This window comes from Budorcas taxicolor, chromosome 3 (assembly GCF_023091745.1).
Source record: "Budorcas taxicolor isolate Tak-1 chromosome 3, Takin1.1, whole genome shotgun sequence".
NCBI lineage: Eukaryota > Metazoa > Chordata > Mammalia > Artiodactyla > Bovidae > Budorcas > Budorcas taxicolor.
In genome coordinates, this window is record NC_068912.1 from 54,403,103 (window position 1) to 54,475,191 (window position 72,089).

General features: G+C 39.1%; 2 protein-coding genes across 2 annotated transcripts in view; both read left to right on the top strand.

Annotated features, from left to right (window-relative positions):
- Positions 1 to 488: 488 nt before the first annotated feature.
- On the top strand, positions 489 to 20,092 carry LOC128044624 (guanylate-binding protein 6-like). The gene is made up of 10 exons (XM_052636957.1): positions 489 to 678; positions 2,491 to 2,618; positions 3,268 to 3,377; positions 3,562 to 3,758; positions 12,298 to 12,543; positions 13,281 to 13,561; positions 14,418 to 14,630; positions 18,260 to 18,362; positions 18,670 to 18,863; positions 19,871 to 20,092. Exons 1-10 carry the CDS (start codon positions 489 to 491, stop codon positions 20,090 to 20,092), a joined length of 1,884 nt encoding a protein of 627 aa, XP_052492917.1.
- Positions 20,093 to 66,390: 46,298 nt separating this feature from the next.
- The window catches only part of LOC128044654 (guanylate-binding protein 5-like), a 9,275-nt gene continuing 3,576 nt past the window's right edge, over positions 66,391 to 72,089 (top strand). The window contains exons 1-6 of the mRNA XM_052637009.1: positions 66,391 to 66,586; positions 67,101 to 67,228; positions 68,354 to 68,463; positions 68,717 to 68,913; positions 69,655 to 69,897; positions 71,149 to 71,429. Of these exons, the coding sequence (XP_052492969.1) occupies positions 66,391 to 66,586; positions 67,101 to 67,228; positions 68,354 to 68,463; positions 68,717 to 68,913; positions 69,655 to 69,897; positions 71,149 to 71,429 (1,155 nt within the window). The remainder of the gene's footprint in view (positions 66,587 to 67,100; positions 67,229 to 68,353; positions 68,464 to 68,716; positions 68,914 to 69,654; positions 69,898 to 71,148; positions 71,430 to 72,089) is intronic.

Sequence of the window (72,089 nt, forward strand, 5' to 3'; positions counted from 1 at the left end):
AACAAGAGCCTAGAGTTTGTTAATCTTCATTTTGTTCAGTTGTCTTAAGTTTTCACTCCAGGCTCTATGACTTACTGCATTAAACTTTGTGAGACACATGTATCTCATTTTCAAAGTGGAGATAATACTTTGTAACTTGTAGGTTCTCATAAGTATCAATATAGCTGGGTATATAAGGTATGTGTCAGAGGGCTTGGGATACTGTGGGCCCTCAATGCATGGTAACAATTATGTGTATCTTATTACCATTATAATAGTGAAAATATGGAGAGTGATAATACTTTGTTTCATTACCAACATCATCAGAGATTTGGGGAAATGATGGAAGAACCCTCTGTAATATGCTAATTTAGGTTACATTTTGTCTCACAGAAAGTACAGTAGTTTCACCCACTCCTAAATAATGGGTACTTTGGATACCTCAGAGTCACAGAATAACTTTGTAATCTTATTTCTACTAGGAAGCTCTCCCAGGTTGTCAAGTTACCATGGCATCTGGACCCAACATGATGGATCCCATCTGCCTGGTAGAAAACAAAAATGCACAGTTTTCAGTGAATCAGAAAGCTCTACAGATTCTTGAGAACATTTCTCAGCCAGTGGTGGTGGTGGCCATTGTAGGACTGTATCGTACCGGCAAATCCTACTTGATGAACCGTCTTGCAGGACAGAACCGTGGTGAGTGTTGTACTACATCAAGAGCCAGTTACTTGAATCCAGGTATATCCCGCTTCTTAATTTTCTTACCTGATCATGTGCAGGGAGAACCAAATTCCTCTCAATAAACCAAACTTCCAGCTATAATTCTCACCACTGAATCAGTACCTTACTATAATCTGTTGTCATATTCTTTGCTTTATTCCTGTTAAGGAAAATCTCTCCTATGAAAGAGATGGGCATACCAGACCACCTGACCTGCCTCTTGAGAAATCTCTATGCAGGTCAGGAAGCAACAGTTAGAAATGGACATGGAACAACAGACTGGTTCCAAATAGGAAAAGGAGTATGTCAAGGCTGTATATTGTCACCCTGCTTATTTATCTTCTATGCAGAGTACATCATGAGAAACGCTGAGCTGGATGAAGCACAAGCTGGAATCAGGATTGCTGGGAGAAATATCAATAACCTCAGATATGCAGATGACATCACCCTTATGGCAGAAAGTGAAGAAGAACTAAAGAGCTTCTTGATGAAAGTGAAAGAGGAGAGTTCAAAAGTTGGCTTTAAGCTCAATATTCAGAAAACTAAGGTCATGGCATCTGGTCCCATCACTTCATGGCAGATATATGGGGAAACTGTGGAAACAGCATCAGACTTTATTTTTCTGGGCTCCAAAATCACTTCAGATGGTGATTGCAGCCATGAAATTAAAAGATGCTTACTCTTTGGAATGAAAGTTATGACCAGTTTAGACAGCATGTTAAAAACCAGAGACATTATTTTGCCAACAAAGGTCCATCTAGTCAAGGCTATGGTTTTTCCAGTATTCATGTACAGATGTAAGAGTTGGACTATAAAGAAAGCTGAGCACTGAAGAATTAATGCTTTTGAACTGTGGTGTTGGAGAAGTCTCTTAAGAGTCCCTTGGACTGCAAGGAGATCCACCCAGTCCATCCTAAAGAAGATCAGTCCTGTGTGTTCATTGGAAGGACTGATGTTGAGGCTGAAACTCCAATGCTTTAGCCACCTGATGCGAAGAGCTGACTCGTTGGAAAATACCCTGATGTTGGGAAAGTTTGAGGGCAGGAGGAGAAGGGGAAGACAGAGGATGAGATGGCTGGATGGCATCATTGACTCGATGGACGTGGGTTTGAGTGGACTCCGGGAGTTGGTGATGGACAGGGAGGCCTGGCATGCTGCAGTTCAGGGGGTCGCAAAGAGTCAGACACGACTGAGCAATTGAACTGAACTGAATGTCAAAAATCCTACCTTCTCAGACCTCCTCATGCACTATTTCCTGCAATTGTGTCTCCTCTGTCTCAAAAACACATTTTATTTTTCTATGGACTATTACCATTAACATGAGAAAATGTTTGAATATCTGTCTTAAAAAAACCCTTACTGGATTTCACATGATATTATGGCTAGCATCCCTGTCCCTCATTAAAAAAATTTTTTTTTCGGGCAAAAAATATTCTTAGTTTTTTTCCACGTTTCCCCTTCCTATGTCTTTCATCAATTCAATTCTCTTGGGCTTTGAGTCTCATCATTGTTTCAAAGTATTCTTGTTGCAGTTATCAGGGACCTATGTTTTGTCTGGTTCATGGCTATCTGTTTGTCTCCATCTTGAGCCATTGCTTGGCATCATTCTCACTATTAATATTCCTTCTTTCTAGGAACAGAATACATAAAAATTAGAACATTATTGAAACAGAAAATACCATCTTGTGTGCTGGGATACCCATATTCTAACAATTTGGACTTTGTAGCTGCTTGGTTGTTTGGACAACCTGCTGTCACTGAATGTTGCTTTCTTCCCTCCCCTTGCAGGTTTCCCTCTGGGCTCCACAGTGCAGTCTAAAACCAAGGGCATCTGGATGTGGTGTGTGCCTCACCCTTCCAAATCAGACCATATCCTGGTCCTTCTGGACACTGAGGGCCTGGGGGATGTGGAAAAGGTAAGACGGATTTATTCCCTGTGACAGATCCGTTATTTTTACTATAATGGCTATTGGTTTCACTGTTTAGATTCACTACTAATATGTAAGATATTTGAATATATTATTATCTTTGTTGTATTTGTTTTTAAATATTTGTAAATACCATGAGACAATAATCTTGGGTATATCCATTATCGTTTATATTTGCTCCCTATCTCTAAGAAAAATGTGTAACATTTAGTAACAGTTTTCATAAATATTTAACTGCATCTATTCTGAGCATTCAGCTGTGACCACAAAGTATACATTTTGTGGTTTACTTTTTTGTTAAATGAGCATGTGGTGTCATGTATTATTGAAAAATGAATTGATTAAGAGGCATTCTACTTTTCTTTTTTTAATCCTTATTATCTATTTCATCCCACTTAGAAAAAAAGGGACACCTGGAGGAATATATTATCTGAATTTTTATTGATGAGGGAACAGAGATCACAAAAAATGTCAATATAATTGCCCAAGTTTTTCCTTTAATTCTGTTTTCAAGGTTTTTTTCTATCTACAACACTATATTAATTATCTGAAATAACAAATAAAAGATATTAAACAAATAACTGAATCAGTTTTTGAAGAGAAGACTGCTAAGTGCTTGCTTTCATATGTTTTCCAGGGTGACTCTAAGAACGACTCATGGATCTTTGCCCTGGCTGTGCTTTTGAGCAGCACTCTAGTCTACAACAGCATGAACACCATCAACAATGATGCCTTGGAGAAATTGCAGTATCCTGGTTTTACTGAGAAATTGATGAGAATGGAGACCAAACCAGATTCCCCTTCCCTGTGGTTGAATTGCCTTTGTTTCCAAGGAGAGGGGACCCAGGTCAAAAGAGAGAGCTTACAATTTTTTATGAGAAAAATGTGAGAATTCTGCATATGCATTTTATTTTCCTTAACCAAGTGCTAGTTATGTGGCAGAGCTCACAGAACTCATCAGGGCCAAGTCCTCTCCAAATATGGGTGGAGTAAGAGATTCCGTAGAGTTTGTGAGTTTTTTTCCAGACTTTATCTGGACTGTACAGGATTTCACCCTGGAGCTTAAATTAAATGGTGACCCTATCACAGAAGATAAGTACCTGGAGAATGCCTTGAAGCTGATTAAAGGTATCAGAAAATGGCTTGGGTGGTAGATGGTCCTAAAGAGGGTAAAGCTATGAAACACTGCCCATTATCTCTGTGATAGCATCTGTATTTGAGACTAGGTCAAGACTCATAGAAATGGTGCCTGGGAACTAGGTTGTTACTCCTTGATAAGTTCTAGCAACTAGAGTTTTGTTAACTGAAGTAAAAGTGAAAGTGAAGTCGCTCAGTCGTGTCCGACTCTTTGCGACCCCAAGGACTGTAGCCTATCAGGCTTCTCCATCCATGGCATTTTCCAGGCAAGAGTGTTGGAGTGGATTGCCATTTCCTTCTCCAGTCACGGAAGAATAGGGTTTAAGTCAAATGAAATTATTCAGAACTATGTATATTTGCTTGTTTTAGTTTTTAGATTTTACATATAAGTGATATCTTATAGCATTTGTCTTTTTTTGTCTGACTTATTTCACTAGCATAATATTCTCTAGGTCTATCCATGTTCCTGCAAAGATTTTTGTTCTCTATAATGGCCAAGTATTATTCCATAGATTGCTTCAGTATCTTCGCTATTGTTAAATAGTGCTGCTGTGAACATTAGAGGGAATGTACCTTTTCAAATTAGTGGGTTTTCCCCCCATGCTTTATATCCAGGCATGGAATTACTGAAAAATATGGAATTTCTATTTTTAGTTTTTGAAAACTTCCACATTGTTTTCCATTGTGGCTGTACCAATTTATACTCCTACAAGAGTGTTTGCCCCTTCATGGATCACAGCCATGTCATGGTGAAGGGGCTTGCATAACTCAATGAAGCTATGAGTCATGCCATGCAAGGCCACCCAAATGGATGAGTCATACTAGAAAGTTCTGATAAAACCTGGTTCACCGGAGGAGGGAATGCAAACCGCTCCAGTGTTCTTGCCTCAAGAATGCCATGAACAATATGAAAAGGCAAAAAGATGTGACCCCAGAAGATGATCCCTCCAGGTGAGAAGGTTTCCAACATACTATTGGAGATGAGCATAGAAATAGTTCCAGAAAGAATGAAGAGGCTGGGCCAAAGCAGAAAAGATGGTCAGTTGTAGATGTGTCTGTTGGTAAAAGTAAAGTCTGATGCTATAAAGAACAAAGTCAAATAGGAACTGGAATGTTAGGTCCAAGAGTCAAGGTAAATTGCACATGGTCAAGCAGAAGATGGCAAGAATGAACATTGACATTTTAGGAATCAGTAAACTAAAGTTGATGGGAATGGATGAATTTAATTCAGATGACCTTTATATCTACTACAGTTGGCAAGGATCCCTTAGAAGAAATGGAATAGCCCTCACAGACCATAAAAAGTCCATAATGCAGTAGCTGAGTGAATCTCAAAAATGGCAGAATGATCTTGGTTTGTTTCCAAGACAAATGATTCAACATCATAGTAATTCAAATCTATGCCCTAACCACAAATGCTGAAGAAGCTGAAGTTGAACAGTTCTATGAAGACCTACAAGACCTTCTAGAACTAACAATTAAAAAAGATGTCTTTTTCATCATAGGGGACTGGAATGCAAAAGTAGGAAGTCAAGAGATACCTGGAGTAACAAGCAAGTTTGGCCTTGGAGTACAAAATGAAGTAGAGCAAAGGCTAACAGAGTTTTGTCAACAGAACACACTTGTCATAGCAAACACCCTCTTCCAACAACATAAGAGACAATTCTACATGTGGACATCACTGGATGGTTAATTTCAAAATCAAATTGATTTTATTCTTTGCAGCCAAAAATGGAGAAGCTCTATACAGTCAGCAAAAACAAAACTTGGAGCTGACTGTGGCTCAGATCATGAACTCTTTATTGCAAAATTCAGGCTTAAATTGAAGAAAGTAGAAAAAATTCAGACTTCCCTGGTAGCTCAGCTGTTAAAGAATCTGCCTGTAATGCAGGAGACCTGGGTTTGATCTCTGGGTTAGGAAGACCCCTGGAGGAGGGAATTGGCAACCCACTCTAGTATTCTAGGCTGGAGAATCCCCATGGACAAAGGAGCCTGGCAGGCTAGAATCCATGGGGTCACAAAGAGTCAGACACAACTGAGTGACTAAGCACAGCACAGGCCGTTCAGGTATGACCTAAATCAAATCCCTTATGATTATACAGTGGAGGTGGTGAGTAGATTCAAGGGATCTGATCTTGTAGACAAAGTGCATGAAGAACTATGGAACAGAGGTTGCTGCTGCTGCTGCTGCTGCTGCTGCTACTAAGTCGCTTCAGTCGTGTCCGACTCTGTGCAACCCCATAGACGGCAATCCATGAGGCTCCCCCGTCCCTGGGATTCTCCAGGCAAGAACACTGGAGTGGGTTGCCATTTCCTTCTCCGATGCATGAAAGTGGATAGTGAAAGTGAAGTAGCTCAGTCGTGTCCGACTCTTAGCGAGCCCATGGACCGCAGCCCACCAGGCTCCTCCATCCACGGGATTTTCCAGGCAAGAGTGCTGGAGTAGGGTGCCATTGTTAGTAACAGTAGGTAGAAGACAGTGGCCATAACCATTCCAAAGAAAATGAAATCAAGAAGGCAAAGTGGTTGTCTGAGGAGGCTTTATAAATAGCTGAGAAAAGAGAAGTGGAAGGCAAAGGAGAAAGGGAAAGATATACCCAATTGAATGTAGAGTTCCAAAGAAAAGCAAAGAGAGAGAAAAAAAATCTTCTTCAGTGAACAATGAAAAAAAAAAAATAGAGAAAAACAATAGAATGGGAAAGACTAGCGATCTCATCAAGAAAACTGGAGATATCAGAGGAAACTTTCATGCAAGGATGGGCATGCTAAAGGATCGAAATGGTAAGGAACAAACAGAAGCAGAAGATATTAAGAAGATGTGGCAAGAGTACACAGAAAAACCAGACCAAAAAAGGGTTTTAATGACCCGGATAACCACGATGGTATGAAAATTCATCTAGAGCCAGACATCCTGGAATGTGAAGTCAAGTGGGCTTTGAAAGTGAAAGTGTTAGTCACTCAGTTCAGTTCAGTTCAGTCGCTCAGTCGTGTCCGACTCTTTGAGACCCCATGGATCGCAGCATGCCAGGCCTCCCTGTCCATTACGATCTCCTGGAGTTCACTCAGACTCACGTCCATCGAGTCCGTGATGCCATCCAGCCATCTCATCCTCTGTCGTCCCCTTCTCATCCTGCCCCCAATCCCTCCCAGCATCAGAGTCTTTTCCAGTGAGTCAACTATTTGCATGAGGTGGCCAAAGTACTGGAGTTTCAGCTTTAGCATCATTCTTTCCAAAGAAATCCCAGGGTTGATCTCCTCCAGAATGGACTGGTTGGATCTCCTTGCAGTCCAAGGGACTCTCAAGAGTCCTCTCCAACACCACAGTTCAAAAGCATCAATTCTTCAGCTCTCAGCCTTCTTCACAGTCCAACTCTCACATCCATATGTGACCACAGGAAAAACCATAGCCTTGACGAGACAGACCTTAGTTAGCAAAGTAATGTCTCTGCTTTTGAATATGCTATCTAAGTTAGTCATGTCCAACTCTTTGCAACCCCATGAACTATATTCCCGGCTTTTCTGTCCATGGTATTCTCCAGGCAGGAATGCTGTAGTGAGTTGCCATTTTCTTCTCCAGCAGATCTTCCCGACCCAGGGATTGAACCCAGGTCTCCTGCACTTCAGGTGGTTTCTTTACTAGTTGAGCAACCAGGGGAGATAGTGGGCTTTAGGAAGCATTGATAGAAACAAAGCTAATGGAGATGATGGAATTCAGCTGAGCAACTTAAAATCCTAGAAGATGATGCTGTTAAAGTGCTGCACTCAATATGTCAAGTTTGGAAAACTCAGCAAGGAACACAGGACTGGAGAAAGTGTTTTCATCCAATCCCAAAGAAGGACAATACCAAAGAATGTCTGAACTACCATAAAATTGTGTTCACTTCACATGCTAGCAAGGTAATTTGCAAAATCCTTCAAGTTAGGCTTCAGCAGTATGTAAACAGAGAAATTTCAGATGTACAAGCTGGATTTAGAAAAGGCAGAGTAACCAGAGATTAAATTGCCAACATTTGCTGGAAATTCCAGAAAAGCAAGGGAATTCCAGAAAAACATCTACTTCTGCTTCACTGACTATGCTAAAGCCTTTGATTGTGTGGATCACAGAAAACTGTGGAAAATCCTTAGATTTGGGAATACCTTACCTCCCTCCTGAGAAACCTGTATACAGGTGAAGAAGCAACAGTTCAAACCAGACATGGAACAACAGGCTGGTTCCAAATTGGGAAAGGAGTACATCATGGCTGTGTATTACTACCTTGCATATTTAACTTCTACACAGGGTACATCAGGTGAAATGCCAGGCTGGACGAATCACAAGCTGGCATCAAGATTGCTGGGAGAAATGTCAACAACTTCAGATATGCAAATAATACCACTCTAATGGCAGAAAGTGAAGAGCCTCTTAATGAGCATGAGAAAAGAGAGTGGAAAAAGCTGGCTTAAAACTCAGCATTCAATGAATTAAGATCATGGAATCTAGACCCATCACTTTATGGCAAATAGAAGGGGAAAAGTGGAAGCAGTGACAGATTTTATTTTCTTGGGCTCCAAAATTACTATGGATGGTGACTGCAGCCATGAAATTAAAAGATGCTTGCTCCTCAGAAGGAAAGCTATGTCAAGTCTAGACAGTGTACTAAAAAGCAGAGATATCACTTTGCCAGCAAAGGTACATATTGTCAAAGCTACGTTTTTTCCAGTAGTCATGTATGGATGTGAAAGCTGAACCATAAACAAGGCTGTGCACCAAAGAATTGATGGCTTTTGAATTGTGGTGTTGGAGAAGACTCTTGAGAGTACCCTGGACTGCAAGGTAACCAAATGAGGCAATCTTAAAGGAAACTAAGCCTAAATATTCATTCGAAAGACTGAAAGCTGAAGTTCCAATACTTTGGCCACTGATGTGAAAAGCTGACTCACTGGAAAAGACCCTGATGCTGGGAAAGATTAAGGGCAGGAGGAGAAGGGTGTGACAGAGGATAAGATGGTTGGATGGCATCACTGATTCAATGGTGATGAGTTTGAGCAAACTCTGGGAGATAGTGAAGGACAGGGAAGCCTGGCATGCTGCAGTCCATAGGATCACAAAGAGTCAGACATGACTTCGGGACAGAACAAGAACAAGAGTGTTTGAGTACTCCTTTTCTTCACATCCTCATCAGTATTTATTATTAATATATGTAGACTGTTTTTGGTTTGTAGCTCTCTAATAGCTATCATTGTTGAGCATCTTTCCCTGTATATCTAGTTTGGAAAAATGTCTATATAGGTCCTCTGCCCATGTTTGATAGGATAGAAGAGTGATTCAAAAATAATATAGCTACTATTTACATCAAAGAGTGTTTTGCTTATGTTTTTTTCTAAGAGTTTTATGCTTTTAGTTATTATTTTTAGGTCTTTAATTCATTTTGAGTTTCTTTTTATATATGGTGTGAGGAAATGGACTGATGTCATTGTTTTATATGTAGCTGTCCAGTTTCCCACAACTGCTTATTGAAAAGACTCTTTTTTCCAGTGCGTAATCTCACCTCCTTTCTACATTAGTTAACTGTAGGTGCATGAGTTTATTTCTGGACTCCTTCTCTTCCCCTGATCTGTGTGTCTATTTTTGTGCTATGCTGTTTTGATGACTATATCTTTGTATACAGTCTGAAATCTGGGAGGGTCCTACCTCAGACTTGTTCTTTCTCAAAGTTGCTTTAGCAATTCAAGATCATTTGTGATTCCATTTGAATTTTCGGGTTATTTGTTTCAGTTCTGTGAAAAAATGTTCTGGGTATTTTAATAGGAATTGCAGTAAATCTGTAGATTGTTTTGGCTAGTATGGCTATTTTCACAATATTATGTTTTTCAATCCAAGAGCACAATATAGCTTTTCATTGATTTCTGTCACCTTAAAATTCCTTCATGTATATAGGAAAACAGAATAAGACTCACAGATATAGAAAAAAATTAGTGGAGTAGGTAAAGAGGAAGGGGAAAGATGGAAGGATGATTTTCAGATACACAAGCTACTACACATAAAATAGGTAAGCAATAAGTTTATATTGTATAGCACAGGTTATACCGAGTATCTTGTGATAACTTTTAAAAGAGTATAATCTTCAAAAATACTGAAATGCTTTACACTTGTATTTAATATTGTAAATCAGCTATACTTGGATTTTAAAAAAGAAAAATTTGATGCAAGTATAAAGTGTTTTGAACTATATGTTTTCAAATATTCTAGATGGTTGTGAAATTTAGATATAAATGTACTTATCTTAAAGTGTAGATAAGCTAGAGCTTCACATAAAATTATTAGAAAAATAATGAGGCTTAAGTGAATTATCTAACTATACTTATCTTGGAATTAGAGTAAAAATTACTCAAAACTAAGTTACACTTAAGGTAAACTGTACCTTAACATCCAGATACAATAAGTGTTAAAACTCTTAAGAAACCAGACACTTGTGTTCCTTATTATGCTTATCACTTTTTGTGACAATGAAACAATGAACTGTTAATATTATTATAAGGCACAATATCACAATGAAGAACATATTTCCCTTAGTTTGTACTCTTCTGAAAGACAGGTGTAACTTTCTGGAGATTGGATAGTTGTATAATCTACAAAAAGTGACTTTACACCCTGAATACACCCAGGATTCAATTTCAGTCTACTTGTTGTTCAGTCCCTCAGTCATATCCAACTCTTTGTGACCCCATAGACTGCAGTAAGCCAGGCCTCCCTGTCATTCACCATCTCTGGGAGTTTGCTCAAATTCATGTCCATTGAGTCGGTGATTCAATCTAACCATCTTATCCTCTGTTATCTCCTTCTCCTCTTGAATTCAATCTTTCCCAGCATCAGGGTCTTTTCCAGTGAGTTGGCTCTTTGCATCAGGTGGCCAAAGTATTGGAGCTTCAGCTTCAGCATCAGTCCTTCCAGTGACTATTTAGAGTTGATTTCCTTTAGGATTGACTGATTTGATTTGACTGCTGTCCAAGTGACTCTCAAGAGTCTTCTCCAGCACCATAGTTTGAAGCCATCAATTCTTTGATTCTGAGCCTTATTTATCATCCAGCTCTCATATCTGTACATGACTACTGGAAAGACCATAGCTTTGACTATATGGACCTTTGTTGGTAAAGTAATGTCTGCTTTTTAATATGCAGTCTAGGTTTGGCATAGCTTTTCTTCTAAGGAGCAAGCATCTTTTAATTTCATGGCTGCAGTCACCATTTTCAGTAGTTTGGGGCCCAAGAAAATAGTCTGTCACTGTTTCCATTGTTTCCCCATCTATTTGCCATGAAGTGATAGGACTGGATGCCATGATCTTAGTTTTCTGAATGTTGAATTTTAAGCTAGCTTTTTCACTCTCCTCTTTCACCTTCATCAAGAGGCTCTTTAGTTTCTCTTCACATTCTGCCATAAGGGTGGTGTCATCTGCATCTGAAGTTACTGATATTTCTCCCAGCAATCTTGATTCCAGCTTGTGCTTCATCCAGCCTGGCATTTCACATGATGTACTCTGCATAGACTTAAAATAAGCAGGGTGACAATATGCAGCCTTGATGTACTCCTTTCCCAATTTTGAACCAGTGTGTTATTCCACATCCAACTGTTGCTTCCTCACCTGCATACATAATTTTTCATGATTTCTTATAACACTCAGGTCTTTCATTTTACTTTCCTCATAATATCATTATTTTTATTCTAACAGATTTATTCACCATAATTATTTTGGGTTAATAAATTATTTTAATGAATTGCATTTAGGTTGGTGACTATTTGGGAAAACCAATGTGTTTATGGAGTAGTCATGAATTCTTCAAATTACATTTAAGTCACATTTAGTATTCAGAGTTTCTACTGAAAAATAGCTAATCTTATTTGTAGTGTGTGAATTTTGACTGCATCTGTCAATGAAGTTTTTATGTCCTATTTTAACTGTTACTCCAATATCTTTGTTTGTAGCTCCTCTTCATTATGTTCCTACAGTTTACTTCCAACATTGGTTGGACTCTATCTGAACTGGACATTTGATCATTCATTAAATTCATTAAATTTGATAAATATCCAATAAAGCAGGCAGGCTTCCTCTGTGGCTTAGGGGTAAAGAATCCACCTGCAATGCAGGAGAGGTGCAGGAGACACGGGTTCAATCCCTGGGTCAGGAAGACCCTCTGGGTAGAATACTGGAAACCCACTCTAGTATTGTTACCTGGAGGGTTCCACGGTCAGAGGAGTAAGGCAGGCTATAGTCCACGGAGCCGCAGAGTCAGACGTGACTGAGTGACTGAGCACACACGTAAAGTGGGCAGTATATTTGGTTCTGTGGATGCAAAATACATTTACCTGAGACAAATATTTCCTAAAGTTTCTCTCCAGAGATGTCATTCATATGAGTTAAATTTGGGTGAGTGCATTAAAAACGTTCTATGAGCAGAGAAGACTCCAAATATTAAAAATCCCCAGTCATTAATATTTCTAGCTGACTTATTTGAATACTGTGCTTATTGTATTTCTGTTTTCTCTCTTCCTCAGGTTCAAATCCCAATGTTATAAAGTCCAACGTACCCAGGGAGTGTATCAGGCATTTTTTCCCAAAGCGGAAGTGCTTTGTCTTTGACCGGCCAGTAAATGATAAGCAACTCCTAGCCCATATTGATGAAGTTTTAGAAAGTCAACTGGATCCTAAATTCAAGGAACAATCGAATACTTTCTGTTCATATATCTTTACCCATGTAAGAACCAAGATCCTCAGGGAAGGGGTGAAGGTCACTGGGAAGCGTGAGTCTACTTTTCCAAAATCATATTTCTTTGTGGCCTGATATAAATCAAACATTCACTTATATGTTCTTCAGTAGTTTCATTTTATAAAGAAGTATGTAATTCTACACTTTCATACTCCAGAGATAAGTATGTATGTGTTTCAGAAATTATCTGTCATCATGGGATTAGTAAATTCCTTTCTAAAATCACTTGTAATGGATACCTGGGGTTCCTACATTTAAAAAGATCCCCACCATTGATGACAAAAGTCAATAAATGATCAAATACTTCTCAGGGGAAGTCTTATACCGCAAGTGTTCTTCTCAAGGAGACTACTTAGAAGTGAGTTTAAACCAGTCCAAAATAAATATTAGTTTCTGACTCCCTGAAAATCCATCAAAAGGTTAGGAGTTAGGAACAAATATTATTTAAATTATTCTACTAATCTGTTTACCTGTGTAGTCAGTATTGTTCTCTTAATTTGTGCTATTATGAAACAATTTTTCTGAGACACCTCCAATTGTGTTGGATGAAGGTAGGTATTTGACATTTTCTTAAAGTTAGGGCTCAAATAAAAGAAATAGTAAATGTAAAAATGAAAGTGATGAGAGTAGAAGTTGAGATGTGTGAGTGTGTGTGTGTGTGTGTGTGTGTGTGTGTGTGTGTGGTTTTAGAACCGTAATTTCAAAACCTTGGTGAATTTGAAAACATTGAGTGAAAAATTGATATGTTTTCATGTTTCTTATTTTATTCAGGTCTGGGGACTCTGGTTGTGACCTATGTAGATGCCATCAACAGTGGAGGAATTCCTTGTTTGGAGAATGCAGTGACAACTCTGGCCCAGCTGGAGAATTCAGTGGCCATGCAGAAGGCAGCTGACCACTACAGTGAGCAGATGGCCCAGCGACTGAGGCTCCCCACAGAGATGCTCCAGGAGCTGCTGGAGGTGCATGCAGCCTGTGAGAGGGAAGCCATTGTAGTATTCATGAAGCAATCTTTCAAGGATGAAAATCAGGACTTCCAGAAGAAGCTCCTGGTACTGTGTTTAGCATTTGTCCTTTCCAATTCATGCCCTTCTGGAATGATGTCTGGAATTGTATATATTCATCCTGCAGTGTATCTCCTATTCAGGATAAAGTTGCCCAGATTCTCATGGGAGAGAGAATCCTAAAGGACCATATATCCTTTTTCTTTGAACCTTGGGGAATTTGTTCAAGATCCAACAGATCTCTCAAGCATTCATTTCTCCTTTAGTGAATTGTGGCATTATTTCAAAACTCTCCTAACTCAGTCCTGAGATGGTTGCTCTTGATTTCCCTGGGCAGACTCTCTCAACAAAGATTGTTCTTTATATTTACTTTCTTTTTTATTTGTCTTATTGCTTTTGTTGAAGATAGAACCACAGGATGTTAGAGTTACTAGTAATAAAAAAGAAACAAAGTGAAAGTCGCACAGTTGTCTCCAACTCTTTGCAATCCCATGGACTGTAGCCTACCCTGCTCCTCTGTCCATGGTTTTCTCCAGGCAAGAGTGCTGGAGTGGGTTGCCATTTCCTTCTCTAGGGGATCTTCCTGACACAGGTATCAAACCCAGGTCTTCTGCATGCAGGCAGATTCTTTACCAACTTGAGCCACTAGGGAAGAGATAATTCAAAAGAGGGATTTTACAAAAGAAGAAACTGAATTTCCGAGAGATTAAGAAACTTCTGTATAGTCTTACAGAGGTTTCAGAGTTGGGAGAAAATCTCTATATTTTGGCTACATTGCTTGTGTTGCTCCACTAGAATGGTTTTCTCATGAGGACCTCCTTAGACCAATCCTTCTATTAGATTTCTTGAAAATTTATCTCCTCTGTTCCATGCTTCTGGTGACATCTCTACATTTACCCTGGAGGAAATGATAAAGAATAAGAAGGAAGGTTTTTTGCAACAGAATGAAGAGGCATCTGCTAAATACTGCCAGACTAAACTTGATCAAATTTCGAAGACCCTAAAGGAAAGTATTTCAGCAGGGAGTTTCTCTGTTCCTGGAGGGCACAAACTCTACAGGAAAGCAATGGAAAGGTTACAGTGTGACTATTTCCATATGCCCAGGAAAGGAGTGAAGGTGAGGAACAAGGGGAGCATGGGGAGCCTACAAAATAGAGTCCAGGGCGTCTCCTGAAAATCTGAGAGCAAAACACCATGTGTGGCTAATGAGAGAGCATGGGGATATCATGACAGCTCAGGGCCTTGTTGCTGTGCAGTCGCTCAGTCATGTCTGAATCTGTGACACTGTAGACTGCAGCACGTCAGGCTTCCCTGTCTTTCACCATCTCTGGGAGTTTGTTCAAATTCCTGTCCATTGAGTCGGTGATGCCATCCAACCATTTCATCCTCTGTCATCCCCTTCTCCTCCTGCCTTCAATTGTCCTCAGCATCAGGGTCTTTTCTACTGAGTAGGCTTTTCACATCAGGGAGCCAAATTATTGGAGCTTTGGCTTCAGCATCAGTCCTTCCAGTGAATATTTAGGGTTGATTTCCCTTAGGATTGACTGATTTGATTTGATTGCTGTCCAAGTGACTCTCAAAAGTCTTCTCCAGAACTGTAGTTTGAAGGCCTCAGTTCTTTGGTGCTCAGCCATTTTTATTGTCCAACTCTCACATCCATACATGACTACTAGAAAAACCATAGCTTTGGCTATACAGACATTTGTCAGCAATGTCTCTGTTTTTTAATATGCTATCTAGGTTTGTAATTGCTCTTCTTCCAAGGAGCAAGTGTCATTAAAATCATGGCTGAAGTCACCATCTGCAGTGATTTTGGAGACCAAGAAAATAAAGTCTGTCACTGTTTCTATTGTTTCCCCATCTATTTGCCATGAAGTGATGGGACTGGATGCCCTGATCTTAGTGTTTTGAATGTTGAGTTTTAAGTCAACTTTTTCACTTTCCTCTTTCACCTTCATCAAGATGTTTTTAAAATTCTTCTTCACATTCTGCCATAAAAGGGTGGTGTCATCTGCATATCTGAGGTTATTGATATTTCTCCCTGCAATCTTGATTCCAGCTTGTTTTTCAGCCAGCCAGGCATTTTGCATGATGTACTCTGCAAAAAGTTAAATAAGCAGGGTGATAATATACAGTCTTGATGTACTCCTTTCCCAATTTTGAACCTGTCTATTGTTTCATGTCCAGTTCTAACTGTTGCTTCTTGACCTGCATACAGGTTTCACAGGAGGCAGGTAAGGTATCTGGTATTCCCATCTCTTTAAGAATTTTCCACAGTTTGTTGTGACCCACATAGTCAAAAGATTTAGCATAGTCAATAAAGAGAAGTAGATGTTTTTCTAGAATTCTCTTGATTATTCTGTAATCCAACACATGTCAGCAATTTGATCTCTGGTTCCTCTGACTTTTCTAAATCTAGCTTGAAAACCTGAACGTTCTTCGTTTGCATACTGTTGAAACTTAGCTTGAAGGAGTTTGACCATGACCTTGCTAGCATGTGAAATGAGTGCAATTGCATGGAACTTTGAACATTCTTTGGCATTTCCCTTCTTTGGAATTGTAATGAAAACTGGCCTTTTCCAGTCCTGTGGCCACGCTGAGTTTTCCAAATTAGCTGGCATTTTGAGTGCAGCACTTTCACAGCATCACCTTTTCAGATTCCACTAGCTTTGTTTGTAGAGATGCTTCCTGAGGTCCACTTAACCTCACACTCCAGGATGTCTGGCTCTAGGTGAGTGATCATACCATCATGGTTTTCTGGTTCATTAAGATCTTTTTTGTATAGTTCGTCTGTGTATTCTTGCCACCTCTTCTTAATATCTTCTGTTAGGTCCTTACCATTTCAGTCCTTAATTGTACCTATCTTTGCATGAAATGTTCCCTTGGTATCTCTCATTTTCTTGAAGAAATCTCTTGTCTTTCCCATTCTATTGTTTTCCTCCATTTCTTTGCATTGTTCACTTAAAAAGGCTTTCTTTTCTCTCCTTGCTGTTCTCTGAAACTCTGCATTCAGATGGATATATCTTTCCTTTTCTCCTTTGCCTTTGGCTTAATTTCTCTTGTTTTCTCACCTGTTCGTAAGGCTTCCTCAGACAACCATTTTGCCTCTTTGCATTTCTTCTTCTTGGGGATGGTTTGGATCACCACCTCCTGTACAATGTCACAATCCTCCGTCCATAGTTCTTCAGGCACTCTATCAGATCTAATCCTTTGAATCTATTTGTAACTTCCACTATAATCATAAGGGATTTGATTTAGGTCATTTCTGAATGGTCTATTGGTTTTCCCTACTTTCTTCAACTGAAGTTTAAATTTTGCAATAAGGAGTTCATGATCTGAGCTGCAGTCAGCTCCCAGTCTTGTTTTTACTGACTGTACAGAGCTTTTCCATCTTTGGCTACAAAGAATATAATCAATCTGATTTCACTATTGACCATCTGGTAGTGTTGGTCCATGTGCAGAGTCTTCTTTTGTGTTGTTGAAAAAGGGTATTTGCTATGAACCTTGCGTTCTCTTGACAAAATTCTGTTAGCCTTTGTCCTGTTTCATTTTGTATTTCAAGGCCAAAGTTACCTGTTACTCTAGGTATCTCTTGACTTCCTACTTTTACATTCCAGTTCCCTATGATGAGAAGGATATCTTCTTTTGGTGTTAGTTCTAGATGGTCTTGTAGGTCTTCATAGAACCGTTCAATTTAAGCTTCTTTGGCATTATTGTTTGGGGACACGAATTTGGATTATTGTGGTATTGAATGGTTTGCCTTGGAAATAAACTCATATCATTCTGTTGTTTTTGGGATTTCACCTAAGTACTGCATTTTGGACTCTTGTTTACTATGAGGGCTACTCCATTACTACATGTTATTTATTCTCAAGGAGAAATGTCCATTCCCCAAAAATGAGTATCAATTTCTAATATCCATCAGAGAGAGAATAGAAGTCATTCATTTTCTTTATCCAATAACATGACATTTAATGTGCCACATGCTGAGGATTTATGATGCAAAGTCAGAATCCTTATACTCAAGGCTGATCAAAGTGGACAGAAGTCAAATAAGCAGACCCTCAAATATGGAAAGATAACACTTATGAACCTGTGATCTTGGGCTGCACTGGTAGTGATGATAAACATAATACTAATACAAAGAATATATATAAAACTGTTATTGCCTATAGGCAAAATGTTAAGCTTTTTCTCTGAAAATTTAAACTGAATCCTCCTAAAGTTGTTCTGAAGCATCTAGTCTTATTATCCACATTTTCTATATGTGAACTAGGAAGCACAAACTGCTTAAATAAGTTGCCTAAGGGTACACACTAGCAAGTAGCAGGAGACAACAACAGCATAAATTAGAATCTGACAATCACAGTGGACATATGGTTTAGGAAAATTTCCTGGTAAAGAAGGGGGATATAAGTTGAAATATTTGTGCATGTTGTTTAGGTTGAGATGTTATCCAAAGGGAAGAGCCCCAGGTAAACATGCAAATACATGGGATTGTGAGTTTATACAATTGCAATTAATTCTGACTGCTTGATACCTGGGGCTGATGAAAGAAAATAGCACTGGGCGGGGGACTGAAAGGAGCCATGCAGAGTCTGGTGACACTTAGAAGCTTGAGTGCTTTGTAAGAGGCTCCTGGAACATTTTAAGCAGAAAGTGAAAATGACACAGAAGGACTCATTTGTACAGAACAAGGCTCCTTGGTAGGAATCTAAAGTGCTTTGGTTCTTCTTAATTCCTTAGACAAACGAGGTCCTCGAGAACTTCCTGCAGTCTCAGGTGACAATCGAGAAATCCATCCTGCAGTCAGATCAAGCCCTCACTGAGGTATGGGGCTCATATCTTAGCAGGGTGGGGATTTTCATTCAATGCCCTTTGACAGATCAAATAAAGATCTTTCCAAAATAATGAGCTTCCACTTCTTCTGTGGAATACACACTGCTAAATCTGAAAATAACAGAGTTGTGGTTGGACATCAGCCAGAGTCAAGGCCTTTCCCATCATATTCTCAAACATGCTCCTGATGTGTGGCACCAGGTGAATTCTGAGATTTCCCACTCTCTTTTCAAATTTGATTTGGTTTCTGATCTCAAGAAAGTAGAGTTTGAGTCTAACCTGTTACTTGCTTCTCTTTCTGAACCTTTGTTGGGCAGAGGAGCGAGCCAGGAAGGAGGCAGCTGAGAGGGAACGCAAATTGCTAAGACAGAAACAATACGAGCAGCAACAGCAGATGGAAGCTCAAAACAGAAGTCTCAGGGAAAACATAGCCCAGCTGAGACGGAAGCTGGAGAGAGAAAGAGAAAACTTTGAGAAAGAGCAGGAAAGGCTACTGGAACACAGGCTGAAGGTAAGTCTGGCATGGCCTCACTAGCTCCTGACAGACCCTGAGCTGACACATAAGGAAGGAATGGGTGAAAGTTAAAGCAAAAAAAAAAAAAAAAGCACTACTGGCATTACCACATTTGCTTTAATCAAGGTTTTGAATCCTGGCTTTTCAAAAGACCTTTGAATTTTGCTCCACACTGAGACCCTGGAGAGGCTATGGTGACTTTGGTCCCTCTAAGTACTTAAAAAATATAAATATAATCTCCAAGGTTTTAGGTGCTATGTATTTGTGATTCTAGGATGATCTCTCGGAGCTCACATTATTCAGGATTTCATGGATTATCAAACAACAATTCCATCCAGATGTTTTTAATATTAGCAACAACTTGGTGCTTTGCTAAGATAACTGTCAATGATCAGGAACCTTACAAGCACAAAGACTCTAATTTGGATCTATGTTGACCTAAAACTATCTGATATGTTCAGACATAAAAATGTGGGGAGGTTACATCTTCTAAACTTGCTGTAGTTGCCTCCAGGTGTGAATAGCTTGCCTGCATTACTACATAGCTTGTGTGGGAGGTGTGTTTCTTTCCCACCTAGACATGTTTATGTGCAATTTCTTGATCAGCTTATAAGTTCCCATATTTCCACAATATAAGTGACCATGCCATCCCAAATGAAACTGATAATTTGTGCAAGTGGACTAATAGTTGTCTCCTAACCCAGAGTGTTGGCTGGAACATATAAATGCATTTGTCCTCATGCTTGACTTAGCAGCCAAGCATGACTCTAATGGTGTGTGAACATTAGTAAGGTTGGGAACTATTCTTCCTCTCACTGTCCAGGTCTAACTCAGAAGATATTCTCTGCCACAAACACTATTCTTTGATAATCTAATCTGAGAGAATAATCATATGTGTCAAATAAAGACAATTTAACAAAGTTCTTAAATACAAAGTCTGACTCTTGAAAAAATGTGTTTTTCAAAATTTGCGATTTCCTCTCCCCACCTTCCTTTGTTTTTAGGCTCAAAATGATCTGCTTACTGAAGGATTTAGTAGAAAAGCTGAGGAAATGAAAGCAGAGATAAAACATCTAAGAAACATAATTGAGAAGAGTAAAAAGGATAAAGCTTCTTGGATTTCAGAGACTCTGGATGGACTTGCCGCTGAAGCAACTGCAATTCTGTCTCTTTCTGCTAAAGTAATTGGTTGGGGTCTGAAGGGCTTGAGCTCACTGTTTAAATAGGATTAGCTTTTACTTAAGTATATCACAGAATGTGGATATATGCTCTCCGCTAATTTCGGCATGCATGTTTTTTAGTTTCATTCTGAAAGCTTTTAAGCATAAAAAGTGCCTACTAGATGGACGTGAGTCTGAGTGAACTCCGGGAGATGGTGATGAACACGGAGGTCTGGTGTGCTGCGATTCATGGGGTCTCAAAGAGTCGGACATGACTGAGTGACTGAACTGAACTGAACTGAACTGAGATGAAATTACTGCCTGACATACTTAAGATAGACTAAATGTTGGTTTTGTTGTTGTTCAGTTGCTCACTCATGTTTGACTCTTTGCAACCTCATGGATTGCAGCACAGCAGACTTCCCTGTCCTTCACTATCTTTCAGAGTTTGCTCAAACTCATGTCTATTGAGTCAATGATGCTATCTAACCGTCTCATCATCTGTTGCCCCATTCTCCTTTTGGAGCTTCAGCTTCAGCATCAGTCATTCCAATGAATATTTAAGGTTTATTTGCTTTAGGATTGACTCATTTGATCTTGCTCTCCAAGGGACTCTCAAGAGTCTTCTCCAGCACCATAGTTCAAAAGCATCAATCTTCAGTGCTCAGCCTTCTCTATGGTACAATTCTCACAATACATGACTACTGGAAAAACCATAGCTTTGACTATATAGACCTTTATCAGCAAAGTGATATCTCTGCTTTTTAATATGATATCTATGTCTGTCAACCTTTCTCCCAAGAAGCGTCTTAATTTCACGGCAGCAGTCATGATCTGCAATGATTTTGGAGACCAAGAAAATAAAGTCTGTCACTGTTTCCATCGTTTCCCCATCTATTTGGCATTAAGTAATAGGACTGGATGCCATGATCTCAATTTTTTGAAAGTTGAGTTTTAAGCCAGTTTTTTATTTTCCTTTTTCACTTTCATCAAGAGGCCCTTTAGTTCCTTTAGTTTGCTTTCTGCCATCAGGGTGGTGTCATCTATGTATCTGAGGTTATTGATATTTCTCCTTGCTATCTTGATTCCAGCTTGTGCTTCATCCAGCCTGGCATTTTGTGTGATGTACTCTGCATAGAAGTTAAATAAGCAGGGTAATAATATACAGCTTTGATGTACTCCTTTCCCAATACTGAACCAGTCTGTGGTTCCATGTCTGGTTCTAACTGTTGCTTCTTGACCTGCATAGTTTCACAGGAGGCAGGTAAGGTATCTGGTATTCCCATCTCTTTAAGAATTTTCCACAGTTTGTTGTGATCCACACAGTCAAAGGTTTTAGTGTAGTCAATGAAGCAGAAGTAGATGTTTTTCTGGAATTCTCTTGATTATTCTATGATCCAATACATGTTAGCAATTTGATCTCTGGTTCCTCTGCCTTTTTAAGTCCAGCATGTACATCTGAAAACTCTCAGTTCAAGTACTGTTGAAGCCTAGCTTGAAGGATGTTGAGCATGACCTTGCTAGTGTGTGAAATGAGTGCAGTTGAACACTGGCATTTCCCTTCTTTGTGATTGTAATGAAAACTAACCTTTTCCAGTCCTATGGCCACTCCTGAGTTTTCCAAATTTGTGGGTATTGAGTGCAGCAGTTTAACAGCATCATCTTTTAAGAATTGAAATAGATCAGCTGGAAATTCCATCATCTCCACTAGCTTTGTTAATAATAATGCTTCTTATGCTCCAGGATGTCTGGCTCTAGGTGAGTGATCACAGCATTGTGGCTATCTGAATTATGCTGGTTTTATCAGTTAGTTTAAAAGGGGAAAAAAAATAACTTTATACCAGGAGTTGGCAAACTTTGGCTTCTAGACAAAATGTGCACTGCTGCCTGTTTTTCTAAATAAAGTTTTATTGGTACACTACCACAGTCATTCATTTGCATACCATCTCTGGCTATTTTCATGCCACAACCACAGAGTTGAATTGTTTCCCAGAAACACTGCTTTACCCACAAAATCAAAATATTTCCTTTTGTGTCCTTTACAGAAAAGTTTGCCACCCACTGTTTTAGCAGGTAGAGACTAAATTTGCAATAGAGGTAAAAATTACCTTGAAAAAATGTGTCAAGAATGCCACTGAAAATCAAAAAAGAAAAATCATATAATTTAAACATATTAAAATCAATTCTCCTCTAATTTATTTGTAAATTTGATGTGCTGTGTAGTAAAAATATATTTTTATAAAGAGAGGTAGGCTACTACTTTTCTACATATTTAAATAAAAATGCTTAACATACTTTTAAAAATTGTCAGGATAATATAGAAGAAAAACAAAGAAGAGGAGCCATGTCTATTCCGTATGAAAACCTTTCTAGGGCTGCGTTCATCAGACCAGTGCACTCTGGGTCCTAGTCATACAGGCAAAGCTACAGAACAGTTTACATCATCTAGAGATAAATACTTCTAGAAACTAACTTAAAGGTTTTCTTTCATATCAGCTGGAAATAAACTGTTGAATAAATTGTCTCAGACAACTTGAAAGCCACCTAGAAAAAAGGAGATTAGATATCATATTCATATATGTGGTAGTGGTGGTGGTTTAGTTGCTAAGTCATGTCTGACTCCTTGTGACCCATGGACTGTACATGGACTGTACAAGCTCCTCGGTACATGGGATTTTCTAGGCAGGAATACTGGAGTGGGTTGCCATGCCCTCCTCCAGGGCATCAGCCCGACCTAGGGATTGAACCTGAATCTCTTACATGTCCTGCATTGGCAGGCAGATTCTTCGCCACTGAGCCAGCTGGGATTCCCATATACATACATATATAATGGCAAAGTAAATTCCAGATTTCCTACATTGAAACATGAAGATTGAAATATAAAATTTGGAAATCACAATTTTTTAAAATCTTAGAAAGCGGTAGTCCTTTCTAAGCAAGACAAAAGTCCACAAGATCTAAGATATATACAAAAGTGCAGAAAACAGAAGTAAATCCTTTTTGTCAAGAAAACAAAGATCTCTGAAAATATATTTTCCACTTTTATTATAGGAAAAACTGGTTTATTTAAGCAGCATGAAAGAAATATATGAGTAGAAGTTCACAGGAAAGAAAGAAAACATAATCAAACTTATGATTAGTGAAATGAAACTAAAACTACCAGATATAAGCTTTCACTTTCAGACTGACAAAGGTCAAAAAATTTGGTAGCAAATTTTGTTAGAAAGCAGTGGAAGGAAGGGCTGTCTCATATGGGAGTATAATGTATAATTTCTGTTGAGTATTTGTCTTAATATTTCTTACATTTTAATGTATTTATGTCTTAATAGAGCATGTTCACTTTTAGGAAAAGACGTGCACAATTACACACACACACCACACACAAATGAGATCCATTGTAGTATCATTTTTAATAAAAAGTGGTAATTAGTTTCCATGTATTTATTTTTGCTTTTCTTTTTATTACTCTAAGAGGTGGGTCAAAAAAGGTCTTGCAGAAATTTATGTTAAAGAGTGTTCTTCGTATATTTTCCTCTAAGAGTTTTATAGTTTCTGGCCTTACAGTCAGGTCTTTAATCCATTTTGAGTTTTTGTGTGTGTGTGTGTGTGTATGGGGTTAGAGAGTGTACTTTTGTAGAAATTTATTTTTTATTTGGAGGAAACTTTATTTATAATGTTGTGTTGATTTCTGCCGTACAAAAATGCAAATCAGCCATAATTATACATATATCACTTCCCTCTTAAGCCTCTCTCCCCTCCCCCAATCCTCATCCTATCCTCTTGGTCATCATAGAGTGCCAGGCTGGGCCCATGTTATAGAGAAACTTTTCACCAGCTATCTATTTTACACATGGTGGTGCATTTATGTCTGTGCTACTTTCTCCGTTTGCCCCACTCTTTCCTTCCCCCATTGTGTCCACAAGTCCATTCTTTCCATCTGTGCCTCCACTCCTTCCCTGCAAACACATTCACTGGTATGATTTTTCTAGATTATATGTGTGTTAATATACTATATTTATTTTTTCTTTCTGAATTATTTCATTCTGTATAACAGGCTCCTGGGTTTATCCACCTCACTAGAACTGACTCAAATTCATTTCTATGGCTGAATAATATTCCATTGTATGTATGTACCACATCTTCTTTATCCATTCATCTGTCAGTGGACATCTAGTTGCTTCCATGTCCTAGCTATTGTATATAGTGCTTCTGTGAACATTGGAGTGCATGTGTCTTTTTCAATTATGGTTTGCTTAGGGTATATGTCTAAGAGTCGGATTGCTGGGTCATATGGTAGTTTTATTCCTAGTTTTTAAAGGAATCTCCATACTGTTCTCCACAGTGGCTGCATCAATTTACATTCCCACCAACAGTGTAGAAGGGTTCCCTTCCCTCCACATCCTCTCCAGCATTTATTGTTGGTAGATTTTTTTTATGATGGCCATTCTGACTGGTGTGAGATAATACCTCATTATAGTTTTGATTTGCATTTATATAATAATTAGTGATGTTCAGTATCTTTTCACGTTTATTGTCAATCTGTATGTCTTTGGAGAAATGTCCGTTTAGGTCTTCTGCCCATTTTATAATTGGGCTGTTTGTTTTCCTGATGTTAAGCTGTATGTGCTGCTTATACACTTTGGAAATTAATCCTTTGTCAGTTGTTTAATTTGCAATTATTTTTGCCCATTCTGAGGGTTGTCTTTTAATCTTGTTTATTGTTTCATTTGCTGAATAAAAGCTTTTAAGTTTAAGTAGGTCTCATTTGTTTATTTTTGTTTTTATTTCCATTACTCTAGGAGGTGGGTCAAAGAGGATCTTGTCATTTATGTCAGAGTGTACTGCTTTTATCTTCCTATAAGAGCTTTATAGTTTATGGCCTAACACCTAAGTCTTTAATCCATTTGGAGTCTATTTTGGTGGATGGTGTTAAGAAGTGTTCTGCTGCTGCTGCTAAGTTGCTTCAGTCCTGTCTGACTCTGTGCGACCCCACAGACAGCAGCCCATCAGGCTCTCCCGTCCCTGGGATTCTCCAGGCGAGAACACTGGAGTGGGTTGCCATTTCCTTCTCCAATGCATGAAAGTGAAAAGTTAAAGTGAAGTTGCTTAGTCGTGTCTGACTCTTAGCGACCTCATGGACTGCAGCCCACCAGGCTCCTCTGTCCATGGGATTTTCCTGGCAAGAGTGCTGGAATGGGGTGCCATTGTCTTCTCCAAGAAGTGTTCTAGTTTCATTCTTTTATATGGAGCTGTCCAGTTTTCCCAGCACCACTTATTGAGGAGGCTATGTTTTCTCCATTGTATATTTTTACCTCCTTTGTCATAGGTTAGGTGACCATAGGTGTGTGGGTTTATCTCTGGGCTTTCTATCCTGTTCCCTTGATCTATATTTCTGTTAGTGTCATGCAGAGTGAGGTAAGCCAGAAAGAGAAAAACAAATATTGTATATTAACACATATATGTGGAATCTGGGAAAATGGTATGGATGATTTTATTTGCAAAGCAGAAATAGAGACACAGATATAGAAAACAAATATACAGATATCAAAAGGGAAAGAGGGGTAGGTGGGACGAATTGGGATATTGAGACTGATACCTACATATTAATAATATGTATAAAATAGACAATTAACAAGAACATACAGTATAGCTCAGGGAACTCTACTTAATGCACTCTGATGACCTGAATGGGAAGGCAGTCCAAAAGGGAGGCTATATATGTTTTTATATGGCTGATTCATTTTGCTATACAATAGAAACTAATACAACATGTAAAACAACTATACTCCAACAAAATTAATTTTTTTTAAAGAAGTGGTAATATAAATACAGTTAGTACATACATATAGTGGAATTCTATGTAGTGATTAAATAATTTGACAATGGGCTTATATATACCACCATAGCACAGTCTTCTAGACCTATTTTAAGGTGAAAAAATGAGGTGTCAAACCATGTGTATAGGGCAATTATCACGGGGAGAATAAAGAGGAATTCATGAAAACTAGTAATGATAGTTTATGAGGAGGCAAGGATATGTTTTTCCTTAGGCTCTGTGTTAATGAGTATACAGCAACAATACATCTTGCCTGAGGTCATGTTTTTCCTTAGGCCCTGTGCTAATGATTATATAACAAGTACCTTGTTCAAGGACAGGTTTCTCCTTAAGGGAACCCGTGCCTTCTGGCTAATCTTGTACTGATGCTATATCTCAAGATGCATGCTGTGGGGGAGGGTCTAGTAGAACTTCCACGAACTTGCGCTACTCTTCCGCTCCATTGTTAGTAACTAATCTAAAGGTATGTAGTCTTTGGCCCAAGTTAACCACTCGGGTATTCTCTTTTACCCTCTTCTGCTACCTATGTCAGAAGTCTTCTCTGTTTCTTTTCAATAAATTGTCTTTCCTTTCTACAAGCCTCAGGTGGTCTCTGCTCTCTGCCTGGCTCAGTGGGGGAATTCCTCTCCCCACAAAAGCCATGGGCTTGGGTACACTCAGTGGCTTCATCACACTGGGACCAATTTCAATATGATCCTATTCCCTGACCACTGTTTTTGTGACCACTAGTCCCATGTTGCATGAATATGGTGCTGCTCTTGGGCCAGTTGATTGGTCCAGTAAAGACAGCTTTGTTTTTTTCTTATAATCCACTTATGAAACTGTCTGACAGTATCTGTAAAATAAACTGAGCTGATGACATGCATTTATAGCAATATATTCCTGGATACATATACAGGAATATACATGAAGAATATGAACATATGTGCAAGTATGTTTATAAAAACCCTGTCCATAATAATCACAAAATTAGGCACTACTCAAATGTCTGTCAATATATGAGTAAACAAATAAATTATAAAATATTCTTACTGTATCTACAATACAGGATAGCAGCCAAATAATCTACAGCTACACACAAAAATGTGGGCTGTTTTCACAACCATAATATAGAGTAACAGATACCAGATGTTCAGCTAAAACACTTTATGAATCTACTTATATCACATGTCAAAGCTGCATAGTGGTTACCTTGTATGGGCAGGGAAGACAGTAGTGATGAAGGGGAGCCTGAGGAGACATGCACCGGGCACACCTAATGTGATTTTCACAGAGCTCTTCGTGTTTCAGGACAAGGTCAGCTCTTATACATGAGAAGGTTAACTGGCTATTTGAAAAGCTGCTCCTAGACTGAAGTGACTTAGCAGCAGCAACAGGCTGCTGTTAGGCTGTAAAAGATACTGAGCTCTTCACTCTTGGATATTATGTCACTGTGGGAACAGGATTTATCATCATGAGCTTTGAACTGCCAAATCTTCCAAATCTCATGTTTGCTTGGGCTCAGCAGCAATAGGTGGTCTATATGACAGAAGAAAGTTACATGAGTAGGGGACCCAGCCAGCATATCACCAACCTCTGTTATACTGAAGGACTCTCCCTTAATTAAACCTACAACTAATGAGACATTCTCTGAGACTAGTTGAATTGCACTCACAGAACCCCAAGAAAGACAGTCCAAATACTCAGAGTGGCCCAATAACATGTTCTTGGATTTGTTTACTTCTTTTCTTGTTTCACTCTTAACTAAATATTCTCCTGACTGAATGTTCACCTTGTATTATTGTTGTTTAGTCACTCAGTTGTGTCTGACTCTTTTGCGACCCCATGGCCTGTAGCCCACCAGGTTCCTCTGTCCAGGGGATTTCCCAAGCAAGAATACTGGAGTGGGTTGCCATTCCCTTCTCCAGAGGATCTCCTTGATCCAGGGATTGGACTCATGCTTCCTGTGTGTTCTGAATTGCAGGTGAATTCTTCACTCCCTGAGCCATTGGGGAAATCCCCACCTGCTATAAGCAGAAATAAATCCCTGAAAAGTTTTAAAACACATGAAATTTGAATGTCTTCTGAAATCCCACTCAGATCCATTGACAAAGGGTATTTACTGGCATAAGGTGTTTAAGCATAAGCTCTGACCTACCTCTGGCTTATCAATAACCTATTATGACTCAAGAGTGAACTCTGGGAAGTCAATGTCAAAAACTAAAAGAATACAAATTTTAAGGTATAACTGAGAAGTGACACCAACAGCTGTACATGGGAAGGTCATTACACTGAAATAGTCCAGGTAAGTCACCAAAGAACAACGTACAGAACCAAAAGTAGTCCCTACAGTGGTGTATCAGAATCCACAGACATTGCATGCTAAATTGCTTCAGTTGTGTCTGACTCTTTGCAACTCAGTGAACTGTAGCCTACCAAGCTCCTCTGTCCATGGCGTTCTTCAAGCAAGAGTACTGGACTGGGTTGCCATTTCTTACTCCAGGGCATCTTTCCCACCCAGGGATCAAACCTCTGTCTCTTACATCTCCTGCAAAGGCAGGTGGGTTCTACCACTAGTGCCGCCTGGGAACAGACAACATTACTGAAACCTGGAAGCAAACTCATTCCATGTTGAGCTTCCACTGAGAACCCAGTCCAAGCCACCACTTTGACTGCAGCTTTGCAGATTCTGTGGCCAAATTCCTGACCCACAGAAACTATGAGAAAATAAATGTGGGTTGTTTTATGCCAAAAAAATGGACATCCATTTTTTCACACAAAAAAATGATCAGGCATATCAAGAAACAGAAAAAATAGACCTAAGCATAGGAAAGGAATTCTGTTCATAGAAACTCTCTCTTGTGGGGCCCATGTGTTGAACTTAGCAGACAACTTTAAGGCAGCTATTATGAGTATGTTTAAAGAATTAAGGGTAACTAGGTTCAAAGGAGAAGGCAATGGCACCCCACTCCAGTACTCTTGCCTGGAAAATCCCATGGACAGAGGAGCCTGGTAGGCTGCAGTCCATGGGGTCGCTAGGAATTGGACACAACTGAGCGACTTCATTTTCACTTTTCACTTTCATGCATTGGAGAAGGAAATGGCAACCCACTTCAGTGATTTTGCCTGGAGAATCCCAGGGACGGGGGACCTGGTGGGCTGCCGTCTATGGGGTCGCACAGAGTCGGACACAACTGAAGTGACTTAGCAGCAGTAGCAGTAGGTTCAAAGGATTAAATTATAATGGAAATGATTTGTAATATAGAAAATATTAATACAAGATCAGAAGTCATTACAAGGGACAAATTAGATATTCCAAGTGGAATAGCACAAGTACTGGTACCAAGAATATATTTCCTTTGCCAGCTGAGACCTAGCAAAGGAAAAGATCTTTCAACTTAAAGATAAATCAGCAAAGATAATCCAGTGTGAGGGGAAAAATAGAAATGAAGAATGATATACATATCCTCAGGGAGCTGTGAGGCAGAATCAGGTGTGCCAATGTAGACATAAGGGAAATCACATCAGTAGATAAAAAGTGGTAAATATATATATATGAAAAATAATAACCAAACCTTAAATAATCTGATGGAAGACATTAATGTACCCATTCCAGAAGCTCCATGAATTGCAAAAAGTATAAATACAACAAAATGCACATTTATACATATCATAATCTATTTGTTGACAAATAAAGAAGGATAAAAATAAAGTTACAAGGATACTTACTAGAACTTACCTACAGATTGACCAAAGTCCTCCAGTCTTCTCACTCTGTACTTTCTCAGGCTTGAAAGAGTAGCCAAGATGGTGGAGTAGAAGGACATGTGCTCATCCTTTCCTGTGAGAACTTAACTGCTAACCATCAGCAGTACAAGGTTGGATTTCACCAAAAAAACATACTTCACTTCCCAGGGCAGAGGAGAAGCCCCAACAAGACAGTAGGAGGGACAAAATCACATTTAGAATCAAACCTCATATCTACCAGAGATGCTCGGAGGACTCAAAGAAGACCTTGTATGCATCAGGACCCAGGGACACCACAAGAGACAGCCAGACCTGTCTTTGAGTGTTGAGTGCTCTTATGGAGGCACAGGTCAGCCGTGGCCTGCTGCAGGGACAGGGGCTCTGGGTGCAGCATATCTGGGAGGCATGGCATGTGAGCCCCACCACAGAGCCACTGAGCAGACAACCCACAAACTGGAGGACAATTATACCAAGGAGTTCTTGCACTGTTGCAAAAGTTCTAGGGCCCACAACAGATTTCCCAACCTGGGGATCCAGCAAAGGGACTGAGAACTCTCAGGGAATTTGACATTCAAGGCCAATGGGATTTGATTACAGAATTTCCACAGGACTGGGGAAACAGACTCTTGGAGGGCATGAACAAAAGCTTGTGCTTACCAGAACCCAGGAGAAAGGAGAAGTGACCCACTAGAGACTGAGCCAGACTTGCCTGTAAGTGTCCAGGAGTCTCTGGCAAAGATGTGGGTCAACAGTGGCCTGCTGTGGGGTCAGGGGCACTGAACAGTCCTGGCTTACGTCCTTTTGAAGGAAGTTACCATTACCTGGTCCATGAATCAAGGTAAATTGTAAGTGGACAAAAAGGAGATGGCAAGAGTAAACACTGACATTTTAGGAATCACTGAACTAAAATGGGAATGGGAGAATTTAATTCAGATGACCATCATATCTACTACTGTGGGCAAGAATCCCTTAGAAGAAATGGAGTAGCCCTCATAGTCAACAAAAGAGTCTGAAATGCAGTACTTGGGTGCAATCTCAAAAATGACAGAATGATCTCTGTTCATTTCCAGGACAAACCATTCAGTATCACAGTAATCCAAGTCTTTAGCCCAACCACTATTGATGAAGAAGCTGAAGTTGAATGGTTCTATGAAGATCTACAAGACTGTCTAGAACTAACACCAAAAAAAGATGTCCTTTTCATTATAGGGGACTGGAATGCAAAAGTAGGAAGTCAAGAGATACCTGGAATAACAGGCAAATTTGGCCTTGGAGTACAAAATGAAGCAGATCAGAGGCTAACAGAATTTTGCCAAGGGATGCACTGGTCAAGGCAAACACCCTCTTCCAACAACACAAGAGACGACTTTACACATGGACATCACCAGATGGTCAATACCAAAGTCAGACTGATTACGTTTCTTGCAGCTAGAGATAGAGAAACTCTATACAGTCGGCAAAATCAAGATCAGGAGCTGACTGTGGCTCAGATCATGAACTCATTGCCAAATTCAGACGTAAATTAAAGAAAGTAGGGGAAACCACTAGACAATTCAGGTATGACCTAAATCAAATCCCTTATGATTATACAGTGGAAGTGACAAATAGATTCAAGGGATTATATCTGATAGAGTGCCTGAAGAACTATAGACAGAGGTTCATAACATTGTACAGGAGGTGGTGATCAAAACCATCCTCAAGAAGAAATGCAAAAATGACAAAATGGTTGCCTGAAGAGGCCTTACAAATAGCTGAGAAAACAAGAGAAGCTTGTTTCTCAAAGGCAAAGGAGAAAAGGAAAAATATATCTGAAAGCAGAGTTCCAAAGAATAGCAAGGAGAGATAAGAAAGTGTTCCTAAATGATCAATTCAAAGAAATAGAGGAAAACAATACAATGGGAAAAACTAGAGATCTCTTTAAGAAAATTAGAGATACTAAGGGAACATGTCATGCAAAGATGGGCACAATAGGGGACAGAAATGGTATGGACCTAACAGAAGCAGAAGATAGTAAGAATAGGTGGCAAGAATACATAGAATTATACAAAAAATATCTTCATGACCCAGATAACCACGATGGTGTGATCACTCACCCAGTGCCAGACATCCTGGAGTGCAAAGTCAAGTGGACCTTAGGAATTATCACTGGGAACAAAGCTAGTGGAGGTGATAGAATTCCTCACCTAAATAGTTGAGCTATTTCAAATCCTAAAAGATGATACTGTGAAAGTGCTGCACTCAATATCCCAGTAAATCTGGAAAACTCAGCAGTGGCCACAGGACTGGAAAAGGTCAGCTTTCATTCTAGTCCTTAAGAAAGGCAATGCCAAAGAATGTTCAAACTACTGCACAGTTGCACTCATCTCAAACGCTAGCAAAGTAATGCTCAAAATTTTCCAAGCTAGGCTTCAACAGTACATGAGCTGAGAACTTCCAGACGTTCAAGCTGGATTTAGAAAAGCCAGAGGAGCCAGAGAGCAAATTGCCAAAATGTGTTGGATCATAGAAAAAGCAAGAGAATTCCAGAGAAATATCTACTTCTGCTTCATTGACTACACTAAAGCCTTTGACTGTGTGGATCACAACAAACTGTGGAAAATTCTTAAAAGGATGGAAATACCAGACCACTTTACCTGCCTCCTGAGAAATCTGTATGCAGGTCAAGAAGCAACAGTTAGAGTGGGACATGGAACAATGGAGTGGTTCAACTTTGGGAAAGGAATACATCAAGACTGTCTATTGTCACTTTGCTTATTTAACTTCTATGTAGTTATGTGAAATGCTGGGCTGGCTGAAAAACAAGCTGGAATCAAGACTGCAGGGAGAAATATCAATAAACTCAGATATGCAGATGACACCACTCTTACGGCAGAGAGCAAAGAGGAATTAAAGAGCCTCTTGATGAAAGTGAAAGAGGAGAGTGAAAAGCCTGGCTTAAAGCTCAACATTCAGAAAACTAAAATCATCGCATCCGGTCCCATCACTTCATGGCAAATAGATGGGCAAACAATGGAAACTGTTGCAGACTTTGCTTAGGCTCCAAAATCATCCTATAAAAATAAGTGCTAATCTCAGAGAGAACATAAACAACATATGCAGTTTTTATCCAGAGAAATCTAAATTTCAAACATAGCTTCCTTAAAGCTAGGTAAAATGTCAATAGGAACAAATATAATCTCATTATGTGCCTCTCTTATTTACCTTTCATCTATTTATTTATTTATTTAAAATGTATATTTACTGTTACAATTGATGTGAAACATTTGCAAATTTAAGGTATACAAGCTGTTGATTTCATAATTCATATATTGAAATGTAAACATCACTGTAGCCACAGCTAAAATCTCTGTCATATCAAATTATCATGTGGGGTTTTTTGTATGATGCAAACAACTAGGATCTAGTCTGTTAGCAACTTTGAATATTATGAGCACTTCTTTCTATACACTGTATGCTGTTCCTTAGCTCTCCAGAACTTATCTTCTAGTTAAAAGTTTGTTCTCTAACACCATAAATCCTCAGCTCCTCCATCCACCCCATCCTCGGGTAACTACTATTCTGCTCTGTTTTTTATGAGCTCAGCTATTTTAGATTCCACACAAACATGAAACCTTGCAATACAGTGACTATTGTAAACAACGCTACAGTAAACAAGGGATTGCATGCATCTTTTCCACTATCCAGAAGGGGAATTATTGGATCATATAGTAGTTCTACTTTTAATTTTTTAAAGAATCTCTGTACTGTTTTCTACAGTGGCTGAAACAATTGCTTATCTTCTCAGTAGTGCACAGGGTTCCTTCATCACCACATCCTCACCGATACTTGTTATCTGGCATCTTCTTCTTTATAACCATTCTAACAGATATAGGTGATATGTCATTGTGGTTTTGATTTCCATTTCCTGTTGAGCATTTTTTGATGTACCTGTTATCATTTATATGTTTCTTTGATAACATGAAAATTTTGTTCTATGTTCATTTTAAAATGTATTATTTATTTATTTACCTACTTTTGCTACCCAGTTTTATAATAGTCTGTTTTTTTTTTAATTTTAATTTTTACTTTATTTTACTTTACAATACTGTATTGGTTTTGCCATATATTGACATGAATCTACCACGGGTATTCATGCGATCCCAAACATGAACCCTCTCCCACCTCCCTCCCCACAACATCCCTGTGGGTCATCCCCGTGCACCAGCCCCAAGCATGCTGTATCCTGCATCAGACATAGACAGGTGATTCGATTCTTACATGATAGTATACATGTTTCAATGCCATTCTCCCAAATCATCCCACCCTCTCCCTCTCCCTCTGAGTCCAAAACTCCGCTATACACATCTGTGTCTTTTTTGCTGTCTTGCATACAGGGTCATCATTGCCATTTTTCTAAATTCCGTATATATGTGTTAGTATACTGTATTGGTTTTTTCTTACTGGCTTACTTCACTCTGTGTAATTGGCTCCAGTTTCATCCATCTCATCAGAACTGATTCAAATGAATTCTTTTTTAACAGCTGAGTAATACTCCATTGTGTATATGTACCACAGCTTTCTTATCCATTCATCTGCTGATGGACATCTAGGTTGTTTCCATGTCCTGCCTGTTATAAACAGTGCTGCGATGAACATTGGGGTACATGTGTCTCTTTCAATTCTGGTTTCCTCGGTGTGTATGCCCAGCAGTGGGATTGCTGGGATATATGGCAGTTCTATTTGCAATTTTTTAAGGAATCTCCACACTGTTTTCCATAGTGGTTGTACTAGTTTGCATTCCTACCAACAGTGTAAGAGAGTTCCCTTTTTTCCACACCCTCTCCAGCATTTATTGCTTGCAGATTTTTGGATCGCAGCCATTCTGACTGGTGTGAAGTGATACCTCATTGTGGTTTTGATTTGCATTTCTCTAATAATGAGTGATGTTGAGCATCTTTTCATGTGTTTGTTAGCCATCCATATGTCTTCTTTGGAGAAATGTCTATTTGGTTCTTTGGCCCATCTTTTGATTGGGTCATTTATTTTTCTGGAATTGAGTTGCATAAGTTGCTTGTATATTTTTGAGATTAGTTGTCTGTCAGTTGTTTCATTGGCTATTATTTTCTCCCATTCAGAAGGCCGTCTTTTCACCTTGCATAAATTTTCCTTTGTTGTGCAGAAGCTTTTAATTTTAATTAGATCCCATGTGTTTATTTTTGCTTTTATTTCCAGAATTCTGGGAGGTGGATCATAGAGGATCCTGCTGTGATTTATGTCAGAGAATGTTTTGCCTATGTTCTCCTCTAGGAGTTTTATAGTTTCTGGTCTTACATTTAGATCTTTAATCCATTTTGAGTTTATTTTCGTGTGCGGTGTTAGAAAGTGATCTAGTTTCATTCTTTTACAAGTGGTTGACCAGTTTTCCCAGCACCACTTGTTAAAGAGATTGTCTTTACTCCATTGTATATTTTTGCCTCCTTTGTCAAAGATAAGGTGTCCATATGTGTGTGGATTTATCTCTGGGCTTTCTATTTTGTTCTATTGATCTACATTTATGTCTTTGTGCCAGTACCATACTGTCTTGATGACTGTGGCTTTGTAGTAGAGCCTGAAGTCAGGCAAGTCGATTCCTCCAGTTCCATTCTTCTTTCTAGAGATTGCTTTGGCTATTCGAGGTTTTTTGTATTTCTATACAAATTCTGAAATTATTTGTTCTAGTTCTGTGAAAAATACCACTGGTAGCTTGATAGGGATTGCATTGAATCTGTAGATTGCTTTGGGTAGTATACTCATTTTCACTATATTGATTCTTCTGATCCATGAACATGGTATATTTCTCCATCTATTAGTGTCCTCTTTGATTTCTTTCACCAGTGTTTTATAGTTTTCTCTATATAGGTCTTTAGTTTCTTTAGGTAGATATATTCCTAAGTATTTTCTTCTTTTCATTGCAATGGTGAATGGAATTGTTTCCTTAATTTCTTTCTCTACTTTCTCATTATTAGTGTATAGGAATGCAAGGGATTTCTGTGTGTTGATTTTATATCCTGCAACTTTACTATATTCATTGATTAGCTCTAGTAATTTTCTGGTGGAGTCTTTAGGGTTTTCTATGTAGAGGATCATGTCATCTGCAAACAGTGAGAGTTTTACTTTTTCTTTTCCAATTTGGATTCCTTTTATTTCTTTTTCTGCTCTGATTGCTGTGGCCAAAACTTCCAGAACTATATTGAATAGTAGCAGTGAAAGTGGGCACCCTTGTCTTGTTCCTGACTTTAGGGGAAATGCTTTCAATTTTTCACCATTGAGGATAATGTTTGCTGTGGGTTTGTCATATATAGCTTTTATTATGTTGAGGTATGTTCCTTCTATTCCTGCTTTCTGGAGAGTTTTTATCATAAATGGATGTTGAATTTTGTCAAAGGCCTTCTCTGCATCTACTGATATAATCATATGACTTTTATTTTTCAATTTGTTAATGTGGTGAATTACATTGATTGATTTGCGGATATTGAAGAATCCTTGCATCCCTGGGATAAAGCCTACTTGGTCATGGTGTATGATCTTTTTAATGTGCTGTTGGATTCTGATTGCTAGAATTTTGTTGAGGATTTTTGCATCTATGTTCATCAGTGATATTGGCCTGTAGTTTTCTTTTTTTGTAGTATCTTTGTCAGGTTTTGGTATTAGGGTGATGGTGGCCTCATAGAATGAGTTTGGAAGTTTACCTTCCTCTGCAATTTTCTGGAAGAGTTTGAGTAGGATAGGTGTTAGCTCTTCTCGAAATTTTTGGTAGAATTCAGCTGTGAAGCCGTCTGGACCTGGGCTTTTGTTTCCTGGAAGATTTCTGATTACAGTTTCAATTTCCGTGCTTGTGATGGGTCTGTTAAGATTTTCTATTACTTCCTGGTTCAGTTTTGGAATATTGTACTTTTCTAAGAATTTGTCCATTTCTTCCATGTTGTCCATTTTATTGGCATATAGTTGCTGATAGTAGTCTCTTATGATCCTTTGTATTTCTGTGTTGTCTGTTGCGATCTCTCCATTTTCATTTCTAATTTTATTGATTTGATTTTTCTCTCTTTGCTTCTTGATGACTCTGGCTAATGGTTTGTCGATTTTATTTATCCTTTCAAAGAACCAGCTTTTGGCTTTGTTGATTTTTGCTATGGTCTCTTTTGTTTCTTTTGCATTTATTTCTGCCCTAATTTTTAAGATTTCTTTCCTTCTACTAACTCTGGGGTTCTCCAATTCTTCCTTTTCTAGTTGCTTTAGGTGTAGAGTTAGGTTATTTATTTGACTTTTTTCTTGTTTCTTGAGGTATGCCTGTATTGCTATGAACTTTCCTCTTAGCACTGCTTTTATAGTGTCCCACAGGTTTTGGGTTGTTGTGTTTTCATTTTCATTAGTTTCTATGCATATTTTGATTTCTTTTTTGATTTCTTCTGTGATTTGTTGGTTATTCAGAAGTGTGTTGTTCAACCTCCATATGTTGGCATTTTTAATAGTTTTTCTTCTGTAATTGAGATCTAATCTTAATGCATTATGGTGAGAAAAGATGGTTGGAATGATTTTGATTTTTTAAAATTTATCAAGGTTAGATTTATGGCCCCGGATGTGATCTATCCTGGAGAAGTTTCCATGAGCACTTGAGAAAAAGGTGAAATTCATTGTTTTGGGGTGAAATGTCCTATAGATATCAATTAGGTCTAACTGGTCTAATGTATCATTTAAAGTTTGTGTTTCTTTGTTAATTTTCTGTTTAGTTGATCTGTCCATAGGTGTGAGTGGGGTATTAAAGTCTCCCACTATTATTGTGTTATTGTTAATTTCCCCTTTCATACTTGTTAGCATTTGTCTTACATATTGTGGTGCTCCTATATTGGGTGCATATATATTTATAATTGTTATATCTTCTTCTTGGATTGATCCTTTGATCATTATGTAGTGGCCTTCTTTATCTCTTTTCACAGCCTTTGTTTTAAAGTCTATTTTATCGGATATGAGTATTGCCACTCCTGCTTTCTTTTGGTCTCTATTTACGTGGAATATCTTTTTCCAGCCCTTCACTTTCAGTCTGTATGTGTCCCTTGTTTTGAGGTGGGTCTCTTGTAAGCAGCATATAGAGGGGTCTTGTTTTTGTATTCATTCAGCCAGTCTTTGCCTTTTGGTTGGGGCATTCAACCCATTTACGTTTAAGGTAATTATTGATAAGTATGGTCCCGTTACCATTTACTTTATTGTTTTGGGTTCGGGTTTATACACCCTTTTTGTGTTTCCTGTCTAGAGAATATCTTTTAGAATTTGTTGGAGAGCTGGTTTGGTGGTGCTGAATTCTCTCCACTTTTGCTTCTCTGTAAAGCTTTTGATTTCTCCTTCGTATTTGAATGAGATCCTTGCTGGGTACAGTAATCTGGGCTGTAGGTTATTTTCTTTCATCACTTTAAGTATGTCTTGCCATTCCCTCCTGGCCTGAAGAGTTTCTATTGAAAGATCAGCTTTTTTCCTTATGGGAATCCCCTTGTGTGTTATTTGTTGTTTTTCCCTTGCTGCTTTTAATATTTGTTCTTTGTGTTTGATCTTTGTTAATTTGATTAATATGTGTCTTGGGGTGTTTCGCCTTGGGTTTATCCTATTTGGAACTCTCTGTGTTTCTTGGATTTGGGTGATTATTTCCTTCCCCATTTTAGGGAAGTTTTCAACTATTATCTCCTCAAGGATTTTCTCATAGTCTTTCTTTTTGTCTTCTTCTTCTGGGACTCCTATAATTCGAATGTTGGAGTGTTTCATATAGTCCTGGAGGTCTCTGAGATTGTCCTCATTTCTTTTAATTCGTTTTTCTTTTTTCCTCTGTGATTCATTTATTTCTACCATTCTATCTTCTATTTCACTAATCCTATCTTCTGCCTCCGTTATTCTACTATTTGTTGCCTCCAGAGTGTTTCTGATCTCATTTATTGTATTATTCATTGTATATTAACTCTTTTTTATTTCTTCTAGGTCCTTGTTAAACCTTTCTTGCATCTTCTCAATCCTTGTCTCTAGGCTATTTATCTGTGATTCCATTTTGATTTCAAGATTTTGGATCATTTTCTCTATCAATATTCGGAATTCTTTCTCAGGTAGATTCCCTATTTCTTCCTCTTTGGTTTGGTGGGCATTTCTCCTGTTGCTTAACCTGCTGAGTATTCCTCTGTCTCTTCATCTTGGTTATATTGCTGTGTTTGGGGTGGCCTTTTGATATTCTGGTAATTTGTGGAGTTCTCTTTATTATGGAGCTTCCTCACTGTGCGTGGGGTTGTATCAGTGGCCAAGGTTTCCTGGTTAGGGAGGCTTGTGTTGGAGTTCTGGTGGGTGGAGCTGGGTTTCTTCTCTCTGGAGTGCAGTGGAGTGACCAGTAATGGGTTATGAGATGTCAAAGGTTTTGGAGTAGCTTTGAGCTGCCTGTATAGTGAAGCTCAGAGTTGTGTTCCTGTGTTGCTGGAGAATTTGCGTGGTATGTCTTGCTCTGGAACTTGTTGGCCCTTGGGTGGAGCTTGGTTTCAGTGTAGATATGGAGGCGTTTGATGAGCTCCTATTGCTTAATGTTCCCTGAATTCAGGAGTTCTCTGATGTTCTCAGGCTTTGGACTTAAGCCTCCTGCTTCTGGTATTCAGTTTTATTTTTACAGTAGCCTCTAGATTTCTCCATCTATACAGCACCAATGATAAAACATCTAGGTTAAAGGTGAAAAGTTTCTCCACATTGAGGGACACCCAGAGAGGTTCACTGAGTTACAAGGAGAAGAGAAGAGGGAGGGGGTAGTTAGAGGTGACTGGAATGAGATGCGGTGAGATCAAAAGAGGAGAGAGCAAGCTAGCCAGTAGTCACTTCCTCATGTGTGCTCCATAGTCTGGACCACTCAGAGGTATTTACGGAGTTATACAGGGAAGAGGAGAGGGAGGAAGTAGACAGAGATGGCCAGGAGGATAAGAGAGAGGAATGAAAAGGAGAGAGACAAATCCTGCCAGTAACCAGTTCCTTAGGTGTTCTCCACCGTCTAGAACACACAGAGATTCACAGAGTTGGATAGAGAAGAGATGGGGGAGGAAAGAGACAGAGGCCACATGGTGGAGAAGAAGGAGAGTCCAAAGGAGGAGAGAGTGGTCAAGCCAGTAATCTCACTCTCAGGTAAAATTGGGTAGTGAAGTTTGGGTTTTTAAATGTACAAAATTGACAACAAAAACAAAAAAGCAAAGATTAAAAATCTAGAGTAGAGGTTGGATTTTCAAAAATACAATATTAAAGAAAAGAAGCAGAAGGAAAAAAGAAAAAAGAAAAAAAAAGAAAAAAAAGCCACAAGAATTATTAAAAAACTCCAACAACAACCACATAAAGACTATATATGGTGTTTGCCTTAAAAAAATAGTCTTTTTTTTTGAAAAGTAATAGTAGGTTATAGAATAAAAATTAGAGGAGAAATAGAAGACTTAACAGTTTAAAAAAAAGTTAGAAAAAAAGGCAAGAAAAAAAGAAAAAAAAAAGAGGGGGGAAAAAAAAAGGAATGATTGTAAAAATAGTAAAGATATATCTGGCCCTGCTCTGATGTTGTGGGCAGTGTGGGGTCACTTCCAAGGCGGTTCCCTCTGTTTAACTTCTTCTGTTTGCTGGTTTTTTAGGCTCACTAGTTCAGTCGTGGTGTTGGGGCGGGGAGGGGGGGGTGGGGGGGGGTTGCTGCAAACAAATAGCACTGTCGTGTACACACAGTGTCTCAGCCCCGCTGGACCTGTCCCTTCTTGCAGCACACAAACCGCTCCGGTTCTACGATGCTCAGCCGGGAACCGTCTGAGGCCAGCCCTAGGCTGCGTGCACCTCCCCGGTCTAAGCCGCTCAGGTTCGGTGCTCAGGTAGCCCTCAGAGGCTCAGATTCGGTTGGGACTGCGTTTTGTGCCCTTCCCAGGTCCGAGTAGCTCAGGAGTTTGGCGAGTGCGGTCGCTGTGACTTGTCGCCTTTTCTGTCTCTGCTGCTCAGTTTTCTGGATGTACCGCTGGCGCCCCTTGTGAGGCAGATGGTGACTGTCCAGCACCCCCAGAAGTCTAAGCAAAGAAGCCTGCTTGCAGTTTGGTAGGTAGAGTCTCTCCGGGGCTGCAATTGCCCCTTTCCAGACGTTATGGCTCTGGCTGCCTGTCCCCGGCGGGGGATGGTCTGCAGCCAGCTATTTCTGGTCTGTCCTTTGTTCTGTGCGCGGTCCTGGCGGTGTCTTATGTTCGAGCTTTTTGCGTGGTAGCTATCCCACAGTCTGGTTTGCTAGCCCAAGTTAGATCTTTCTGGTTACACGTGGGGCGTTCCTGCCCGATTCTTACAAATCTCTGCAGCCTGCGCCTCCCGTGTGTCCCCGCCCTGCCCCCACTTGCTAGTGGCGGATGCAGGCGTCTGTGCTGCTTTTCCGCTGGGGGAGTTACTGTTGGGCTTGTAATCTGTTGGTTTTAATTATTTATTTATTTTCCCTTCCTGTTATGTTGCCCTCTGTGTTTCCAAGGCTCGCCACAGACTCGGCAGGGAGAGTGTTTCCTGGTGTTTGGAAACCTCTCTTAAAATTCCCTTCCCGGGACAGGCTTCCCTTCCCGGGACGGAGCTCCCTCCCTACCTCCTTTGTCTCTCTTTTTGTCTTTTATACTTTTTCCTACCTGTTTTCGAAGACGATGGTCTGCTTTTCTGGTTGTCTGATGTCCTCTGCCAGCATTCAGAAGTTGTTTTGTGGAGTTTGCTCAGCGTTGAAATGTTCTTTTGAGGAATTTGTGAGGGAGAAAGTGGTCTTCCCGTCCTATTCCTCTGACATCTTAGGACCGCCCCCCTATAATAGTCTGTTTTATTTTTAATATGCTTTGCTAGGAAATTCTTTTTCCAGAATACATGGGAGTATGTCAGCCAAAGGAAGACACAATATTTTTAAATTCAGAGACCTGAAAAACCAAAGAATAAACAGTTAATAGGAAGGAAAATACTAATTTAATAGGAGGAGATGCAGGTCAAGAAGAGTTTCATGTTGTATAGAACCAAAATATCATCTTAGAATGGTAGTTTCTAATTATGAATGGGATTAATCATTGATCCCCCATTTCCTGTCTCATTCAAGGCTCCAGATTCTGGTGGTGATATTCGTGGATGCCTTCAACAATGGGTGGATCTGTATTTGAAGAACTTCTGTCTTTCTACTCTGACAACTTAGAGGCTAAGCAGATTAAAACTTCCGCAAAAATGATCCCCAAACAGTCAAACAAATAAAACTTAATGAAGTACTCCATCAAGCATGACAAATTAAAGTTACTGGGGCAGTACATGATAATTTGTCTTAATAATTGATTCTTCATATTACATATTCTACCAAGAGGCCAGCTTACTGACCCTAGATTAACTACCATTAATAATAAAAGGACCGTGATTCTTCTAAGAGAGTTAGATTATATTACTTTAATTTATTACTTTTATTCAGAAGCCAGGCACTTTCTCTGGAAACCTGTCTGAACTCTGAAACCAAGTCCGTACAGGCACTAAGATGTTCTCCTTGACTGAAAACTTGTAAAATCTCCTTGCGTACTTGGAAAACAATCAAGTTATTTTGAGCTTGTTGCTTTTTCTGCCCTTGCTCCTCCATTTGAAGCAACTCAAGTTTCCCTGGGAAGATTCTCTTACCAGATCTTTCTTTATCTTTGTTTTGCTCATACCTTGTGGATAGTATCAAACCATGCTGCACAGCTTCAAGGAACCTTAGGGATTATATAACACAAATCAAACATTTCACAACAAAGGTTCAGGGAGTTAAGGAAATAACCAATAGTTTTAAAGACAGTATTTGGGGTTTTCCTGAGATGGAAGTAATTCAAATTTCTTTAAATAGTTTTATTGAGATATAAAACAATCACCATAAACTTAATACATTTAAAATGTGAGATTGAAAGAAATGTACTAGTGTAAATGTACAATGTTTTCTCACAGAGAAGGTGCTTCAGGTGGTTTAGGAAATCTTCCTGGAGGAGATGTGTGACGTAAATTTTGAAAACAATTTGTGCATATTATAAAGGGTGAAATGTTACCAAAAGGGCTACAAGCAGAAAAACAGAATGTGAAAAATGTGAAAGCACCCAAGATACATATTTGTAAAACTGCACGTTCTTCCAACAGGTGGAAGCTATCATGTTTCTGGGGAAGGTTTCTTTTGCAGAGGAAGCTGGACGGGTAGTAAGGAAGGCAGGATCTTGAAACACGCTTGTAGGCAGTTGAAAGAAATCAAGGAATCTTATTTAGAACAGTTCTTTTCTCAGAATGTTTCAGTGGAAATTCGGGATTATCCTACCTGACGTGTCTTTGGCCCTTTCTTGTCTCTAGAACTTACTGAAGATAATAGGAGTCACAGATATCCTACAGGAAAAAATGAGCTTCTTTGTGACATAGAAAAGACCTCAGCATGTGCAGGGGAGGATTTGTTTTACAGTGGAGTGGGTAGGTTCCTGCAATGCCTTCTGAGAACTATGAGGGGGAAAATTCCTGAAGCAAGGAGCTTCTCCTTTTGTGCACACACTCTGCTACCTCTGAAAATAGCAAGGAGAGCTGTGGTTGTATGTCCAGCCAGCCAGTCAAGATCTTTCCTAACACATTCTCAAACCTATTTTTTTTTCTGTGACTACAAGTGAATTCAGACCTGTTCATCTGATTTTTCAAAACAGTTTGTTTGGTCACTGAGATGCTGGAGGGTTGGAAGTGAGGAGTTGTAGCTTTCAGGGCTGACTGCTCTTTTTTTCCCCTTCTCAATTCTGCCTGGAGCAGAAGACAGGCAAGAAGAGAGGCACTGGGAGGGAAGACGAGCTTCTTGAACAAAAGGTTAAAGAGCTGTGGCAAAACTTGAAGGAACAAGAAAGAGCCTTCAAGGAATACATAGCACAAATGAGAGAGGAGATAAGAGATATAGAAGAGACTTCAGCAGGTACATGTGTCTTATTGGGGGGAAACGAGGACTGCAGCATGGGAGGATAATACCTTAGCTAGCTCTGAGAGACTGCTCCAAAGAGGCAGTGGGAAAAGGTCAAGATATAAGATTTTGGTGAAGGGGAAGTTCAGTGCAACCAAGTGCTTACTTTACAAAAGGTTTTCTGCTAGTCATGAAGAGCTGATGTCATCATGAAGGGATTTAGCGACTTTCTATATATGAGGAAATACAAGGATTGTAGGGCCACTGATGGGTCATGGTGGAGAGTTCTGACAATGAGATTATGAACAACACCATGTAGGGCCACTCAAGATGGATGGGTCATGGTGGAGAGTTCTGACAAAATATGGTCCACTGGAGAGGGACTGTCAAACCACTTTAGTTTTCATGCCTTGAGAACCTCATGAATAGTATATAAAAGTAAAAAGATATGACACTGAAAGATGAACTCCCCAGGTCAGTAGGTGCCCAATATGCTACTGGACAAGAGTGGACAAACAATACCAGAAAGAATGAAGAGATGGAGCTAAAGCAAAAACAATGCCCAGTTTTGGATGTGACTGGTGATGGAAGTAAAGTTTGATGCTTTAAAGAACAATACCTCATAGGAACCTGCAATATTAGGTCCAAGAATAAGGTGAATTGGAAATGGTCAAAGAGGAGATGGAAAGAGTGAACATCGACGTTTTAGGAATCAGTGAACTAAAATGCACTGAAATGGGAGAATTTAATTCCGATGACCATTATATCTACTACTGTGGGCAAGAATCCTTTAGAAGAAATGGAGTAGTCCTCATAGTCAACAAAGAATTTGAAATGCAGTACTTAGGTGCAATCTCAAAAAAAGCAGAATGATCTCTGTTCATTTCCAAGGCAAACCATTCAATAGCAGAGTAATCCAAGTCTATAGCCCAACCACTATTGCTGAAGAAGCTGAAGTTGAACGGTTCTATGAAGACATAGGAGGCCTTCTAGAACTAACACCAAAAAAAGATTTCCATTTCATTATATGAGACTGGAATGCAAAAGTAGGAAGTCAAGAGATACCTGGAGTAACAGGCAAATTTGGCCTTGGAGTATAGAACGAAGTAGGGCAAAGGCTAACAGAGTTTTGCCAAGAGAACACACAGGTCATGGGAAACACTCTCTTCAAACAACACAAGAGACAACTCTACACATGGACATCACCAGATGGTCAATACTGAAATCAGATTGATTATATTCTTTGCAGCCAAAGATGGAAAAGCTCTATACAGTCAACAAAAGCAAAACTTGGAGCTAACTGTGGCTCTGATCATGAACTCCTTATTGCAAAATTCAGACTTAAATTGAAGAAAGTAGGGAAAACCACTAGATGATTCTGGTATGACCTAAATCTAATCCCTTATGATTACACAGTGGAAGTGACAAATAGATTCAAGGGATTAGATCTGATAGAGTGCCTGAAGAACTATGAATGCAGGCTCGTGACATTGTACAGGATGCAGTGATCAAGATTATCCCCAAGAAAAAGAAATTTCAAAAGGCAAAAGTGGTTGTCTGAGGAGGACTTTAAAATAGCTGAGAAAAGAAGAAAAGCTAAAGGCAAAGGAGAAAAGGAAAAATATACCCATTTGAATGCAGAGTTCCAAAGAATAGCACGGAGAGATAAGAAAGCCTTCTTCAATGATTAATGCAAACAAATGGAGGAAAATAATAGAATGGGAAAGACTAGAGACCTCTTCAAGAAAATTAGAGATACCAAGGGAATATTTCATGCAAAGATGAGCACAATAAAGGACAGAAATGGTATGGACCTAACAGAAGCAGAAGATATTGAGAAGAGGTGGCAAAAATACACAGAAGAACTATACAAAAAAGATCTTCATGACCCAGATAATCACAATGGTGTGATCAGTCACCTACAGCCAGCCGTCCTGGAATGAGAAGTCAAGTGGGCCTTAGGAAGCATCACTACGAACAAAGCTAGTGGAAGTGATGGAATTCCAGCCGAGTGATTTCAAATCCTAAGAGATGATGCTGTGAAAGTGCTACACTCAATATGCCAGCAAATCTGGAAAACTCAGCAGTGGCCACAGGACTGGAAAAGGTCAGTTTTCATTCCAATCCCAAAGAAAGTCAATGCCAAAGAATGCTCAAACTACCGCAGAGTTGCACTCATCTCACATGCTAGCAAAGTAACACTAAAAATTCTCCAAGCCAGGCTTCAACATTAAGTGAACTGAGAACTTCCAGATGTTCAAAATGGATTTAGAAAAAACAGAAGAACCAGAGATCAAATTGCTAACATCCACTGGATCATCGAAAAAGAAAGAGCGTTCCAGAAAAACATCTACTTTTGCTTCATTGACTATGCTAAAGCTTTTGACTGTGTGTCAACAAACTGTGGGAAATTCTTAAAGAGATGGAAATACCATACCACCTGACCTGAGTCTTGAGAAATCTGTATGCAGGTCAAGAAGCAATAGTTAGGGCTGGACATGGAACAATAGACTGTTTCCAAATAGGGAAAGAGTACATCAAGGTTGTATATTGTTACTCTGCTTATGCAGAGTTCAGTTCAATTCAGTCACTCAGTCATGTCCGACTCTTTGCGACCCCATGGACTGCAGCATGCCACGCCTCCCTGTCCATCACCAACTCCCAGAGTTTACTCCAACTCATGTCCATTGAGTCAGTGATGCCATCCAACCGTCTCATCTTCTGTCATCCCCTTCTCCTCCCACCTTCACCTTTCCCATCATCAGGGTCTTTTCCAATGAGTCAGTTCTTCACATGAGGTGGCCAAAGTATTGGAGTTTCAGCTTCAACATCAGTCCTTCCAATGAATATTCAGGACTGCTTTCCTTTAGGATGGACTGGTTGGATCTCTTTGCAGCCCAAGGGACTCTCAAAAGTCTTCTTCAACACCACAGTTTGAAAGCATCAATTCTTCAGCATTCAGCTTTCTTTATGGTCCAACTCTCACATCCATACGTGACTACTGGAAAAACCATAGACTTAACTAGATGGACCTTTGTTGGCAAAGTAATGTCTCTGCTTTTTAATATGTTGTCCAGGTTGGTCATAACTTTTCCTGCAAGGAGCAAACTATTTAGGAGAAGAACTAATGCTGAAGCTGAAACTCCAGTACTTTGGCCACTTGATGCAAAGAACTGACTCAGTGGAAAAGACCCTGATGCTGGGAAAGATTCAAGGCAGGAGGAGACGGGGACAACAGAGGATGAGATGGTTGGATGGTTGGATGGCAGATTATATCATGCAAAATGCCAGGATGTATGAAGCACAAGCTGGAATCAAGATTGCTGGGAGAAATATCAACAACCTCACATACACAGATGACACAACCCTTATGGCTGAAAGTGGTGAAGAACTAAAGAGCCTCTTAATGAAAATGAAAGAGGAGAGCAAAAGAGTTGGCTTAAAACTCAACATTCAGAAAACTAAGATCGTTGTATTGGGTCCGATCACTTCATGGCAATTAGATGGGGAAGCAATGGAAGCAGTGAGGGACTTTATTTTTTTGGCTCCAAAATCACTGAAAATGTGCTAATTTTGGGTAGAGAGCTTATAAAAAGTAAGATAGTCAAATCATTCAGAATAAGAGAAATGAGATGAAAACAATGAGATGCAATGTTTCACTTCACATGTTGTCAAATTTTGTTCCCAATGTGTTTGAAAACATGTACATTATTTTTGCAGTACAAATTGTATAGTACCTATTGAAAATCATGTCTAAATACTTCTTTTTTTAATTTTTATTTTTACTTTATTTTGCTCTACAATACTGTATTGGTTTTGCCATACATTGACATGAATCTGCCACGGGTGTACATGAGTTCCCAATCCTGAACCCCCCTCCCACCGCCCACCCCATATCATCTCTCTGGATCTTCCCCGTGCACCAGCCCCAAGCATCCTGTATCCTGTATTGAACATAGACTGGTGATTCATTTCTTACATGATAGTATACATGTTTCAATGCCATTCTCCCAAATCATCCCACCCTCTCCCTCTCCCACAGAGTCCAAAAGTCCGTTCTATACATCTGTGTTTCTTTTGCTGTCTCGCATACAGGGTTATCATTACCATTTTTCTAACTTCCATATATATGTGTTAGTATACTGTATTGGTGTTTTTCTTTCTGGCTTACTTCACTCTGTATAATCGGCTCCAGTTTCATCCATCTCATTAGAATTGATTCAACTGTATTCTTTTTAATGGCTGAGCAATATTCCATTGTGTATATGTACCACAGCTTTCTTATCCATTCATCTGCTGATGGACATCTAGGTTGTTTCCGTGTTCTGACTATTGTAAACAGTGCTGCGATGAACATTGGGGTACATGTGTCTCTTTCAATTCTGGTTTCCTCAGTGTGTATGCCCAGCAGTGGGTTTGCTGGGTCATAAGGCAGTTCTATTTGCAGTTTTTTAAGGAATCTCCACACCGTTCTCCATAGTGGCTGTACTAGTTTGCATTCCCATCAACAGTGTAAGAGTGTTCCCTTTTCTCCACACCCTCTCCAGCATTTATTGCTTGTAGACTTTTGGATCACAGCCATTCTGACTGTTGTGAAATGGTACCTCATTGTGGTCTTGATTTGCATTTCTCTAATAATGAGTGATGTTGAGCATCTTTTCATGTGTTTGTTAGCCATCCGTATGTCTTCTTTGGAGAAATGTCTATTTAGTTCTTTGGCCTATTTTTTGATTGGGTCATTTATTTTTCTGGAATTGAGTTGCATCAGTTGCTTGTATATTTTTGAGATAAGTTGTTTGTCAGTTGCTTCATTGGCTATTATTTTCTCCCATTCAGAAGGCTGTCTTTTCACCTTGCTTATAGTTTTCTTTGTTGTGCAGAAGCTTTTAATTTTAATTAGATCCCATTTGTTTATTTTTGCTTTTATTTCCAGTATTCTGGGAGGTGGATCATAGAGGATCCTGCTGTGATTTATGTCGGAGAGTGTTTTGCCTATGTTCTCCTTTAGGAGTTTTATAGTTTCTGGTCTTACATTTAGATCTTTAATCCATTTTGAGTTTATTTTTGTGTATGGTGTTAGAAAGTGTTTTAGTTTCATTCTTTTACAAGTGGTTGACCAGTTGTCTTTAATCCATTGTATATTCTTGCCTCCTTTGTCAAAGATAAGGTGTCCATAGGTGTGTGGATTTATCTCTGGGTTTTCTATTTTGTTCCATTGATCTATATTTCTGTCTTTGTGCCAGTACCATACTGTCTTGATGACTGTGGTTTGTAGTAGAGCCTGAAGTCAGGCAGGTTGATTCCTCCAGTTCCATTCTTCTTTCTAGAGATTGCTTTGGCTATTCGAGGTTTTTTGTATTTCCATACAAATTCTGAAATTATTTGTTCTAGTTCTGTGAAAAATACCACTGGTAGCTTGATAGGGATTGCATTGAATCTGTAGATTGCGTTGGGTAGTATACTCATTTTCACTATATTGATTCTTCTGATCCATGAACATGGTATATACTTCTTAAATGTTAACATGTTAACTTGGCCACACATTCAGTTTTAGGACATACACACACATAGAAATTATATTATTTAATTAATAATTTTAAAGATTGATAACTGCTTTTCCATGCCTATCTATGTGAGATTGGTAATATAAATTTTAGCACACTCATATAATGGAATACTGTTTATCCAGAAAGTTGAGAGACATTGTTCTTTTTGTAATAATATAGAATAATTTACTAGGTACATTGTAATATGGGAAAAGTGAGGGTAAAAATCAGTAGGAATAGTGTTCTATTTCTGCAAAAACATGCACTTCACATATACATGTATGAATACATTTAGATGCTTTCTGGAATAATACATGGGCAACTAGAACTTGCCTCCTGAGAAAACTAGGTTGCTGAGATCAACAATGAGAGGAATATGTACTTAATTCCACATATCCTTTTATATCTTTGGAACTTTTTAGTGACTACATAATACTTGCTTAGAAGTATAAGAGAAGAAATAAATGATGAAGATGATGATGATAATGGTGATAATGGCAATGATGATGATGATGGTTATAGGGAATTTTGTATTTCCAGGAAAGAATCAACCAACTAGAAAAGAGTTCTAATACAGTGGTCCAGATACTGAAAAAAAATAAAATTTATATCCTAATCTTACTTGTATAATGTAGTTGACTTCTATTAATACCTCCTTAAATTCTCTGAAAGTAAAGCATGAAGTATTATGTGTCTGGGATACCAGCTTGTGTATCTTCTTTCCAACACAAATTAAAGTTTTAAGGTGTTGAAAGCCTGTGCTTACTTGTTGTCTTTGTGGGAATATCCTTCTCTGTTTGGGGCTTGCTGGGGGCATCTTTGTTTTCCTGAAAGTGCTGATGTCATATGTCACCTGGCCATCCTCACTGCCATCTTTTTTCCTGGAGAAAAGGGAAGAGAGTCCTTCACCTGCAGCAAAAGAGGGATGTGTGCAAACCACATTCCTGCATTAGCTGCAGAGCAGGACCTGCTGGTCATAGGGAGACTGATACAATTGTAGTTGGTTGTGCTCAATCTCTTCTCTGAATTTTATCTTTTTATGAAGACCCTAACACCTCGGTTTACATCCTGGAACAGCTGCTCCCAGTGGTTAGGCTTTTGCTATCCTCTACTCAGTGGGACTCCTCCCACTGGTAACAAGTGTAATAAGTGTCACAGTGTCCTTTTTTGGCATTAATTTTATGTGAAAACTTGACTAGGCTATGGTGCCATGCATGCTAAGTCATTTCAATCATATCTGACTCTGTGGAATCCTATGGACTGTAACCTGCCAGGCCCCTCTGTCCATGGGATTCTCCTGGCAAAATTACTGAAGTGGGTTGCCATGCCTTCCTCCAGCAGATCTTCCTGACCCAGGGATCTTCCTGACCCAGGGATCTTCCTGACCCAAGATCTCTTACATCTCCTGCATTGACAGGCAGGTTCTTTAGCACCACCAGCAAAGGCCCTCTATGGTGCCCAGCTGCATGCTAAAATACTAGTCTAGATGTCACTGTTAAGGTAGTTTTTAGATCGATCTAGCTATCAATCTTGCTCTGGAGAATGCTGCTTTATAAACCACAAGTGCCAAAGATGTTAGACAACTATGCTGTGGAAGAGATAGCAATTTTATGCATTTTCTATGCTTATGGTAATAAAAAATAAGCTTTAAAATATCTGCAGGAATTAGTAATCTACAAAAATGATGTAATGCATTATAAAGTAAAACTATAGAATATCTAAAAACAAACATTAGCATAATTGAATTTTAAAAGTCAAAAGATCAATTTCAAAGTAGACTAGACTTAACTGAAAAGAGATGTAATGACCTGGAATACAAATTAAGAGAAATGGTTTCAGGGTGAAGGAGAAGATACTTAATAGAAAAGATAAAACAAGAGGTTCAATTTATATATAATCAGTAGATATAAGTGAGGAAATAGGGAAATGGGGCAAAGGTCATATGATTTTCTAGAAATGATGAAATTATTTGTAGATGCAAGAAGTACACTGAATCTAAGTAGAAAAAATTGGTAAGTTCACACTTGGATAAATGAGAACAAAATTATAGAATACTAATAGGAATGTCTATCTAGAGAGATCAAGATGGGAGAATAGAAGGGCATGGAGCACATTTCCTACAAATACATCAAAAATACATCCACATGTGGAACAATTCTCATGGAATACTTATTGAACTCAGAAGATCTCATACAGTCAGGACTACAAGAAAGATCACCATGTAACTGGGTAGGCCAAAAAGAAAAAAAAAGAGAGAATCAGGACAGGACCTGTTTCCCTGGGAGGGAGCTGTGAAAGAGGAGCAGTCCCTCATCCTGGACCCTGGAACTCCCTTCAACAGCTGGGAGATCAGCTCTGGGACAGACAGGGAGCTTCAGAGGCTAAAAGAAGAATGCAGTAGCCAGACTGCAACAGGCAGAATAGAGAGAGACCAGCACAGAGGGTCCATGTCACCTGGCTGCTTTGCTTAGCCTGGGTCACGTGTCTGCTAATGTATGGGGACAGAGGGCAGGGGTCAGGGGGCGGGATGGGGGGGGGGTGGCTGGGTGCTGAAACTCAGGTTTCAGAGGACAGACCTGGGGAGAGAACTGGGGTTGGATGCACAGAAACAGCCCAAGGTAGCTAGTGTGTGGTACAGGAGAGTGGTACTCCCGACTGGGAGTGTGTGCAACAGAGCCCAAGTCCACCACCAAAACCCCACAGTCAACACACCCCCAAAGGGAGGGGAGGGGCCCACCACAGCAGCCCTAATCTCTTGGCTTGTTCACAGAGGGTGTGGCTCTGCCTCCACAAGTTCTGAGAGCTCTCAATCACAGGCAGATTGTCCCCAGGTGGAGGCAAGGCTGAAATCCTAGCTGTGATGCAGATTTACACTGCCAGTGCCCATGGGCCATCCAAGCAGAATACTGGTGCATGGTTGGTCTGGCAGTGGCTGCTATGGGCTTTGCAATGTAGGCACACAAGGGTGGGGCCAGGGTCTGGGCTGATTTCATAGTTTCCATGGTGGATCCTGGTGCCTGACTTCAGTGGATCTGTGCTGGTGGCTTTATGAAAGCATCTGAGGGACATCCAGGCTGACTGCCTGCATCCCCATGGATGGCTAAGGTGGGACCGACAGCAGAGCCAGCAACAGTTACCCATTTGTTACCCACACAGTAGGTGACAAGAGACACCACGGAGTGCAATTCCTGGTGGACAGATCCTGCGGAGTAATTCTCAGCAGCTCCTCTCCCAACAGAAGCACTCCAGTCTGGCCTACCTAACACTGCAGCTCAGAAATGGACCTGGAGACTTCTACTCCAGTATCTATGGATTAAAGCCTTGTGTAACTCAATGAAGCTATGAGCCATGCCAGGCAGGGCCACCCAAGATGGACGAATAGTGATGGTCTGTTCTAACAAATAACAGATTGTCATTTGTTGGAGTTCTAACAAAATGTGGTCCACTCGAGAAGGAAGTAGCAAACCACTTCAGTACTCTTGCCTGGAAAACCCTATGGCATGCTATAGTCCATGAGGTCACAAAGAGTCAGATACAACTTAGGGACTCAAGAACAACTCCAATGACTTGGCCCCCCTACCAGGCTGTGACATCCACAAAGCAAAGACGAGTTTCCACTCAACATCCAGTGCAGGCTCTGGACACCACATCACTAATCACACCTCCTCTCAAGGGGATAACAGCCAACATACACTGAGGCAGGCTACGCAGGGACACTCTCACATAAAAACAGCCCTTTAAAACCAGACTAGATAACTATTACTCCTAAATTCACAAAGTAAGAGAAAAATATGTAAAATAAAGAAGCAGAGTGACCATTCCCAATTAAAAGAGCAAGAGAAATCCCCTGAAAGAAAACCAATGAAACACACCTCTCCAGACTACTAGATTTTGATTTCAAAAAGGAGGTAATAAAAATACCACACACACACACACACACACAAATTATAAGCAATATCACTGATGAACAAAGATGCAAAAATCCTCAACAAAATACTAGCAAAACAAATTCAACAATACATTGAAAGAATCATATACCATGATGAAGTGGAATATATTCCAGGGATACAAGGCTTTTTAAATACCTACAATCAATGTGTGTGATACATCACATTAACAAATTGAAGAATAAAAATCATACAGTCATCTCAATAGAGGCAAAAAATCTTTTGATGAAATTCAACATTCATTTATGATAAAAGCTCTCCAGAAAGTGGGCATAGAGAGAAAATACTTTATCATAACAAAGGCTATATATGACAAACTCACAGCTAATATTATATTCATGGTGAAAAGCTGAAAGCATTTCCTCTAAGATCAGAAACAAGACAAGGATGTCCATTCTCACCACTTTTATTCAACATACTTTTAGAAAACAAACTTCTGGTTACCAAAGGGAAAGGTGGGGGAGGGACAAATTAGGAGTTTGGGACTAATATATACACACTGCTGCTGCTGCTGCTGCTAAGTCACTTCAGTCGTGTCCGACTCTGTACAACCCCATAGACGGCAGCCCATCAAGCTCCGCCGTTCCTGGGATTCTCCAGGCAAGAACACTGGAGTGGATTGCCATTTCCTTCTCTGATGCATGAAAGTGAAAAGTGAAAGTGAAGTCACTCAGTCGTGACCCCATGGACTGCAGCCCACCAGGCTCCTCCATCCATGGGATTTTCCAGGCAAAAGTACTGGAGTGGGGTGCCATTGCCTTCTCCCATATACACACTACTATATACAAAATAGATGATCAACAAGGTCCTATTGTATAATACAGGGAATTTTACTCAACATTCTGTAGTGACCTATTTGGGAAAAGAATCTGAAAAAGAATAGATATGCATATGTGTATAACTGAATTTCTTTACTGTATACCTGAAATTAATACAATATTGTCAATCAACTATACTCCAAAATAAAGAAAAGTGAAAGTGTTATTCACTCAGTCATGTCTGATTCTTTGCAACACCATGGACTGTAGCCTGCCAGGCTTCTCTGTCCATGGGATTTCTCAGGCAAGAATACTGGAGTGGGTTGCCATTCCCTTCTCCAGGGGATCTTCCTGACCCAGGGATTGAACCCAGGTCTCCTACATTGCAGGTGGATTCTTTACTGTCTGAGCCACCAGGGAAGCCCAATATAAAATAAACATTAATTTTAAAAAGAAAATATTGTCAGTATCAAAAGTCTCTTGTAATTCTTTTTATTTCTACTCAGAATAATATTAAATAAAGAACTGCAGGACTTCTCTGATGGCCCAGTGGCTAAGATTCCACACTCCCAATGCAGGGGGTGGGCCTAGGTTCTATCTCTGATCGTGGAACTTAATCCCACATGCTACAACTAAAAAGTTTGCAAGCAGCAACTCTTCAACTACAGATCCCCCATGCCAAAATGAAGATCAAAGATCCCAAGAGGTGCAACAAAGACCTGGTACAGCTTTATAAATAAATATGTAAGAAAGTAAATATTAAAAAAAAACTGGTATCAGAATAAAATCCAACATCATCATTAAAATGATGATAAGACAAATCTAACTTCTAAGGTTATTGCCACTTGTACAATATACTTATTTCACAGAGACAAGGGTTTTTGGGGGGTCATAGAACCATGAAGCTAAATCTGCATGAGATGATAATGGTGATGATAAAGACAATGACAGTAACAAATACAGTAGTAGAAGGGCTCACATTCATGAAGTCATGTTTGAACAGAATGGGATGGATTTCCCATATTTTGTTCTGCCAGGTCAAACACTCAAGATGCTGTAAACCAAACTCAAATGTAGACCTGACTGATAAAGCGCAGGTACTTTTAAACATGATTATTTAGTTATACAGTAAACAGGTATTGACTGCTGACCATGTCATGGACACTGTGGAAAGCATTGGGGAAGGCAGCAGGAATACTATGGTCAGTAAAACAGCTTGGTCCCCATGTACATACAGTTTTTTAGTTCATAAGTAAGACATCAACAAATTGGCATCCCAACAAGTGTAATATTTTAATTTCTGATAAGCACTGAAAAGGACTAGGATGCATGAGGGTAAAGGGATAACCCAAAGTACATGAGTTGGTCGGAAATGTTTCCCTGAGAAATTCAGTTTATATATATATATATATATATATATATATATATATATATTTTTTTTTTTTACTTAGATTCAGAATACATATAATGTTTTTCAGATTCCTTTCCATTATAGTTTATTACAAAATATTGAATATAGTACTCTGTGTTATACAGTAGGATATTATTGTTTATCTGTTTCATATACATTAGTTTCTATCTGCTAATCCCGAACTCCTAATTTATTTCTCCTCCTCCGCCTTTCCCCTTCATTAATCATAGTTTGTTTTCTATGTCTATGAGTCTTTTTCTGTTTTGTAAATAAATTGTATCATTTTTAGATTTCTCATACAAGTAATATCACATCGTATTTGTCCTTTTTCTGACTTACTTCACTTAGAATGATCATCTCCAGGTCCATCCATGTTGCTGCAAATGGCATTATTTTGTTCTTTTTATAGCTGAGTAATATTCCATTGTGTGTGTATATGTGTTTGTGTGTGTGTGTGTGTGTGTGTGTGCTCAGTCATGTCTGACTCTTTGAAACACCACGAACTGTAGCCCTCCAGGCTCCTCTGTCCATGGGATTTTCCTGGCAAGTGTACTGGAGGGGCTTGTCATTTTCTTTGCCAAGGGATCTTCCTGACCCAGGGATAGGACTCACGTTTCTGCATCTCCTGCATAGGCATGTGGATTTTTTTACCACTGAGCCACCAGGGAAGTTCATATAATATATGAAAGTTCATATATATATGGCATAGATATACATGCCACATCTTTATGCATTCCTCTGTGGATGGCTATTTAGATTGCTTCCATGTAAGATGAATTTTTGCTAAGAGAAAATTGAGTCAGGAAAGGAATGAAAGAATGGATTTCCAAGCATATGGAAACTTTGTTCAAAACTCTTCATTGAGCAGCAGTGTGGTACGTTTGGTCCTGAATGCAGGTCCATGTGGCAGAGATAGTTAGGGTTTAGAGATGGGCGGGCAGGAGCCATATTCTGTAGATTCTTGCAGGCCACAGAAGAGATTGGATGTTACACTCACTGCAACAGGAAGCTTTCAACTTTTTAAAACTTTTGGACATGAAAATGACATGACTCCTTGAGATGTTATGTTTTTGTTTTTGTTTTTTTTAATTCACTGCCTACTGAGTGGAGAATGAATTAAAAACAATAAAAAGTAATAAGTCATGACATCAGTCCTGTCAATAGTCCCACCTGCAGCTCCCTATGTTGACCAGCCTGTTTTTGTAGAGAATTAAAATTTCTAAATGCCTCACACTTGGTCCTGAGAAGCAACAATAAAAAGGGAAGTGCTGGAACTCTTTTTATCACCATAAATTACAGGCATTTCCAGATATTATGCTTTTATTTACCTAGCGTAAATGCTTTCCAGACAGGAAAACAATCCCTCATATCAATTCAAGGCTATGAAACAGCATTTGCTGGAACAGAATTCAGATTGAAACAGAAATTAACAAGCAGCTACTTGTATAATAGGCTCAATTCTAGGAAATCAGTGGGTTTTCTGTTCTAGCGAAACAAGAATGTGATTTTTAAAATATTTAAACTTATACCAGATTGCATTAAAATTGTTCAAAGGGCAACGAAGCCACTGTCCGTGAGGTTGCCTTTGAAGATGGTTTCTAAATACCGCTTTCTTCCTCTGTGCCCACCGGTTTTTCACTGGCTAGAAAAATTTCACAAGCAGCTGCTGCTTGTCTGGAAACATCACCAAAGACTCAGAGCCCTCAAAGTGTAATTAATTTTAAGCTACATGCCTCTACACTCCTGTAAGACATTTTTGCACATGGTTTTCAGAGCAAGGGTGTCTGTGCACAATTTATAATGCCTCAAAATTTAAACTCAGCCCTCTACTCTCTAGCAGTGTAACATATGTTGCTGGGATAATATATGATAAAAAGGTGAAACACACATTTTGTATTTGAACACTTTACCCCAAAATTCGTGATAGACAGGGAAATATGCATGTTCATAAAAATCTATTCACATGTCTGTTAGGGCAGAGGTCTTAAATACAGGGATGTAAGTTTTAGCAGAAATGTTAGCTCTGAAACTCAAGGTAGTGAGTAGAGGAAAGCAGACAGAGTAAGAACAGAGTGTGGAGTCATCAACGTAGAATGAGATGAGCTTTGGTGGAGTGTAAGGCTTGTATACCCATCAAAGCTGTGATGAGCAAAGAAGTCTTAGGAAAAGAGATGCCTCCTACAGTCCATCTGTAATAGAATCTACTATACTCACATATGACTTTTATATAGCCTGCATTTGGGAGTGGAGTTTATAGGAGCTGATATTTCCAATTCCACCTCAGATAAATTTCAGTCCAAAAATTGAGAGTTCATCACTGTGACTAAAAATTCATGCTACAATAGATCAGACAATGACCCAGTATGGTCTCAGCTTGCAGTAGAAAACCAACCAAATGTGATATTGTAGGAATAAAATAGAGTCATTCTTAGTTGATTTTCCCTTTAAGGGATATATGTTAGGGTCTGTAGAGAAGGATCTGCCACTTTGGTGCCCCAGATGGTGATATCAGGTATACCAGCAGCAAGGCTCAGCAACCCCAGAGGCACACGTCTGGACATGTAGACACCAAGCGGCAACTCTGCCAGAGGCAGTGGAAGGTGGAAAAGTGCTAACCCTCAAGTATAACCAGAGGCAGCTCAGATAAATAAAAAACTTTAGCTAGTGCTGTTTTCCATAGTGCCACCTATGGGGAAACAAAAGATGGGCTCCTATTTCTAAAGAATCTAAATGTCCACTAACAGAGGAACTGGTAAAGGAGATGTGGTACATAAATAAAATGGAATATTACTTAGCCATAGGAAAGAATGAAATAATGCCATTTGTAGCAACATGGATGAACCTAGAGATTATCACACTAAGTGAAGTAAGTCCCACAGATAAAAATATTATGGCATACGTAGAATTTGAAAAAAAGGATACAAATAAACTTATTTACAGGACAAAAACAGACACACAAGCTTCAAAAACAAATTTATAGTTACCAAAGGGGACAAGTAGGGGGGATAAATTAGGAGTTTGCAATTAATATATATACGCTACTAAACAAGGATATATAGCACAGGGAATTCTACTCAATATTCTGTAGTAACCTATATGGGAAAAGAATCTGAAGAAGCATGAATATCTGTGAAAATAAATAGTTTTCTTTAAAAAAAGAAAAAAACAAACGTGGAACCAGAGACACACACACGAGCTTTAAACACAGAAAAAAGATGTTCACCACTTCAAATGCATCAGCACAGAACCAATGACTCTTCACTACATGAAGAACAGTAATACTGTATCACACAAAGAAAATGACAGTGCTCCAAGAATTGAGAAAGGCAGTTCAATGAACTCAGGAATAAAATAAATGAACAAAAGGAATACTTTGCCAAAGAGACTGAAACACTAAAAAAGAGTCAAATAGAAATTCTGCCGCTGAAGGACTCAATAAACAGAATAAAGAGTGCATTAGAAATTATTAGAAATAGAGCAGACCACATGTCAGAGAGAATTAGTCAGTCTGAAGATAGAAATCTAGAAATAATAGAGGCAAAAGAGGAAAAGGAATTAAAAAGTGAGGAAATTCTGTAAGAAGTATCTGACTCCTTTAGGAAAGGTATTAGGGTAATGGGTTTCCCAGAAGGAAAAGAGCAGAAGAAGGGAGCAATTTATTTAAAGAAATGATAGCTGAGAACTTCTTAAGCCTGAGGAAGGAACTTGACATTTAAGTTCATGAAGCAAACTGTTTGCTTTGAATATTTGTCTGACTGATGAAAGACGCAGTTGCAAAAATACATTTGTTGACCATTTAATGACAGATTATTTTTAAAATTCTTTAAAACTGTTTAGCAAGGTTTATCTATTTAGGAAGATTTTTTTTTTTTTCACTGAAATTATATAGCAGTTTATTCTGTGTGTCAAACTTAGGTTTTCTCAGAAAAAAATTCTATCAAAATTCCTAAATATTTAGCAAGAGAGGACCTGAATTGTATAGGATGGCTTCTTCCTTATTTTGGGGTTATAATCACTGTTATTGTAGACTTACTGTGGTTTCTCACAGCCTTGAAGACAGTTTGGAGTAGGAAAAAATGCAAATGATTTCAAAGTTCTCTTCCATGGACAATATGCAGTTTCCGGGATACCAGTCCAAATACATTCAAACCAAGAAACTCTGTCTGGAATCATTTAGTCTCTGAGTTCGGCTTTTGGTTTCAGTTTCCTTCAGCGACATTTCAAAAACCACTTTCACGATGAGTTTCCGTTTCATATTCTAATCCCTTGTCCTCTGGCAGCATGAGGTGAAGAGAAAAGAGATCCCTAGGATTGGTAAGGAAAAAAGATATCTGAAACCAACACAAATAAGCTAAGAGAAGGAGCAAGAACTCAAGTTTTCAATGAAGCAGCTTTCTTAACAGCTTCAAAAGATTTCTGCTACTGAATTTACAGTTAAGGTAACACCGGGCGAAGGGTGGGAAGAGGTTTGCAAGGGTCAGGATGTTTTTAAAAAGCCATTCATGGACTTGTGGAACAGTAGGAGAAAGAGAGGGTGGGACAAATTGAGAAAGTAGCATGACATGTATAATATCGTGTGTAAAATAGATAGCTAGTGGGAAATTGCTGTATAACACAAGGAGCCCAGCCTGGCTCTCTGTGACAACCTAGAGGAGTGGGATGAGGGGAGGGGAGGGAGGCTCCACTGGAAGGGGCTATATATAAATATATATAAAATTATGACTGATTAGCATTATTGTATAACAGAAACCAACACAACATTGTAAAGCAATCTTCCTCCATTTAAAAATAGTTTGTTTATGGTGTGATGCAGCTGAGCTCGATGTAGACTGTCAGAGCCCTGTTAAAGGTAAATTGTGGTGATGTCAGCCAGGCAGTAGAATTCACTGTCAGTTCCTTTTGTTTATGGTTGAATTAGACAGGAGCATGTGCAGGGACAGAGGGTGTGAAATGTCTTCACCCTGTTTTTCTTTCTTTGCCACCTTATGACCCATGGGAATTGTAACTGCCACTTAAATTATCTTTGTCTTTGATAAAATCTGATTAAGATCCTTCAAATTGCAGCCTGAAGTTTTCAAGAACTATGTATATTTCTTATTTTTATTATATTTATTTTCATGAGAAACAACATCGAATGAGATGTAATGTAAATGGCTTGCTTCCATTAAGAACAAAAGAGAAAAAAGGAAAAGAGTTGAATCCCAGAATGTACAATGAAGCAAGGCTTCACGAAATTGGCTATACATTTTATTCCTAGTCTACATAGCTCAAAGGTCACAGTCCGGCCCAAGATGGAGTCTTGCTTTCAAGATAGAGCCTGTTCTGTCTGTTTCCTCCTTCATTATCATGGCACACATTTTGCACATCTCCTTCTTGTTTGATTTCCATTTTTCTCCTTTGTAAGAGCTTTTCCTCTACAAATTCAAACCAAAAACTACACAAAGCAAAGTGAAGGCAAACAACAATGACAAAAGACACATCATAAACTGAGTTATGATAACAGAGGGACAGTTACGCATGAGGCTCAAACACAATGAACCTGCAAAGATGCTTTGGAGGCTGGGTTATTCGATTAACATGAAAGATGCTACCCAGATAACATCTGGTGACAATATATAAAATACTTCCGCTAGTATAAATACATGGCCCTGATGTTATTTATTAAGTGGCCTGAAAATTCAGACAAATTCATTTCCTTTCTCATTAGTGACATTATCCCATAGCAAGAGATCTATCTGGTAAGCTCTCAAAATCTACAAATAAATTTTGATTGTTTATCTTCTGTTTTTCTAGCTAATTGTTATGAGTCAGGTCTCCATATCTTTCTAATCTAAAAATGACTGTGGTTCCTGCCATAAACAAATCAGACAATAGGACTCAACAAACATAAGATGCCAATACTGCTTTGGAAATGGGTTAAAGTAAAAAGAGATTTGGCGTTTGGGAATGTAAAATTATGTGGAATCCTCTCTTTTTGGACCTGGCTTGGACTGGGCATTTCTGGCTCCCATGTCCTGGGGCTATGTCATTTGCAATGGATCTCTTATCTGCTCCCAAGCAGTTTCTATTTATCTGTTACCTGGATAATCTCTGGGGTTTTGGCAATTAAGGAAAGGGGGAAATGGGTCCTCACACTTTCAAAAAAGGAATTTTTACATTAGCTAACAAGGGAATCCAGACATTTTTATTGTAGGATATCCCTTTAAAAAAAGGCAAGCAGATGGTGAGATTTTAGCTTCTGTTGTAAATAATTGCTTCTAAAATGGAAGATAATCATTCTTTATAATATGGCAAGGCAGAAAAGCAAGCATTTGTTTACATTTCAGATAGCTTTAAATCTATTTTATCGGGGATTCTTTAGGTTACAAGAATTAACATTAAGAAACTAGAAAATAGCTGTTACAGTGAAGGCAGTTTGGGGAACCAGTTGAGGTGTCAGGGGTACCAATTGATGATTTTCAATGGACCATTCTGAAGAGCTATTAAGTCCAGACATACTAAACAAAAGAAAACCCTGCTACAAGAGTTCTCAACTGCTAAAATGGAATCAAACATATATATATATATGTATATATATACATATATATATATTCAAATATACCTTTTCAAATTATAAAAAGTACCCTGAGTGAATAGGAAAAAAGGCTTTATTTTAGCAACCAAGATCAAAATTATGAATAATAGAATTAAAGGAATCTCACACATATTTAGATTTTTATACATTTTATTCCATAATCTGAATCTTATAATGGTTAAGTGTTAAAATATTTTTACTCACTATCTCATTCATCAAATGATCAGTCATTGAAGTTTTGATTGAATAACACATATTAATAGTTACATAAAAATTCTTTAAAAGTAAAGCTTTAAGAAGTAAACAATGGTGTGATCACTAATCTAGAGGCAGACATCCTGGAATGTGAAGTCAAGTGGGCCTTAGAAAGCATCACTATGAACAAAGCTAGTGGAGGGGATGGAATTCCTGTTGAGCTATTTCAAATCCAGAAAGATGATGCTGTGAAAGTGCTGCACTCAATATGCCAGCAAATTTGCAAAACTCAGCAGTGGCCACAGGACTGGAAAAGGTCAGTTTTCATTCCAATCCCAAGGAAAGGCAATGCCAAAGAATGCTCAAACTACCGCACAATTGCACTCATCTCACACGCTAGTAAAGTAATGCTCAAAATTCTCCAAGCCAGGCTTCAGCAACACATGAACCATGAACTTCCTGATGTTCAAGCTGGTTTTAGAAAAGGCAGAGGAACCAGAGATCAAATTGCCAACATCTGCTGGATTATGGAAAAAGCAAGAGAGTTCCAGAAAAACATCTATTTCTTCTTTATGCCAAAGCCTTTGCCTGTGTGGATCACAAGAAACTGTGGAAGATTCTGAAAGAGATGGGAATACCAGACCACCTGACCTGCCTCTTGAGAAATCTGTATGCAGGTTAGGAAGCAACAGTTAGAACTGGACATGGAACAACAGACTGGTTCCAAATAGGAAAAGGAGTATGTCAAGGCTGTATATTGTCACCCTGCTTATTTCACTTCTCTGCAGAGAACATCATGAGAAATGCTGGACTGGAAGAAACACAAGCTGGAATCAAGATTGCCAGGATCAATCACCTCAGATATGCAGATGACAGCACTTATGGCAGAAAGTGAAGAGGAACTAAAAAGCTTCTTGATGAAAGTGAAAGAGGAGAGTGAAAAAGTTGGCTTAAAGCTCAACATTCAGAAAACGAAGATCATGGCATCTGGTCCCATCACTTCATGGGAAATAGATGGGGAAACAGTGGAAACAGTGTCAGACTTTATTTTTGGGGGCTCCAAAATCACTGCAGATGGTGACTGCAGCCATGAAAGTAAAAGACGCTTAATCCTTGGAAGAAAAGTTATGACCAACCTAGATAGCATATTCAAAAGCAGAGACACTTTGCCGACTAAGGTCCGTTTAGGCAAGTCTATGGTTTTTCCTGTGGTCATGTATGGATGTGATAGTTGGACTGTGAAAAAGGCTGAGCACTGAAGAATTGATGCTTTTGTACTGTGGTGTTGGAAAAGACTCTTGAGAGTCCCTTGGACTGCAAGGAGATCCAACCAGTCCATTCTGAAGGAGATCAGCCCTGGGATTTCTTTGGAAGGAATGATGCTAAAGCTGAAGCTCCAGTACTTTAGCCCCCTCATGCGAAGAGTTGACTCATTGGAAAAGACTTTGATGCTGGGAGGGATTGGGGGCAGGAGGAGAATGGGACGACAGAGGATGAGATGGCTGGATGGCATCACTGACTCGATGGACGTGAGTCTGAGTGAACTCTGGGAGTTGGTGATGGACAGGGAGGCCTGGCGTGCCGTGATTCATGGGGTCGCAAAGAGTCGGACACAACTGAGCGACTGAACTGAACTGAGACAATGGTACCTAAGGACCTGACAGGAGTTACTTTAATGCACTTTGGCTGGACATAGTCCTAAATTAGAGAAAAGCAGGTTGATATTGGGTAAAGGAAAAAAGTGTAATAGAACAAATAGTGGTCATAAAGATTCAAACTGGGGATTCAGGGAGATACAAACTAAGAAACATAAGCAAGACAAAAGCCGATGGAAAAAAAATGAGACTCAAACTAGCAGTAGTTTAGACTCAGAAAATGCTTTTCTATACATTCACCAAATACTTAAGAACCAGTAGGGCAGCCTCTAGTAGAACTTTGAAGGGCCTCATTTCAGTTCAGTAGCTCAATCAAATACAACTCTTTGCAACCCCATGGACTGCAAAATGGCAGGCTTCCCTGTCCATCACTAACTCTAGGAGCTTGCTCAAACTCACGTCCATTGAGTTGGTGATGTCAAACCATCTCATCCTCTGTCGTCACCTTCTCCTCCTGCCTTCAATCTTTCTCAGCATTAGGGTCTTTTCCAATGAGTCAGTCTTCCCATCAGGTGTCCAAAGTGTTGGACTTACACCTTCAGCATCAGTCCTTCCAGTGAATATTCAGGACTCATTTCCTTTAGCATTGACTGGTTTGATCTCCTTGCAGTCCAAGGGACTCTCAAGAGTCTTCTCCAACACCCTAGTTCAAAAACATTAATTCTTCAGTGCTCAGCTTTCTTTATAGTCCAACTCTTACATCCATACATGACTACTGGAAAAACCATAGTTTTGACTAGACAAATATTTTTCGGCAAAATCATGTCTCTGCTTTTTAATATGCTGTCTAGGTTTGTCATAGCTTTTCTTTCTTCCAGGAGCAAGCATCTTTTAATTTCATAGCTGCAGTCATCATCTACAGTGATTTTTGAGCCCCAAAAATAAAGTCTCTCAATATTTCCCCATCTATTTGCCAGAAAGTGATGGGACAGGATGCCATGATCTTAGTTTTCTGTATGTTGAGTTTTAAGCCAATTTTTTCACTGTCCTCTTTCACTTTCATCAAGAGGCTCTTTAGTTCTTTGTTTTCTGCCATAAGGGTGGTGTCATCTGCATATCTGAGGTTATTGATACATCTCAAGCAATCTTGATTTCAGCTTGTACTTCAGCCAGACAGGCATTTCACATGATGTACTCTGCATAGACGTTAAATAAGCAGGGTAACAATGTATAGCCTTGATGTACTCCTTTCCCCATTTGGAACTAGTCTCTTATTCCATGTCCAGTTCTAACTGCTGCTTCTTGACCTGCATACAGGTTTCTCAGGAGGCAGGTCAGGTGGTCTGATATTCCCATCTCTTTAAGAATTTTCCACAGTTTGTTGTGATCCATGCAGTCAAAGGATTTGGCATAGTCAATAAAGCAGAAGTAGATGTTTTTCTGGACCTCTGTCTTTTTCAGTGATCCAGAGGATGTTGGCAATTTGATCGCTGGTTCCTCTTTCTTTTTTAAAACAAGCTTGAACATCTAGGAGTTCATGGTTCACGTACTGTTGAAGCCTGGCTTGGAGAATTTTAAGCATCACTTTGCTAGCATGTGAGATTAGTGAAAATGTGTGGTAGTTTGATGTTCATTGGCATTGCCTTTCCTTGGGATTGGAATGAAAACTGCCTTTTTCCAGTCGTGTGGCCACTGCTGAGTTTTCCAGATTTACTGGCATGTTGAGTGCAGCATCTTAACAGCATCATCTTTTAGGATTTGAAATAGCTCAGCTGGAATTCCATCACCTCCACTAGCTTTGTTCATGTTGATGCTTCCTGAGGCCCATTTAACTTCATATTCCAGGATGTCTGTCTCTAGGTGAGCGATCACACCATCGTGATTATCTGGGTCATGAAGATCTTTTTTGTATTGTTCTTCTGTGTATTCTTGCCACCTCTTCTCAATATCTTCTGCTTCTGTTAGGTCCATATCATTTCAGTCCTTTATTGTGCCCATCTTTGCATGAAATATTCCCTTGGTATCTCTAATTTTCTGGAAGAAATATCTAGTCTTTCCCTTTGTATTGTTTTCCTTTATTTCTTTGCACTGATCACTGAGGAAGGCTTTCTTATCTCTCCGTGCTATTCTTTGGAACTCTGTATTCAAATGGGTATATCTTTCCTTTTCTCCTTTGCCTTTCACTTCTCTTCTTTTCTCTGCTATCTGTAAGCCTTCCTCAGACAACCATTTTGCCTTTTTGTATTTCTTTTTCTTGGGGACTGTCTTGATCACTGCCTCCCCGTACAATGTCATGAAACTCCATCCATAGTTCTTCCAGCACTCTCAGATCTAATCCCTTGAATCTATTTGTCACTTCCACCTTATAATCATAAGGAATTTGATTTAGGTCATACTTGAATTGTCTAGTGGTTTCCCTACTTTCTTCAATTTAAGTCTGAATTTTGCAGTAATGAATTCATGATCTGAGCCACAGTCAGCTCCTACTCTTTTTCTTTTTCTTTCTTTCTTTTTTTTTTTTTTTTTTTTGCTGACTGTATAGAGTTTCTCCATCTTTGGCTTCAAAGAACATAATGAATCTGATTTTGGTATTGACCATCTGGTCATGTCCATGTGTAGAGTCTTCTCTTGTATTGTTGGGTCTAGGACTTCTCTTGTGTTGAAGGGCTTGAACTTATGTTATTATGACCCTTTTTACTATCTTTTTATTTATTATAATTCACTTCTTCAGAAACTTAGACCATCTGGGGAGAAGTATGTCTACAGGTTGAGGAAGTAAAATGACTTTTTTCTGCTTTATGAATAGAAACTTCAGTCTTTCCCATGTCTTTCTTTGAACATCAGGTGACACCATGGACATGGCCCCATTGATTCACATGCCAGAACCCTTGTGCCTCATTGAGAACACTAATGGGCCACTGCTGATTAATCCAGAAGCTCTAAAGATCCTGTCTGCCATCAGGCAGCCTGTTGTGGTGGTGGCTATCATGGGCCTCAACCGCACAGGCAAATCCTACCTGATAAACAAGCTGGCTGGGAAGAACAAGGGTGAGTGACTCCAGCAGAGCCCAGCTGAGTCCCTTCTGTCTACCCACACTCCCAACATGCAGCACAGTGATGTGAGGAGAGAAAGTTAGAGACCTGGGAGGAATATTGAAAGCTAATGCTTGGCTCAAATCTAGCTAATGATCTTCTGGGAGATGAAAGGTAGAGTTCTGCTTCTGACATATCACCTCGTTTTTTTCCTCAGTATCTACTTAGAAAAGTTACAGTACTTTCCAATTATAAGAAGACATCAATGAAATAACTTTTACATATGTATTTATAAATGACTAAATTTTGATAGTATAATATTCTTGCAAAAAAAGAAATGTTAAATTTCCAGTGCTATGGTACTTGGCATTCTTATTATCGCATTCCTCTATTGTAATTCAGATCAATACAGAGTTATATTTTCTGCCATATCCTTGCCTTGCTTTCTTTACATGGTAGCTCACTTATTAAGACAGTCTCCAGTTTCCAGATCCACTCCTCTGTTACAGCGTCTCAACTCCCCCTGTAGGATTCTCAGTTGGATCTACAGTGCAGCCTCACACGAAGGGCATCTGGATGTGGTGTGTGCCTCACCCCAAGAAACCAAACCACGCCCTGGTTCTTCTTGACACTGAGGGACTTGGAGACGTAGAGAAGGTAAGGAAAAAGAATTTCTTTTTAATCAACCTCCTCATCCCTGAACACTCTTTACATGGGGAGACTTTTTTTTTTTACTTCTACTTGACCAGGGTATATGTTTTTTCCCCTTTCTGTTTTTAATAGTTAAATTTTAGAAACTGAAGTGAGAAAAATAGGTGTGAAAGCCAGAATCACAATCGGGAGACTGGGCAGCTAACTGAACTGAAGAGAGAGATGGTGCAAAAAAAGTCACCGTCATGAGTCTGACCCTGCAGAGGACAGAGGTTAGCAGTGGCCTTCAGGGCAGCAGAACTTGAGTCCAAATCAGGATCCTAGTACTTGCAGCTCTTAAGACTTTGACAAACAAGAATAAGTCTCCTCAGACCTATTTCCCCTTTGGTCTCATCCATTTTATCATTTGCACAGGAGATGCACATTCTTTTTCCACTTCTACTGGCAAGAAAAAAAGCCTTGATTTGTAGTACTTTCCGGTTTTCTAAGCGCTCCCATCACAGCTGCCTCCAAGCTACCAAAGTGAAGTCACTAAACTCAAGGCTCAGAAAATGTGTGCACAACCAGCTATTATAAGCTGGTATGAGCTGGCTTGAGCACAAAACGGGATCTTTCCCTTGTACTTCTCCTTGTTTTTCATGTCTTCATTTTGCTTTTGATTTACCACAATTCAAAATGATCAACCCATTTTTGCTTTAGTTTACTTACCTGTAACATAGAGACAGTAGTTAAAACCTTATTCTCACAGCATTGTTTTTGAATATTAAATAAGATCAGTAATATGAACTTCCCTGTGTATAAGTTACTCAATAAAATAGATGCATGTATTATGCATATAGACCTACTTTGTTTCACACAGTTGAAAATGTTGATTTTAACTACTCTGGTTACCTTCAGTAACTTTGACTATCGATTTTGCAAATACCTAACCAGTTATAAAAGGGACTGATAAGTTAACAAAATATGGTTTTATATAAAATTATCAGTGCTAATGGCAGAACTAAATTTCCCATGTTTCTCACAACCATTTTAGTTTTTCTTGTTTAACATTTGTAGGTCAAGGGTCTATTTTTAGTAGCTGCTCGTATGGGAGTGCCATGAGACATGACTGAAATGTATTCTGACTTCTAGGGCGACAAGACTAATGACACCCATATAGCTGTACTGGCACTACTATTGAGTAGTACTTTTGTATACAACACCATGAACAAAATTGACCAGGGAGCTATCGACCTCTTGCAGTATCCTTTTGTGGTCCGGGATGGTACCAAAGCCAAAAAGAATTCCTCCATTCACCAGCTCATGAGTCCTTGTGTATCAAACACAAAGGTGAAAACACTGTGAACATTAGAACAAGACAAAGTCCTTTGTTTACTGAATGAAAGGAGGACTTGGTTACAACCCAAAGAGAATATAAAAGCATATAAAGGCATGGAATTAAATACGGCCCAGATGCAGTCCTATTTCCAAAAGTTTTCCTTAATTGCATCTCAGCTATGTGACAGAACTGTCACATCTACTAAGAATAGATACCTCACCTAATCATAACAGGGTAGACGACACAGCTGACTTTGTGAGAATCTGTCCAGACTTAGTGTGGACTCTGAGAGATTTCTACCTTGATCTGGAAGCAAATGGGCAACTCATCACAGCAGATGAATATCTGGAGAATTCACTGAGGCCAAAGCAAGGTAACGGATTCCAGTTTTGGAAAGAGGGAGAAAAATAGCACAAGAAGTTATCTCTTGTATGTCGCTGGTTAAACTTATAGTTTCCTATAGTTACTCAGCTGACTAAATGACTACATAGTATTAACAATACTATTAATAGCATTAATACTTAATAATTGTTAATTAATAATTAACTATTTTAATTAATTAAATTATTTTGATTACTTAATTAAAATCAATCAATAATATTTGCTAGTTAATAATACTATTAACAATACATGGTATTAATAATACTATTAATAATATTAATTATTAATAATACTATTAATTTAAATGAACTAATAGAGTCCATATTAGATTATATTATTCCCTGTTCTTGGAGCAAATTACTTTTCTATTTTCCTTTCCCTGGTTGATCACCTTTTAAGCTTTTGCTTTGGGTTTGTGAAAATGTAGTGAAGTAAATAACATCAGGGAGGTTAAGTGAAAGTCGTTCAGTTGTGTTCGACTCTTTGTGACCCCTTGGACTGTACAGTCAGTGGGATTCTCCAGGCCAGAACACTGGAGTGGGTAGCCTTTCCCTTCTTCAGGTGATCTTTGTAACCTGGGATTGAGCCCAGGTCTCCCACATTGTAGGCAGATTCTTTACCAGCTGAGCCAAAGGGAAGCCCAACATCAGGCAGAGGCCATATTTATTTGTGGGAAATAGATTAAAATGAATGTTAATTTGATACTAAATAAATCCTATTTTTCCCTCCACAGGCCCCGACCAACATCTTCAAGATTTTAATCTGCCCCGTCTGTGTATACAGAAATTCTTTCCAATAAAGAAATGCTTCATTTTTGACTTGCCCACTCACCAGAAGAAGCTTGCCCAGCTTGAGACACTGCATAATGATGATCTGGATCCTAAGTTTGTACAACAAGTGGCAGAATTCTGTTCCTACATCTTTAGCCATTCCAAGACTAAAACTCTTTCAGGAGGCATCAAGGCCAGTGGATCTCGTGAGTACATTTTCAAAGGTTTTCCTTCAATTCAAAATAGAGAATGAGAGCACTATTGTAATTTTTCCTTCCACTGTCAATGCTAAAAATGCATAGTTAGATACTACCAAGAAAATCATAGGTATCATATTTATTAAATATTTCCAAAAATATAGCTAAATGTTTTTAGTAATGTTTGCAAAATAAGATAAAATAGGAAGAATAATCTGAAGAAAATGTCAAGTTAAAAAAGTTCTGCCTATAAATGATCCACTGTTGAACTAGACTAGCCCACATGGGTTGGCAGCACTTGTTCCACCAATACAGTGAGTACTTGTTAAGTGCCACAGCCTTAGATAGGCAGAAAATGGGAAGACATACATTGTAGAAATGGAACATACTTAACATAAACATTAAACAAACAGATGCCCAGATTGTCTAAAACCCTTCAAGAAATCTAAGCAGACTTCTCAATCTAATTGTTCCTAAATACTCTATGTCTTGGAACTTTGTAAATTATTGTGTGTTAGTCACTCAGTCATGTCCAACTCTTTGCGACCCCAAGGACTATAGCCCACCAGGCTCCCCTGTCCATGGAATTTACCAGGCAAGGATACTGGAGTGGATTGCCATTTCCTTCTCCAGGGCATCTTCCCAACCCAGGGATTGAACCCAGGTCTCCTGCACTGTAGGCAGATGCTTTACAGTTTGAGCTAGGGAAGTCTGTGTTGTAAATTATTGCTACAATCTAAAGGGAAGATGAGTGCAAACACAAGTAGGCAAAGGATGAGGAGGACAAACAGGAAAGTTCCAACAAAGAGTAAGGTGACCTGGTCTAATTTGCCTACTTTGTGCTTTTTCAGGTGAGGGTAACACTCACACCAGCTTTACATGTTCAAGTGAATGAGAAAAGGAAGGGAATAGAAATCTGAGGAAGAGAGAAAGAAAGGGAAGAGTAAATAGGCAAAAGGTCTATAGTATTCTAAATATGTGAATACACACAACTTTGTGTAACCATCTTCTCACTGCTCAATTAGAAAGTGATGAAATGTAGGTCATCACACAAATCTTCAATTTTCTCCTTTGAACACTTTCTTTTCTCAGAGAATGAAAGATCTGTCTTCTTGATCACATAATTTCCCAAAGGAACTTACTTGGTCCATTTGAACACTGTGCAGAAGGCTGAATATGCTAAATTTACATTCTCAGAATTAGTTCAGAGCATGTCCTTTTTCTCTGCAAATAATTCAAGCATCTCTTCCCCCTGTTAAGATCTAGAGAACCTAGTGCAGACCTATGTCAATGCCATCAACAGTGGGGATCTGCCCTGCATGGAAAGTGAAGTCCTGACCTTGGCCCAGATTAAGAACTCGGTTGCAGTGCAAAAGGCCATTGCCCGTTATGATCAGGAGATGGGCCAGAAGCTGCAGCTGCCCACAGAAACCCTTCAGGAACTGCTGGACCTGCACAGGGCCAGTGAGAAAGAGGCCATTGAAGTCTTCATGAAGAACTCTTTCAAGGATGAGGACCAAGGGTACCAGAAAAAATTAGAGGTAATTAAGTTTTTTGCTATAGTGGATGGGACTTAGGGGCAATAAAAGGCAAAATGTTGCTATGCAATACAAAATGTGGACTTAAGTAAAACAATTCTTACTAGACTGAGAGATAATGACTATCACTTATGTGACCAAGATTTCACTATTATTCTGAAGACAAGTAACAACAAAAAGCATTAACTACCCTGGACCCAACTGTTGTTGTCATTATTTAGTCTTAAGTCGTGTCTGACTCTTTGCAACCCCATAGACTGTAGCCCTCCTGGCTCCTCTGTCCATTGGTTTTCCCAGACAATAGTACCGGAGTGGGTTGCCATTTCCTTCTCCAGGGGATCTCTTCCCGACATAGGGATTGAACCCACATCTCCTTCATTGCAGGTAGATTCTTTATTACTGAGCCACCAGGGAAGCCCCTAGACCCTATAGATTCTAAAAGTTTCACACACAGATAACTCATCTTATTATGTTACACCCATGGACTAGTGTTTTCAAAGCAATCTTATCCCTTAAAAAATTGCATTCATAAAGTATTAACTTACATTTTTTTATTAATCAAGCATACAGAATTGCCAAAGGCTCTACTCAAAGATTATCTCCTCATGTTTAATAGCATATGCTCATTATTCAGGCCAATCATCCATTCTACCTCCTCACTGG

Bases quoted from the DNA above. Each gene is read 5' to 3' on its own strand.
- LOC128044624 (XM_052636957.1), top strand. From the start codon at position 489: ATGGCATCTGGACCCAACATGATGGATCCCATCTGCCTGGTAGAAAAC. The intron at 13,562-14,417 runs GTACTGTGTTTA...TTTACCCTGGAG, and splicing joins ACTTCCAGAAGAAGCTCCTG to GAAATGATAAAGAATAAGAA. The intron at 14,631-18,259 runs GTGAGGAACAAG...TTAATTCCTTAG, and splicing joins TGCCCAGGAAAGGAGTGAAG to ACAAACGAGGTCCTCGAGAA.